The sequence below is a fragment of the Lissotriton helveticus genome, chromosome 5_1 (genome assembly GCF_964261635.1).
Source record: "Lissotriton helveticus chromosome 5_1, aLisHel1.1, whole genome shotgun sequence".
Classification (NCBI taxonomy): domain Eukaryota; kingdom Metazoa; phylum Chordata; class Amphibia; order Caudata; family Salamandridae; genus Lissotriton; species Lissotriton helveticus.
Window position 1 is genome coordinate 251,803,556 of NC_136065.1, and position 72,089 is coordinate 251,875,644.

Below are 72,089 nucleotides of genomic sequence, written 5' to 3' on the forward strand. Positions count from 1 at the left end.
GCCACTTTGAGAAGTTGGCATATTTGTGTAGTGAGTCTGCTGGCATGTGATTGGCTGGTGAGCCTGGCCCAGAGTGCCTGGGCCTGCTTGTGGATTGACTGTCTGGTTTGAGTGTGACAGGGGCTGCAGAGCCCCCAGGAGGTTGTCTGAGTCAGCCCGTGGATGAAAGGCAGCATCTGCTGCCAAGGAAGTGGGTGGAGATAGCACCTGATAGTGAATGAGGCTGTGCCTGCCTGCCACAATGCTGGCTCCACCTCCCCGCTGGGCGACTGTCACCTCTGTCCCTGATACTGACAGGACTTCCCTATAACCAGTTCTAGCTGGTTCTCACACTGCCTACACAAAGACTTCAAAGACTTTTCACTGTATAAGAAGGGGCTGTGTCCCCTTCCAAAATGTTCTTGTTTCTGACTTGAATCTGCCAGGGGCGTGCTGCTGCTTGGGCTCAGGGGAATCCCTGAGCCCTGCCCAGCCCGTGGACACCTGATGGACTTTCCTGGACTCTTGGGGGACCCCTCTGCCTTGCTTGGGCTGATGGGGGGGACTTGGCGTTGCCCCCTGGGAATCTATGGGACCTTTTGCAGCATGGAGAAGCTGCATTTTCCTTGCTGGGAGCTCTGCTGCTCCATCCTTTGATCTCCAGGACTGCTGATACCTTTTTGGATGGCTTTGGTTTTGCCAAGGCTTCAATACAGCCTTCCTGCGCCTTATTTTTGGGCTTGGGCGTTTTTCATCCTGATTTCTGGCAGAGCGCTGTGGTTATCCCGTGGGGGAAGCGCTCCTGCCCTTTGGGTGGCCCGAGTGCTTTGTGTGCACTTTATTTTTATTGTTTCGGTATTCTACCGTTTATTGGCCCCCTTTGCGAGTGCCCACCTCGCTGGTATGTTTTATTTGAATCTCGAGGGTGCCCACCCCTCGGTTTGCCCCCGAGAATCACCGCCGCGGCCGGGCCGAAAACAGGAAGTCAGGCGGCATCGCGCCTGACTCCGGGCGGGACTTCCGGTTTGATAAAGGAAGTCCTGCCGGCCGCCAAGCACTGATTGGGTGCCCCCGTCGGATGAAGAGAGGCGAGGAGTGGTGATGGCCGCTGCGGGGCTCCCATGCCGAGAGGGAGCCACGAGAGAAGAGGCGGAGCTGCTGCGCCGAGGAGAAGCGTGACCTGCTGTTGGGGCTCCCGTGTGCTGTGGGAGCCCCGGGAGAAGACGTGAAGCCTGTCGTCCTGCGAGGGGGCGGGAGGCGCCATGCCGGTGCCTGCCCCTCCGCGCTGCTCGCCGCTAAGAGAGAGAGCCACGGAGCCCCCGCCGAAGGACAGCCCGGTGAGTAGGAAGGGCTGGGGGGGGGCTCCGCGACGCTGATGTTGGTGCTGCTTTGAGGCACTGAGGCTGGGCGGCCCCGATGGCAGTGGGCCGCCCCACCGTGGTTGCAGAGCCCGCGAGGGGCTCTTGAGGGCCCGCCTTGCTGTATGTTGGTGCCGCTTCCAGGCACTAAGTAAGGGCGGCCCCGAATGGCAGTGGGTCGCCCCACCATGGTTACAGAGCCCGCAAGAGGCTCTTGAGGGCAGTTGTACTTACGAGCCCAGCGAGGCTCGAGGGGCCATTGTGTGCAGAGCCTGAGGGCTCCTACGGCCATATCTAGTTCAAGAGCCTGTGTGGCTCCAACGTTTGGGGCATGTGATGCCCAGAGCCTGTGTGGCTCCAGCGTTTGGCCATTTTTAGTTAGAGGGGGCGCCGGGGCACATTGCCGGTGCCCGCCCCCTCCTGCCTGCGAGGAAGTTGTTCGGAGCCTGTGTGGCTACAACAGTGGCGCAGTCTGCGCCTCAGGGTCAGTGAGGGCCCTGGCGCAGTTTTGAAGTTCCCCAGCTGCCCAGCAATTAGTGGGCAGCTGCACCGTTTAGGCGCAAGATGGAGAGTGAGTCTCTGAGAGGGACAGAGATGGCACAGAGGTGCCCGGCCAGTCACAGCTGCGCAGCACTTAGTGCCAGCTGCAGCGTTTAGGCCCTTATGATTGTTCCCAGGTGCCCAGCAAGTAGTGGGCACCTGCACCGTTTAGGCCCCTGACATTGAGACACAGGGCGTCTTACTCTTAGCCCCAACAAGGCCAATTGGCCTAGGGTCTGCCACAGGTAGTGGCTTATGTAAGGTTTTGCGCAATTGTGTGGTTTATTCCTGCACCTCTGAATGTTTTTAGACATCATGTGATTTTTGCGCTATTGTATTGTTATGGTACCTCTGAATGTATTTTTATTGCATCATGTGCTTTGTTCTTAACACCGCCGAATGTGTAGGTTTAGGCATCATGTGTTTCCCTTTACTAGTCCTCTGAATGTATATTTATGCATCATGGGTAATGTGTTCTTTCCTAGACCCCTAAACGCTGTGTGATACTTAGGTGATTTTCCTTTACTACTCCTCTGAATGTATATTTATGCATCATGGGTAATGTGTTCTTTCCTAGACCCCTAAATGCTGTGTGATACTTAGGTGGTTGTTCTTTTTTTAGTACAGGTGGTCCTAGTGAGGTCCTGGTCCCCTGCGTGACATTCTCCTAAGGTGGTTAGGGTTGCGTAGGTGGTACTTACCTGTTACCAGTAGATACTGGTTGTGATTTATAACTGTTACTTTGTGCTACAGTGATTTTATATCTTTTATTCTAATTTCTGACAGTATTTCTATTTCTAAAAGTGCTGATTATGACAGTGGCCCATGTGGCCCTGTCCTGTGTAAATAATCCCATGTGAATATTGCCCGTGCCAGTTGGCACAATGTATATGTGTGATTCTATCTGATATGTTTTGACAATACAAAAGTTATTTTAATATAACCTTGTGTGGAGTTCCTTTTGTGGTGTGCCTAGGATGTTGTTGCTGTTGTGTGCTGGCGCAAATGCTAAACACATTGCCTCCGAGTTCAGCCTTACTGCTCGTGCCAAGCTACCAAGGGGGTGAGCAGGGGTGATCTTGGCGTGTGACTTCCTTGCCCTGACTAGAATGGTGGTTTCTGCCTGGCTTTGGCGTCAGCCTTAGCCTACCAGAAATAGCCAGTTCTAACATTGTTGGTCAGCGGTGTGGATTTGGACTTGTGTTTGCGCAGTGCCACAGCGACAGCTGGCTACATTACAAAACTCTGCATTTTTTTTCAGATAGTCACATGTTTGGGATTATTGTTGTGATTTTGTTTTTCCTCAAGAGTGTCATTTTCAGATGGTGTTCCTGCGCTTTATGTTTAGTGGCAGATGAGAGAAAATGACAGGCGGGATGCCAGTAGAGGGGGAGGTTCCCATAGATTAGGAATCCCTTGCTGGGTCCAGTGTCCAATCCCTGTCCTGTCCCTGTGTGGGTAGATGGAAGAGAGGGAGTGTGGAGGAGAAATGACTTGCTTGGGAGGGTGGTTATCCCCTGAGTGTAGTGTGTGTGTCTGGATTCCCCAGTATGGTAGGATCCAGTGGTGGCAGCTTAAATGTGTCCAGTGCGTGAAGTCCCATTCCCAGTTCCCAGAGTATGGTGCCTGGTGCTCAGTAAGAGGGTGAAAGGTTGAGAGTCAGAGGCAGTGAGGAACTGTCTCACCAGTCTGGAGGGGGAGTGTGTGGATGAGTGGTGTGTTGAACTGGAGGAGTTGGTGTGAGTTTTTTTAAAGAAGCTTGCACAGGAGGTGTACCTCTGGTGGTGTGCAGGAGGTCCTGCAGAGGCACTGGATAAGAAGGTGGATTTCTGGTGGTGTGCTAGATGTCTTGCAGAGGCATTAGGGAGTGATTCTAAAAGTAGTGGCTTGTGTATCTGATGATCCTGTGTAGGTGAAGAGGTTCATGTGTAGCCCAGCTAGGTCCCATTAGGATGGTAGGGGTGTAGGGGCTCACGCCCTGTCTCAGTGGAGGCGGAGTGAGTGTGGGACGGTGTGTCCCACGTTGGGCCGAAACCCTGTCTCTGGGCCTGGAGGGTTCCCCCGGGAGCACCAGGTCAGGGGCCTAGGCTGTATTTACAGGAGGATCTTCCTGTGTCTAGAGGACGGGGAGTGTCTGTAACCAGAACTCCGGCGGTCCTGGTGTTGAGGGGTACCGCTCCTAAGTGGAGGGTGCAGAACTCTGGAAGGGGGTGCAGAGGGACGGTGTACTTCTGACCCCGGTGCAACCTAAGGGTTTAGATCCTAGGTTGGGAGATTAGGAAGCTTCCAGGTCAAGAGGAATCTCTACCAAAGTAGATCAGCTGAAGAGACTGAGGGGGCTGCCCTTGCTGTGTGTTCTAGGGCCCACCTGCAGTTTGTTGTTTCCACTAAGGTAGAGGAAAGGGGACTTTGCTGTGTGCTGTGTCCCCCCACCTGCTTGAAGAGGGACTGTGCTGTGTGCTTTGTACCTCAGAAGTGAAATAGTTTCCAGGTGGTAGACCAGTGATGGAGTGAGATCCTGATCTGGTAGGAGAGTTGTGTTCTGGTGGGTGCTTCCCTGTGAGGGTGCAGAAACCCAGAAGTAGAGGTAGGGTGGGGCATTCTTGCCCATGACCTCTGGTCAGCCTGAGGGTGTGGTCCCTAGGTTGAAGTTTCAGTGGTAGTTGTAGCTACACTGAGAGGGAGAGTGGAGAATGGCTATTGTGTGCCAGGGGTTACTGCCCCCCACTCTGTGGATTGGTTAGGACCTGTGATATTTGGATGGCCTAGGGCCTGGTCTTGACCGTGGATGACTATAGAGTACCAGTGGGGTACCCTAGTTGTGCCAGAGAGCTTTTGTTGAGAGAAATCTATGTGGGTTCAGAGTGGCGAAAAACTGGAAGGTGTCCCTGCCGTGCGGGCCCGTGTCCGTGTTTTGTCGCCCAAAGCAAGGAAGCCCATCAGTGGAGTGATTGGTCTACCCTGCGTTTTGGCTGGAAGGGGGTTGTGTTGGACCTGGCCCTTTTGGCAGGTTCACCCCTAAACTTTTTGCTTTTTCCTAGCCTGTTTCTGGAACCTGGGTTGGTGATTTTAGGCCTCTGCGCACTGTTTCACTGTGGTACAGTGTAAAGTGCGTGTGCTCTCTGTGTATGTGTGGTGAGTTACCTGCCCTCCCATAGGAATGAATGGGGAATATGTATGCCATGATAGTTCCTGATGTGTGGGGAGTGCAGGGTCGAGTTTGATATGTGCGACTCGTGAGATTGAATGCTGCGTAATGGTGTATGCGGCATGGTTGTGTCTAGTCTAGAAGTGCCACTTTGAGAAGTTGGCATATTTGTGTAGTGAGTCTGCTGGCATGTGATTGGCTGGTGAGCCTGGCCCAGAGTGCCTGGGCCTGCTTGTGGATTGACTGTCTGGTTTGAGTGTGACAGGGGCTGCAGAGCCCCCAGGAGGTTGTCTGAGTCAGCCCGTGGATGAAAGGCAGCATCTGCTGCCAAGGAAGTGGGTGGAGATAGCACCTGATAGTGAATGAGGCTGTGCCTGCCTGCCACAATGCTGGCTCCACCTCCCCGCTGGGCGACTGTCACCTCTGTCCCTGATACTGACAGGACTTCCCTATAACCAGTTCTAGCTGGTTCTCACACTGCCTACACAAAGACTTCAAAGACTTTTCACTGTATAAGAAGGGGCTGTGTCCCCTTCCAAAATGTTCTTGTTTCTGACTTGAATCTGCCAGGGGCGTGCTGCTGCTTGGGCTCAGGGGAATCCCTGAGCCCTGCCCAGCCCGTGGACACCTGATGGACTTTCCTGGACTCTTGGGGGACCCCTCTGCCTTGCTTGGGCTGATGGGGGGGACTTGGCGTTGCCCCCTGGGAATCTATGGGACCTTTTGCAGCATGGAGAAGCTGCATTTTCCTTGCTGGGAGCTCTGTTGCTCCATCCTTTGATCTCCAGGACTGCTGATACCTTTTTGGATGGCTTTGGTTTTGCCAAGGCTTCATTACAGCCTTCCTGCGCCTTATTTTTGGGCTTGGGCGTTTTTCATCCTGATTTCTGGCAGAGCGCTGTGGTTATCCCGTGGGGGAAGCGCTCCTGCCCTTTGGGTGGCCCGAGTGCTTTGTGTGCACTTTATTTTTATTGTTTCGGTATTCTACCGTTTATTGGCCCCCTTTGCGAGTGCCCACCTCGCTGGTATGTTTTATTTGAATCTCGAGGGTGCCCACCCCTCGGTTTGCCCCCGAGAATCACCGCCGCGGCCGGGCCGAAAACAGGAAGTCAGGCGGCATCGCGCCTGACTCCGGGCGGGACTTCCGGTTTGATAAAGGAAGTCCCGCCGGCCGCCAAGCACTGATTGGGTGCCCCCGTCGGATGAAGAGAGGCGAGGAGTGGTGATGGCCGCTGCGGGGCTCCCATGCCGAGAGGGAGCCACGAGAGAAGAGGCGGAGCTGCTGCGCCGAGGAGAAGCGTGACCTGCTGTTGGGGCTCCCGTGTGCTGTGGGAGCCCCGGGAGAAGACGTGAAGCCTGTCGTCCTGCGAGGGGGCGGGAGGCGCCATGCCGGTGCCTGCCCCTCCGCGCTGCTCGCCGCTAAGAGAGAGAGCCACGGAGCCCCCGCCGAAGGACAGCCCGGTGAGTAGGAAGGGCTGGGGGGGGGCTCCGCGACGCTGATGTTGGTGCTGCTTTGAGGCACTGAGGCTGGGCGGCCCCGATGGCAGTGGGCCGCCCCACCGTGGTTGCAGAGCCCGCGAGGGGCTCTTGAGGGCCCGCCTTGCTGTATGTTGGTGCCGCTTCCAGGCACTAAGTAAGGGCGGCCCCGAATGGCAGTGGGTCGCCCCACCATGGTTACAGAGCCCGCAAGAGGCTCTTGAGGGCAGTTGTACTTACGAGCCCAGCGAGGCTCGAGGGGCCATTGTGTGCAGAGCCTGAGGGCTCCTACGGCCATATCTAGTTCAAGAGCCTGTGTGGCTCCAACGTTTGGGGCATGTGATGCCCAGAGCCTGTGTGGCTCCAGCGTTTGGCCATTTTTAGTTAGAGGGGGCGCCGGGGCACATTGCCGGTGCCCGCCCCCTCCTGCCTGCGAGGAAGTTGTTCGGAGCCTGTGTGGCTACAACAGTGGCGCAGTCTGCGCCTCAGGGTCAGTGAGGGCCCTGGCGCAGTTTTGAAGTTCCCCAGCTGCCCAGCAATTAGTGGGCAGCTGCACCGTTTAGGCGCAAGATGGAGAGTGAGTCTCTGAGAGGGACAGAGATGGCACAGAGGTGCCCGGCCAGTCACAGCTGCGCAGCACTTAGTGCCAGCTGCAGCGTTTAGGCCCTTATGATTGTTCCCAGGTGCCCAGCAAGTAGTGGGCACCTGCACCGTTTAGGCCCCTGACATTGAGACACAGGGCGTCTTACTCTTAGCCCCAACAAGGCCAATTGGCCTAGGGTCTGCCACAGGTAGTGGCTTATGTAAGGTTTTGCGCAATTGTGTGGTTTATTCCTGCACCTCTGAATGTTTTTGGACATCATGTGATTTTTGCGCTATTGTATTGTTATGGTACCTCTGAATGTATTTTTATTGCATCATGTGCTTTGTTCTTAACACCGCCGAATGTGTAGGTTTAGGCATCATGTGTTTCCCTTTACTAGTCCTCTGAATGTATATTTATGCATCATGGGTAATGTGTTCTTTCCTAGACCCCTAAACGCTGTGTGATACTTAGGTGATTTTCCTTTACTACTCCTCTGAATGTATATTTATGCATCATGGGTAATGTGTTCTTTCCTAGACCCCTAAATGCTGTGTGATACTTAGGTGGTTGTTCTTTTTTTAGTACAGGTGGTCCTAGTGAGGTCCTGGTCCCCTGCGTGACATTCTCCTAAGGTGGTTAGGGTTGCGTAGGTGGTACTTACCTGTTACCAGTAGATACTGGTTGTGATTTATAACTGTTACTTTGTGCTACAGTGATTTTATATCTTTTATTCTAATTTCTGACAGTATTTCTATTTCTAAAAGTGCTGATTATGACAGTGGCCCATGTGGCCCTGTCCTGTGTAAATAATCCCATGTGAATATTGCCCGTGCCAGTTGGCACAATGTATATGTGTGATTCTATCTGATATGTTTTGACAATACAAAAGTTATTTTAATATAACCTTGTGTGGAGTTCCTTTTGTGGTGTGCCTAGGATGTTGTTGCTGTTGTGTGCTGGCGCAAATGCTAAACACATTGCCTCCGAGTTCAGCCTTACTGCTCGTGCCAAGCTACCAAGGGGGTGAGCAGGGGTGATCTTGGCGTGTGACTTCCTTGCCCTGACTAGAATGGTGGTTTCTGCCTGGCTTTGGCGTCAGCCTTAGCCTACCAGAAATAGCCAGTTCTAACATTGTTGGTCAGCGGTGTGGATTTGGACTTGTGTTTGCGCAGTGCCACAGCGACAGCTGGCTACATTACAAAACTCTGCATTTTTTTTCAGATAGTCACATGTTTGGGATTATTGTTGTGATTTTGTTTTTCCTCAAGAGTGTCATTTTCAGATGGTGTTCCTGCGCTTTATGTTTAGTGGCAGATGAGAGAAAATGACAGGCGGGATGCCAGTAGAGGGGGAGGTTCCCATAGATTAGGAATCCCTTGCTGGGTCCAGTGTCCAATCCCTGTCCTGTCCCTGTGTGGGTAGATGGAAGAGAGGGAGTGTGGAGGAGAAATGACTTGCTTGGGAGGGTGGTTATCCCCTGAGTGTAGTGTGTGTGTCTGGATTCCCCAGTATGGTAGGATCCAGTGGTGGCAGCTTAAATGTGTCCAGTGCGTGAAGTCCCATTCCCAGTTCCCAGAGTATGGTGCCTGGTGCTCAGTAAGAGGGTGAAAGGTTGAGAGTCAGAGGCAGTGAGGAACTGTCTCACCAGTCTGGAGGGGGAGTGTGTGGATGAGTGGTGTGTTGAACTGGAGGAGTTGGTGTGAGTTTTTTTAAAGAAGCTTGCACAGGAGGTGTACCTCTGGTGGTGTGCAGGAGGTCCTGCAGAGGCACTGGATAAGAAGGTGGATTTCTGGTGGTGTGCTAGATGTCTTGCAGAGGCATTAGGGAGTGATTCTAAAAGTAGTGGCTTGTGTATCTGATGATCCTGTGTAGGTGAAGAGGTTCATGTGTAGCCCAGCTAGGTCCCATTAGGATGGTAGGGGTGTAGGGGCTCACGCCCTGTCTCAGTGGAGGCGGAGTGAGTGTGGGACGGTGTGTCCCACGTTGGGCCGAAACCCTGTCTCTGGGCCTGGAGGGTTCCCCCTTGAGCACCAGGTCAGGGGCCTAGGCTGTATTTACAGGTCATTTGAGGAGGATCTTCCTGTGTCTAGAGGACGGGGAGTGTCTGTAACCAGAACTCCGGCGGTCCTGGTGTTGAGGGGTACCGCTCCTAAGTGGAGGGTGCAGAACTCTGGAAGGGGGTGCAGAGGGACGGTGTACTTCTGACCCCGGTGCAACCTAAGGGTTTAGATCCTAGGTTGGGAGATTAGGAAGCTTCCAGGTCAAGAGGAATCTCTACCAAAGTAGATCAGCTGAAGAGACTGAGGGGGCTGCCCTTGCTGTGTGTTCTAGGGCCCACCTGCAGTTTGTTGTTTCCACTAAGGTAGAGGAAAGGGGACTTTGCTGTGTGCTGTGTCCCCCCACCTGCTTGAAGAGGGACTGTGCTGTGTGCTTTGTACCTCAGAAGTGAAATAGTTTCCAGGTGGTAGACCAGTGATGGAGTGAGATCCTGATCTGGTAGGAGAGTTGTGTTCTGGTGGGTGCTTCCCTGTGAGGGTGCAGAAACCCAGAAGTAGAGGTAGGGTGGGGCATTCTTGCCCATGACCTCTGGTCAGCCTGAGGGTGTGGTCCCTAGGTTGAAGTTTCAGTGGTAGTTGTAGCTACACTGAGAGGGAGAGTGGAGAATGGCTATTGTGTGCCAGGGGTTACTGCCCCCCACTCTGTGGATTGGTTAGGACCTGTGATATTTGGATGGCCTAGGGCCTGGTCTTGACCGTGGATGACTATAGAGTACCAGTGGGGTACCCTAGTTGTGCCAGAGAGCTTTTGTTGAGAGAAATCTATGTGGGTTCAGAGTGGCGAAAAACTGGAAGGTGTCCCTGCCGTGCGGGCCCGTGTCCGTGTTTTGTCGCCCAAAGCAAGGAAGCCCATCAGTGGAGTGATTGGTCTACCCTGCGTTTTGGCTGGAAGGGGGTTGTGTTCGACCTGGCCCTTTTGGCAGGTTCACCCCTAAACTTTTTGCTTTTTCCTAGCCTGTTTCTGGAACCTGGGTTGGTGATTTTAGGCCTCTGCGCACTGTTTCACTGTGGTACAGTGTAAAGTGCGTGTGCTCTCTGTGTATGTGTGGTGAGTTACCTGCCCTCCCATAGGAATGAATGGGGAATATGTATGCCATGATAGTTCCTGATGTGTGGGGAGTGCAGGGTCGAGTTTGATATGTGCGACTCGTGAGATTGAATGCTGCGTAATGGTGTATGCGGCATGGTTGTGTCTAGTCTAGAAGTGCCACTTTGAGAAGTTGGCATATTTGTGTAGTGAGTCTGCTGGCATGTGATTGGCTGGTGAGCCTGGCCCAGAGTGCCTGGGCCTGCTTGTGGATTGACTGTCTGGTTTGAGTGTGACAGGGGCTGCAGAGCCCCCAGGAGGTTGTCTGAGTCAGCCCGTGGATGAAAGGCAGCATCTGCTGCCAAGGAAGTGGGTGGAGATAGCACCTGATAGTGAATGAGGCTGTGCCTGCCTGCCACAATGCTGGCTCCACCTCCCCGCTGGGCGACTGTCACCTCTGTCCCTGATACTGACAGGACTTCCCTATAACCAGTTCTAGCTGGTTCTCACACTGCCTACACAAAGACTTCAAAGACTTTTCACTGTATAAGAAGGGGCTGTGTCCCCTTCCAAAATGTTCTTGTTTCTGACTTGAATCTGCCAGGGGCGTGCTGCTGCTTGGGCTCAGGGGAATCCCTGAGCCCTGCCCAGCCCGTGGACACCTGATGGACTTTCCTGGACTCTTGGGGGACCCCTCTGCCTTGCTTGGGCTGATGGGGGGGACTTGGCGTTGCCCCCTGGGAATCTATGGGACCTTTTGCAGCATGGAGAAGCTGCATTTTCCTTGCTGGGAGCTCTGTTGCTCCATCCTTTGATCTCCAGGACTGCTGATACCTTTTTGGATGGCTTTGGTTTTGCCAAGGCTTCATTACAGCCTTCCTGCGCCTTATTTTTGGGCTTGGGCGTTTTTCATCCTGATTTCTGGCAGAGCGCTGTGGTTATCCCGTGGGGGAAGCGCTCCTGCCCTTTGGGTGGCCCGAGTGCTTTGTGTGCACTTTATTTTTATTGTTTCGGTATTCTACCGTTTATTGGCCCCCTTTGCGAGTGCCCACCTCGCTGGTATGTTTTATTTGAATCTCGAGGGTGCCCACCCCTCGGTTTGCCCCCGAGAATCACCGCCGCGGCCGGGCCGAAAACAGGAAGTCAGGCAGCATCGCGCCTGACTCCGGGCGGGACTTCCGGTTTGATAAAGGAAGTCCCGCCGGCCGCCAAGCACTGATTGGGTGCCCCCGTCGGATGAAGAGAGGCGAGGAGTGGTGATGGCCGCTGCGGGGCTCCCATGCCGAGAGGGAGCCACGAGAGAAGAGGCGGAGCTGCTGCGCCGAGGAGAAGCGTGACCTGCTGTTGGGGCTCCCGTGTGCTGTGGGAGCCCCGGGAGAAGACGTGAAGCCTGTCGTCCTGCGAGGGGGCGGGAGGCGCCATGCCGGTGCCTGCCCCTCCGCGCTGCTCGCCGCTAAGAGAGAGAGCCACGGAGCCCCCGCCGAAGGACAGCCCGGTGAGTAGGAAGGGCTGGGGGGGGCTCCGCGACGCTGATGTTGGTGCTGCTTTGAGGCACTGAGGCTGGGCGGCCCCAATGGCAGTGGGCCGCCCCACCGTGGTTGCAGAGCCCGCGAGGGGCTCTTGAGGGCCCGCCTTGCTGTATGTTGGTGCCGCTTCCAGGCACTAAGTAAGGGCGGCCCCGAATGGCAGTGGGTCGCCCCACCATGGTTACAGAGCCCGCAAGAGGCTCTTGAGGGCAGTTGTACTTACGAGCCCAGCGAGGCTCGAGGGGCCATTGTGTGCAGAGCCTGAGGGCTCCTACGGCCATATCTAGTTCAAGAGCCTGTGTGGCTCCAACGTTTGGGGCATGTGATGCCCAGAGCCTGTGTGGCTCCAGCGTTTGGCCATTTTTAGTTAGAGGGGGCGCCGGGGCACATTGCCGGTGCCCGCCCCCTCCTGCCTGCGAGGAAGTTGTTCGGAGCCTGTGTGGCTACAACAGTGGCGCAGTCTGCGCCTCAGGGTCAGTGAGGGCCCTGGCGCAGTTTTGAAGTTCCCCAGCTGCCCAGCAATTAGTGGGCAGCTGCACCGTTTAGGCGCAAGATGGAGAGTGAGTCTCTGAGAGGGACAGAGATGGCACAGAGGTGCCCGGCCAGTCACAGCTGCGCAGCACTTAGTGCCAGCTGCAGCGTTTAGGCCCTTATGAGTGTTCCCAGGTGCCCAGCAAGTAGTGGGCACCTGCACCGTTTAGGCCCCTGACATTGAGACACAGGGCGTCTTACTCTTAGCCCCAACAAGGCCAATTGGCCTAGGGTCTGCCACAGGTAGTGGCTTATGTAAGGTTTTGCGCAATTGTGTGGTTTATTCCTGCACCTCTGAATGTTTTTAGACATCATGTGATTTTTGCGCTATTGTATTGTTATGGTACCTCTGAATGTATTTTTATTGCATCATGTGCTTTGTTCTTAACACCGCCGAATGTGTAGGTTTAGGCATCATGTGTTTCCCTTTACTAGTCCTCTGAATGTATATTTATGCATCATGGGTAATGTGTTCTTTCCTAGACCCCTAAACGCTGTGTGATACTTAGGTGATTTTCCTTTACTACTCCTCTGAATGTATATTTATGCATCATGGGTAATGTGTTCTTTCCTAGACCCCTAAATGCTGTGTGATACTTAGGTGGTTGTTCTTTTTTTAGTACAGGTGGTCCTAGTGAGGTCCTGGTCCCCTGCGTGACATTCTCCTAAGGTGGTTAGGGTTGCGTAGGTGGTACTTACCTGTTACCAGTAGATACTGGTTGTGATTTATAACTGTTACTTTGTGCTACAGTGATTTTATATCTTTTATTCTAATTTCTGACAGTATTTCTATTTCTAAAAGTGCTGATTATGACAGTGGCCCATGTGGCCCTGTCCTGTGTAAATAATCCCATGTGAATATTGCCCGTGCCAGTTGGCACAATGTATATGTGTGATTCTATCTGATATGTTTTGACAATACAAAAGTTATTTTAATATAACCTTGTGTGGAGTTCCTTTTGTGGTGTGCCTAGGATGTTGTTGCTGTTGTGTGCTGGCGCAAATGCTAAACACATTGCCTCCGAGTTCAGCCTTACTGCTCGTGCCAAGCTACCAAGGGGGTGAGCAGGGGTGATCTTGGCGTGTGACTTCCTTGCCCTGACTAGAATGGTGGTTTCTGCCTGGCTTTGGCGTCAGCCTTAGCCTACCAGAAATAGCCAGTTCTAACATTGTTGGTCAGCGGTGTGGATTTGGACTTGTGTTTGCGCAGTGCCACAGCGACAGCTGGCTACATTACAAAACTCTGCATTTTTTTTCAGATAGTCACATGTTTGGGATTATTGTTGTGATTTTGTTTTTCCTCAAGAGTGTCATTTTCAGATGGTGTTCCTGCGCTTTATGTTTAGTGGCAGATGAGAGAAAATGACAGGCGGGATGCCAGTAGAGGGGGAGGTTCCCATAGATTAGGAATCCCTTGCTGGGTCCAGTGTCCAATCCCTGTCCTGTCCCTGTGTGGGTAGATGGAAGAGAGGGAGTGTGGAGGAGAAATGACTTGCTTGGGAGGGTGGTTATCCCCTGAGTGTAGTGTGTGTGTCTGGATTCCCCAGTATGGTAGGATCCAGTGGTGGCAGCTTAAATGTGTCCAGTGCGTGAAGTCCCATTCCCAGTTCCCAGAGTATGGTGCCTGGTGCTCAGTAAGAGGGTGAAAGGTTGAGAGTCAGAGGCAGTGAGGAACTGTCTCACCAGTCTGGAGGGGGAGTGTGTGGATGAGTGGTGTGTTGAACTGGAGGAGTTGGTGTGAGTTTTTTTAAAGAAGCTTGCACAGGAGGTGTACCTCTCGTGGTGTGCAGGAGGTCCTGCAGAGGCACTGGATAAGAAGGTGGATTTCTGGTGGTGTGCTAGATGTCTTGCAGAGGCATTAGGGAGTGATTCTAAAAGTAGTGGCTTGTGTATCTGATGATCCTGTGTAGGTGAAGAGGTTCATGTGTAGCCCAGCTAGGTCCCATTAGGATGGTAGGGGTGTAGGGGCTCACGCCCTGTCTCAGTGGAGGCGGAGTGAGTGTGGGACGGTGTGTCCCACGTTGGGCCGAAACCCTGTCTCTGGGCCTGGAGGGTTCCCCCGGGAGCACCAGGTCAGGGGCCTAGGCTGTATTTACAGGTCATTTGAGGAGGATCTTCCTGTGTCTAGAGGACGGGGAGTGTCTGTAACCAGAACTCCGGCGGTCCTGGTGTTGAGGGGTACCGCTCCTAAGTGGAGGGTGCAGAACTCTGGAAGGGGGTGCAGAGGGACGGTGTACTTCTGACCCCGGTGCAACCTAAGGGTTTAGATCCTAGGTTGGGAGATTAGGAAGCTTCCAGGTCAAGAGGAATCTCTACCAAAGTAGATCAGCTGAAGAGACTGAGGGGGCTGCCCTTGCTGTGTGTTCTAGGGCCCACCTGCAGTTTGTTGTTTCCACTAAGGTAGAGGAAAGGGGACTTTGCTGTGTGCTGTGTCCCCCCACCTGCTTGAAGAGGGACTGTGCTGTGTGCTTTGTACCTCAGAAGTGAAATAGTTTCCAGGTGGTAGACCAGTGATGGAGTGAGATCCTGATCTGGTAGGAGAGTTGTGTTCTGGTGGGTGCTTCCCTGTGAGGGTGCAGAAACCCAGAAGTAGAGGTAGGGTGGGGCATTCTTGCCCATGACCTCTGGTCAGCCTGAGGGTGTGGTCCCTAGGTTGAAGTTTCAGTGGTAGTTGTAGCTACACTGAGAGGGAGAGTGGAGAATGGCTATTGTGTGCCAGGGGTTACTGCCCCCCACTCTGTGGATTGGTTAGGACCTGTGATATTTGGATGGCCTAGGGCCTGGTCTTGACCGTGGATGACTATAGAGTACCAGTGGGGTACCCTAGTTGTGCCAGAGAGCTTTTGTTGAGAGAAATCTATGTGGGTTCAGAGTGGCGAAAAACTGGAAGGTGTCCCTGCCGTGCGGGCCCGTGTCCGTGTTTTGTCGCCCAAAGCAAGGAAGCCCATCAGTGGAGTGATTGGTCTACCCTGCGTTTTGGCTGGAAGGGGGTTGTGTTCGACCTGGCCCTTTTGGCAGGTTCACCCCTAAACTTTTTGCTTTTTCCTAGCCTGTTTCTGGAACCTGGGTTGGTGATTTTAGGCCTCTGCGCACTGTTTCACTGTGGTACAGTGTAAAGTGCGTGTGCTCTCTGTGTATGTGTGGTGAGTTACCTGCCCTCCCATAGGAATGAATGGGGAATATGTATGCCATGATAGTTCCTGATGTGTGGGGAGTGCAGGGTCGAGTTTGATGTGTGCGACTCGTGAGATTGAATGCTGCGTAATGGTGTATGCGGCATGGTTGTGTCTAGTCTAGAAGTGCCACTTTGAGAAGTTGGCATATTTGTGTAGTGAGTCTGCTGGCATGTGATTGGCTGGTGAGCCTGGCCCAGAGTGCCTGGGCCTGCTTGTGGATTGACTGTCTGGTTTGAGTGTGACAGGGGCTGCAGAGCCCCCAGGAGGTTGTCTGAGTCAGCCCGTGGATGAAAGGCAGCATCTGCTGCCAAGGAAGTGGGTGGAGATAGCACCTGATAGTGAATGAGGCTGTGCCTGCCTGCCACAATGCTGGCTCCACCTCCCCGCTGGGCGACTGTCACCTCTGTCCCTGATACTGACAGGACTTCCCTATAACCAGTTCTAGCTGGTTCTCACACTGCCTACACAAAGACTTCAAAGACTTTTCACTGTATAAGAAGGGGCTGTGTCCCCTTCCAAAATGTTCTTGTTTCTGACTTGAATCTGCCAGGGGCGTGCTGCTGCTTGGGCTCAGGGGAATCCCTGAGCCCTGCCCAGCCCGTGGACACCTGATGGACTTTCCTGGACTCTTGGGGGACCCCTCTGCCTTGCTTGGGCTGATGGGGGGGACTTGGCGTTGCCCCCTGGGAATCTCTGGGACCTTTTGCAGCATGGAGAAGCTGCATTTTCCTTGCTGGGAGCTCTGTTGCTCCATCCTTTGATCTCCAGGACTGCTGATACCTTTTTGGATGGCTTTGGTTTTGCCAAGGCTTCATTACAGCCTTCCTGCGCCTTATTTTTGGGCTTGGGCGTTTTTCATCCTGATTTCTGGCAGAGCGCTGTGGTTATCCCGTGGGGGAAGCGCTCCTGCCCTTTGGGTGGCCCGAGTGCTTTGTGTGCACTTTATTTTTATTGTTTCGGTATTCTACCGTTTATTGGCCCCCTTTGCGAGTGCCCACCTCGCTGGTATGTTTTATTTGAATCTCGAGGGTGCCCACCCCTCGGTTTGCCCCCGAGAATCACCGCCGCGGCCGGGCCGAAAACAGGAAGTCAGGCGGCATCGCGCCTGACTCCGGGCGGGACTTCCGGTTTGATAAAGGAAGTCCCGCCGGCCGCCAAGCACTGATTGGGTGCCCCCGTCGGATGAAGAGAGGCGAGGAGTGGTGATGGCCGCTGTGGGGCTCCCATGCCGAGAGGGAGCCACGAGAGAAGAGGCGGAGCTGCTGCGCCGAGGAGAAGCGTGACCTGCTGTTGGGGCTCCCGTGTGCTGTGGGAGCCCCGGGAGAAGACGTGAAGCCTGTCGTCCTGCGAGGGGGCGGGAGGCGCCATGCCGGTGCCTGCCCCTCCGCGCTGCTCGCCGCTAAGAGAGAGAGCCACGGAGCCCCCGCCGAAGGACAGCCCGGTGAGTAGGAAGGGCTGGGGGGGGCTCCGCGACGCTGATGTTGGTGCTGCTTTGAGGCACTGAGGCTGGGCGGCCCCGATGGCAGTGGGCCGCCCCACCGTGGTTGCAGAGCCCGCGAGGGGCTCTTGAGGGCCCGCCTTGCTGTATGTTGGTGCCGCTTCCAGGCACTAAGTAAGGGGGGCCCGAATGGCAGTGGGTCGCCCCACCATGGTTACAGAGCCCGCAAGAGGCTCTTGAGGGCAGTTGTACTTACGAGCCCAGCGAGGCTCGAGGGGCCATTGTGTGCAGAGCCTGAGGGCTCCTACGGCCATATCTAGTTCAAGAGCCTGTGTGGCTCCAACGTTTGGGGCATGTGATGCCCAGAGCCTGTGTGGCTCCAGCGTTTGGCCATTTTTAGTTAGAGGGGGCGCCGGGGCACATTGCCGGTGCCCGCCCCCTCCTGCCTGCGAGGAAGTTGTTCGGAGCCTGTGTGGCTACAACAGTGGCGCAGTCTGCGCCTCAGGGTCAGTGAGGGCCCTGGCGCAGTTTTGAAGTTCCCCAGCTGCCCAGCAATTAGTGGGCAGCTGCACCGTTTAGGCGCAAGATGGAGAGTGAGTCTCTGAGAGGGACAGAGATGGCACAGAGGTGCCCGGCCAGTCACAGCTGCGCAGCACTTAGTGCCAGCTGCAGCGTTTAGGCCCTTATGAGTGTTCCCAGGTGCCCAGCAAGTAGTGGGCACCTGCACCGTTTAGGCCCCTGACATTGAGACACAGGGCGTCTTACTCTTAGCCCCAACAAGGCCAATTGGCCTAGGGTCTGCCACAGGTAGTGGCTTATGTAAGGTTTTGCGCAATTGTGTGGTTTATTCCTGCACCTCTGAATGTTTTTAGACATCATGTGATTTTTGCGCTATTGTATTGTTATGGTACCTCTGAATGTATTTTTATTGCATCATGTGCTTTGTTCTTAACACCGCCGAATGTGTAGGTTTAGGCATCATGTGTTTCCCTTTACTAGTCCTCTGAATGTATATTTATGCATCATGGGTAATGTGTTCTTTCCTAGACCCCTAAACGCTGTGTGATACTTAGGTGATTTTCCTTTACTACTCCTCTGAATGTATATTTATGCATCATGGGTAATGTGTTCTTTCCTAGACCCCTAAATGCTGTGTGATACTTAGGTGGTTGTTCTTTTTTTAGTACAGGTGGTCCTAGTGAGGTCCTGGTCCCCTGCGTGACATTCTCCTAAGGTGGTTAGGGTTGCGTAGGTGGTACTTACCTGTTACCAGTAGATACTGGTTGTGAATTATAACTGTTACTTTGTGCTACAGTGATTTTATATCTTTTATTCTAATTTCTGACAGTATTTCTATTTCTAAAAGTGCTGATTATGACAGTGGCCCATGTGGCCCTGTCCTGTGTAAATAATCCCATGTGAATATTGCCCGTGCCAGTTGGCACAATGTATATGTGTGATTCTATCTGATATGTTTTGACAATACAAAAGTTATTTTAATATAACCTCGTGTGGAGTTCCTTTTGTGGTGTGCCTAGGATGTTGTTGCTGTTGTGTGCTGGCGCAAATGCTAAACACATTGCCTCCGAGTTCAGCCTTACTGCTCGTGCCAAGCTACCAAGGGGGTGAGCAGGGGTGATCTTGGCGTGTGACTTCCTTGCCCTGACTAGAATGGTGGTTTCTGCCTGGCTTTGGCGTCAGCCTTAGCCTACCAGAAATAGCCAGTTCTAACATTGTTGGTCAGCGGTGCGGATTTGGACTTGTGTTTGCGCAGTGCCACAGCGACAGCTGGCTACATTACAAAACTCTGCATTTTTTTTCAGATAGTCACATGTTTGGGTTTATTGTTGTGATTTTGTTTTTCCTCAAGAGTGTCATTTTCAGATGGTGTTCCTGCGCTTTATGTTTAGTGGCAGATGAGAGAAAATGACAGGCGGGATGCCAGTAGAGGGGGAGGTTCCCATAGATTAGGAATCCCTTGCTGGGTCCAGTGTCCAATCCCTGTCCTGTCCCTGTGTGGGTAGATGGAAGAGAGGGAGTGTGGAGGAGAAATGACTTGCTTGGGAGGGTGGTTATCCCCTGAGTGTAGTGTGTGTGTCTGGATTCCCCAGTATGGTAGGATCCAGTGGTGGCAGCTTAAATGTGTCCAGTGCGTGAAGTCCCATTCCCAGTTCCCAGAGTATGGTGCCTGGTGCTCAGTAAGAGGGTGAAAGGTTGAGAGTCAGAGGCAGTGAGGAACTGTCTCACCAGTCTGGAGGGGGAGTGTGTGGATGAGTGGTGTGTTGAACTGGAGGAGTTGGTGTGAGTTTTTTTTAAAGGAGCTTGCACAGGAGGTGTACCTCTGGTGGTGTGCAGGAGGTCCTGCAGAGGCACTGGATAAGAAGGTGGATTTCTGGCGGTGTGCTAGATGTCTTGCAGAGGCATTAGGGAGTGATTCTAAAAGTAGTGGCTTGTGTATCTGATGATCCTGTGTAGGTGAAGAGGTTCATGTGTAGCCCAGCTAGGTCCCATTAGGATGGTAGGGGTGTAGGGGCTCACGCCCTGTCTCAGTGGAGGCGGAGTGAGTGTGGGACGGTGTGTCCCACGTTGGGCCGAAACCCTGTCTCTGGGCCTGGAGGGTTCCCCCGGGAGCGCCAGGTCAGGGGCCTAGGCTGTACTTACAGGTCATTTGAGGAGGATCTTCCTGTGTCTAGAGGACGGGGAGTGTCTGTAACCAGAACTCCGGCGGTCCTGGTGTTGAGGGGTACCGCTCCTAAGTGGAGGGTGCAGAACTCTGGAAGGGGGTGCAGAGGGACGGTGTACTTCTGACTCCGGTGCAACCTAAGGGTTTAGATCCTAGGTTGGGAGATTAGGAAGCTTCCAGGTCAAGAGGAATCTCTACCAAAGTAGATCAGCTGAAGAGACTGAGGGGGCTGCCCTTGCTGTGTGTTCTAGGGCCCACCTGCAGTTTGTTGTTTCCACTAAGGTAGAGGAAAGGGGACTTTGCTGTGTGCTGTGTCTCCCCACCTGCTTGAAGAGGGACTGTGCTGTGTGCTTTGTACCTCAGAAGTGAAATAGTTTCCAGGTGGTAGACCAGTGATGGAGTGAGATCCTGATCTGGTAGGAGAGTTGTGTTCTGGTGGGTGCTTCCCTGTGAGGGTGCAGAAACCCAGAAGTAGAGGTAGGGTGGGGCATTCTTGCCCATGACCTCTGGTCAGCCTGAGGGTGTGGTCCCTAGGTTGAAGGTTCAGTGGTAGTTGTAGCTACACTGAGAGGGAGAGTGGAGAATGGCTATTGTGTGCCAGGGGTTACTGCCCCCCACTCTGTGGATTGGTTAGGACCTGTGATATTTGGATGGCCTAGGGCCTGGTCTTGACCGTGGATGACTATAGAGTACCAGTGGGGTACCCTAGTTGTGCCAGAGAGCTTTTGTTGAGAGAAATCTATGTGGGTTCAGAGTGGCGAAAAACTGGAAGGTGTCCCTGCCGTGCGGGCCCGTGTCCGTGTTTTGTCGCCCAAAGCAAGGAAGCCCATCAGTGGAGTGATTGGTCTACCCTGCGTTTTGGCTGGAAGGGGGTTGTGTTGGACCTGGCCCTTTTGGCAGGTTCACCCCTAAACTTTTTGCTTTTTCCTAGCCTGTTTCTGGAACCTGGGTTGGTGATTTTAGGCCTCTGCGCACTGTTTCACTGTGGTACCGTGTAAAGTGCGTGTGCTCTCTGTGTATGTGTGGTGAGTTACCTGCCCTCCCATAGGAATGAATGGGGAATATGTATGCCATGATAGTTCCTGATGTGTGGGGAGTGCAGGGTCGAGTTTGATATGTGCGACTCGTGAGATTGAATGCTGCGTAATGGTGTATGCGGCATGGTTGTGTCTAGTCTAGAAGTGCCACTTTGACAAGTTGGCATATTTGTGTAGTGAGTCTGCTGGCATGTGATTGGCTGGTGAGCCTGGCCCAGAGTGCCTGGGCCTGCTTGTGGATTGACTGTCTGGTTTGAGTGTGACAGGGGCTGCAGAGCCCCCAGGAGGTTGTCTGAGTCAGCCCGTGGATGAAAGGCAGCATCTGCTGCCAAGGAAGTGGGTGGAGATAGCACCTGATAGTGAATGAGGCTGTGCCTGCCTGCCACAATGCTGGCTCCACCTCCCCGCTGGGCGACTGTCACCTCTGTCCCTGATACTGACAGGACTTCCCTATAACCAGTTCTAGCTGGTTCTCACACTGCCTACACAAAGACTTCAAAGACTTTTCACTGTATAAGAAGGGGCTGTGTCCCCTTCCAAAATGTTCTTGTTTCTGACTTGAATCTGCCAGGGGCGTGCTGCTGCTTGGGCTCAGGGGAATCCCTGAGCCCTGCCCAGCCCGTGGACACCTGATGGACTTTCCTGGACTCTTGGGGGACCCCTCTGCCTTGCTTGGGCTGATGGGGGGGACTTGGCGTTGCCCCCTGGGAATCTATGGGACCTTTTGCAGCATGGAGAAGCTGCATTTTCCTTGCTGGGAGCTCTGTTGCTCCATCCTTTGATCTCCAGGACTGCTGATACCTTTTTGGATGGCTTTGGTTTTGCCAAGGCTTCATTACAGCCTTCCTGCGCCTTATTTTTGGGCTTGGGCGTTTTTCATCCTGATTTCTGGCAGAGCGCTGTGGTTATCCCGTGGGGGAAGCGCTCCTGCCCTTTGGGTGGCCCGAGTGCTTTGTGTACACTTTATTTTTATTGTTTCGGTATTCTACCGTTTATTGGCCCCCTTTGCGAGTGCCCACCTCGCTGGTATGTTTTATTTGAATCTCGAGGGTGCCCACCCCTCGGTTTGCCCCCGAGAATCACCGCCGCGGCCGGGCCGAAAACAGGAAGTCAGGCGGCATCGCGCCTGACTCCGGGCGGGACTTCCGGTTTGATAAAGGAAGTCCCGCCGGCCGCCAAGCACTGATTGGGTGCCCCCGTCGGATGAAGAGAGGCGAGGAGTGGTGATGGCCGCTGCGGGGCTCCCGTGCCGAGAGGGAGCCACGAGAGAAGAGGCGGAGCTGCTGCGCCGAGGAGAAGCGTGACCTGCTGTTGGGGCTCCCGTGTGCTGTGGGAGCCCCGGGAGAAGACGTGAAGCCTGTCGTCCTGCGAGGGGGCGGGAGGCGCCATGCCGGTGCCTGCCCCTCCGCGCTGCTCGCCGCTAAGAGAGAGAGCCACGGAGCCCCCGCCGAAGGACAGCCCGGTGAGTAGGAAGGGCTGGGGGGGGGCTCCGCGACGCTGATGTTGGTGCTGCTTTGAGGCACTGAGGCTGGGCGGCCCCGATGGCAGTGGGCCGCCCCACCGTGGTTGCAGAGCCCGTGAGGGGCTCTTGCGGGCCCGCCTTGCTGTATGTTGGTGCCGCTTCGAGGCACTGAGTAAGGGCGGCCCCGAATGGCAGTGGGTCGCCCCACCATGGTTACAGAGCCCGCGAGAGGCTCTTGAGGGCAGTTGTACTTACGAGCCCAGCGAGGCTCGAGGGGCCATTGTGTGCAGAGCCTGAGGGCTCCAACGGCCATATCTAGTTCAAGAGCCTGTGTGGCTCCAATGTTTGGGGCATGTGATGCCCAGAGCCTGTGTGGCTCCAGCGTTTGGCCATTTTTAGTTAGAGGGGGCGCCGGGGCACATTGCCGGTGCCCGTCCCCTCCTGCCTGCGAGGAAGTTGTTCGGAGCCTGTGTGGCTACAACAGTGGCGCAGTCTGCGCCTCAGGGTCAGTGAGGGCCCTGGCGCAGTTTTGAAGTTCCCCAGCTGCCCAGCAATTAGTGGGCAGCTGCACCGTTTAGGCGCAAGATGGAGAGTGAGTCTCTGAGAGGGACAGAGATGGCACAGAGGTGCCCGGCCAGTCACAGCTGCGCAGCACTTAGTGCCAGCTGCAGCGTTTAGGCCCTTATGATTGTTCCCAGGTGCCCAGCAAGTAGTGGGCACCTGCACCGTTTAGGCCCCTGACATTGAGACACAGGGCATCTTAGCCCCAACAAGGCCAATTGGCCTAGGGTCTGCCACAGGTAGTGGCTTATGTAAGGTTTTGCGCAATTGTGTTGTTTATTCCTGCACCTCTGAATGTTTTTAGACATCATGTGATTTTTGCGCTATTGTATTGTTATGGTACCTCTGAATGTATTTTTATTGCATCATGTGCTTTGTTCTTAACACCGCCGAATGTGTACGTTTAGGCATCATGTGTTTCCCTTTACTAGTCCTCTGAATGTATATTTATGCATCATGGGTAATGTGTTCTTTCCCAGACCCCTAAACGCTGTGTGATACTTAGGTGATTTTCCTTTACTAGTCCTCTGAATGTATATTTATGCATCATGGGTAATGTGTTCTTTCCTAGACCCCTAAACGCTGTGTGATACTTAGGTGATTTTCCTTTACTACTCCTCTGAATGTATATTTATGCATCATGGGTAATGTGTTCTTTCCTAGACCCCTAAATGCTGTGTGATACTTAGGTGGTTGTTCTTTTTTTAGTACAGGTGGTCCTAGTGAGGTCCTGGTCCCCTGCGTGACATTCTCCTAAGGTGGTTAGGGTTGCGTAGGTGGTACTTACCTGTTACCAGTAGATACTGGTTGTGATTTATAACTGTTACTTTGTGCTACAGTGATTTTATATCTTTTATTCTAATTTCTGACAGTATTTCTATTTCTAAAAGTGCTGATTATGACAGTGGCCCATGTGGCCCTGTCCTGTGTAAATAATCCCATGTGAATATTGCCCGAGCCAGTTGGCACAATGTATATGTGTGATTCTATCTGATATGTTTTGACAATACAAAAGTTATTTTAATATAACCTTGTGTGGAGTTCCTTTTGTGGTGTGCCTAGGATGTTGTTGCTATTGTGTGCTGGCGCAAATGCTTAACACATTGCCTCCAAGTTCAGCCTTACTGCTCGTGCCAAGCTACCAAGGGGGTGAGCAGGGGTTATCTTGGCGTGTGACTTCCTTGCCCTGACTAGAATGATGGTTTCTGCCTGGCTTTGGCGTCAGCCTTAGCCTACCAGGAATAGCCAGTTCTAACAGAGACATATAGCACACAGAAATGCCCATGCCTAAAAGTGGCATTTCTAAAATAGTAATAATAAATCTGCTTTCACCAATAAGCAGGAGTTATCACTATTATTCCAGACATACCAAACATGGTCACGCTACCCCTCTCAGATCAGAAACTACCACTGAAGCACATATCAGGGAATCCCCAATACAAACTTATGGGAGGGCAGCCTCACAGCAGTGAGAAACCAAATAGGCTGTTTGTCACTAACAGGACATGCCACACAGTTAAGGCACATGTCCTAACATTTACCTACACCACACCCTGCCCATAGGGCTAGCTAGGGTCTACCTTAGGGGTGACTGATATGTAGTAAAAGGGGAGTTGCAGACGTGGCAACCACTTTATATGCCACGTCATGGCAGCAGTAAACTGCGCATGCGGGCCATGCAGTAGCAGAGGCCTGAGACAGGTTTGAAAGGTTACTTAGGTGGGTGGCGCAAGCAGCGCTGCAATCCCACCAGTAGCATTTAATTTACAGGCCCTGGGTATAAGGGATACCACTTTACAAGGGACGTACAGGTAAATTAAATATACCAAATGGGTGTAGACCAATCTTACCAAGTCTACAAGAGAGAGCACATGCACTTTAGCACTGATCAGCAGTGATAATATGCTCAGAGTCATAAAACCACCAACAACAGGTCAGACAAAAAATGCAGGAGGAAGGCAAAAAGTTCTGGGATGACCCTGCAGAAAGGGCCAAGTCCAACACATCAAGAACAAAATACCACCTGTCTCCTCTGACAGTTTTAGCATTTCTTCCACAAATTGGAGGATTGTGAATGGTGCACATCAGCTATTGTTAGGAGTTAAAGTTAACTCTTCTGTGGTTGAAACACCGAGCTCTGGATGGTCAGAGTCAGGGCAAAGGCACAGCCATAAGTACACCCGGCCTCATAATCTACGTATTTTAAATGGTATGAAAAGGAGAATCAGCAAAACAGGCTTCTAAGATTTCTGTGCAAGTATATATCTCTACAAGCCGTGCCACTGGTCGTTGGTAGTAGGGGATTCCAGGTTTCCTTAGGCAGGTGCAAAGGTAACTCATCAGACTTCATCTTAATACTTGTGCGTGCGGGTGACTTGTACGGGCTGTTGGCGGGTGGGGGGGTTTGCATAGGCTTGATGGGGGGGTGTGCGTGTCGTATTTGTGCGTGCGGGTGACTTGTACGGGACGTTTGTGGGTGGGGGGTTCGCGTAGACTTGAGGGGGGTGTGCGTATCATACTTGTGCATGCGGGTGACTTGTATGAGCCGTTGGCGGGTGGGGGTTCGCGTAGGCTTGATTGGGGGGTGTGCGTGTCATACTTGTGCATGCGGGTGACTTGTACGGGCCGTTGGCGGGTGGGGGGTTCGCGTGGGCTTGAGGGGGGTGTGCGTGTCGTACTTGTGCGTGCGGGTGACTCGTACGGGCCATTGGCGGGTGGGGGGGGTTGGAGTAGGCTTGATAGGGGGGGTGTGCGTGTCGTACTTGTGCGTGCGGGTGACTTGTATGAGCAGTTGGCAGGTGGGGGGTTTGCGTAGGCTTGAGGGGGTGTGCGTGTCGTACTTGTGTGTGCGGGTGACTTGTACGGGCCGTTGGCGGGTGGGGGGGTTCGCGTAGGCTTGATCGGGGGGTGTGCGTGTCGTACTTGTGCGTGTGGGTGACTTGTACGGGCCGTTGGTGGGTGGGGGTTCACGTAGGCTTGGTCGGGGGGGTGTGCGTGTCGTACTTGTGCATGCGGGTGACTTGTACATGCTGTTGGCGGGTGGGGGAGTTTGCTTAGGCTTGAGGGGGGTGTGCGTGTCATACTTGTGCGTGCGGGTGACTTGTACGGGCCGTTGGCCGGTGGGGGGGTTCGCGTAGGCTTGATCGGGGTGGTGTGTGTGTCGTACTTAAGCGTGCGGGTGACTTGTACGGGCCGTTGGGGGGAGGGGGAGTTCGCATAGGCTTGAGGGGGTGTGCATGTCGTACTTGTGCGTGCGGGTGACTTGTACGGGCCTTTGGCGGGTGGGGAGGGTTTGCGTAGGCTTGATGGGGGGTGTGCGTGTCGTTCTTCTGCGTGTGGGTGACTTGTACGGGCCGTTGGCGGGTGGGGGAGTTTGCGTAGGCTTCATCGAGGGGTACATGGATGGTATGTGTTGCTGCTGCTTGCTGTGAGGCAAAAAATCCCGTACGAATCATTCTTCATGCGCGAATACTTTGGCCCGTACGAATCGCGGACAGGCTTTCCGTACAGGATCGTACTAGTGTGGTTGTATGGCATGTTTACAAATCGTACGGTAGGATTTCCGCTGCTAATTCGTACGGGTCATCGACTGTGGTTCGTACGGTTCGCTGATATTCGTACGGCAATCGACGGAAATGGATCGTAATATGCAGGTCGGACGGTAGTTTCCCATTCGTACGGATTCGTCTACGAATACGAATCGTACGGCGGTTTATTTTACCGGATCGGAATCGACCCCAAAGTGTACTATATAAGCCCTGTGACATGCACTCCTCTCTAAATGTGGGTCTAATTTGTCTTTACAGCTACATATTAAGCAGCAAATATACTACATTATAGATTTGCTTATGCATGTCATGTGTTTTGCACGATATAGCGACATGACGTGTATGTGTTAATGAAAGTGAGTCCGTTGTGGTAAATGAGCCTGAAAGCCACCTTTGTTCAATTCACAATGAAACACATTCACAATAAGGCTGTGTGCCATACTCATAGATTTGTTTGTAATGTCACAACTTCATTTCAGCAGAGAGAGCTTGCCTTCGTTGTCTGGTGGATGTGTTGTCATGGTAACCATTTTCCCCAGATAGTTCTATAGAGAAATGTGATTCTGGGTGATATAAGAATGTGTTGCAACTTGGGTGTGAGTAGTATTTGTGATCAATCTATAATGGACCAAAGTGTAAAACTGTGGAAATACATTTGCATTCAGTTTTGCACTTAGGACGCTACTCAAATTGGATCGAGCCTTAGGGTGCATTTGTAAACACCCTATGGGGAAAACCCTTGGTCACTGATCTGAGAGTATGTGTGAATCATGCCAATCACTTTTTTATATGTTACTTGAGTATCAGAAATACTATAAGGATGAAATTGTGAAAGGTTTTTGCTGCTCAGGGCAAATGTCTTGATGTATTGAGTTATAGAGCTGGCTTTGCATTTCCCCTGTTTACATTTTGATCTGGTGCTTGGAGGCTCTTGGATACACAGGGGCCTCTTCGCAAACTGCATGTTGTTGTATGAAAAGTAGTACTAAGATAGTACTACTTACATACGCCAATGCATTTCACAAATCTCCAACTCTACAATCTTTTTCATAAGGAGATCCTCAGACATGTAAGTTTAAACTTTAAATTATTTAAATGTATTCTATTAAAATAAATTCTGAAGTTAAAATTCAAAAATAAATTCTCACCAAAGTAGAAAAATGGATGTGTTTTATTAGGCTTTAGTAATGATTAAAAGCGATGTACAAAATTATTTTAAAGCAATTCAATTATATTGTAATAACAAAAAGGACATTACATGAATCTTTAAATTAAAAAAGGTTGTTAAAATATTGCATAATTTAATATGAATATGTACTATTTTTATCTTTCAACATTAAATTATATTTATTTATATTTTTAACTATTTTAAATAATGTAATTTAATATAAAATTATTTCCTAAGGAGCCCTTGCATCCATTATTTTCTGTGGGTGGGTGTTTCACTATTAGTGGTTGGCCAAGTGTGGTGCTGAACTTACTACTGTAATTGTGTTGGACTGCAGTAATTTACACTAGTGCATTTGGCTTCTCACCCTTTATCATGGTATGGAGGCATGTAATTCTACATTTTTTAGTAACTTTACACTAGGAATTTGTGAATAGCCAAAACGTGTAAAGTTACTCAGAGTGTAAGAGTAAATTACACATGTAAACCCTTCCCCTTTCTATCCCTCCACTATCCTTTTTTCAATCCAAATAACAGACTAACATGTCCACAGCATAAATGAATTTCATGTCACCTCAAATTCTCTTTGGGGTCCGGGGTAGCGTGCTACTCACCGAAAAGTGCTTCAAACCCTCAGAAGAAGTAGCAAGCGCTATATAAATCCCTCTTCTATCCCTCCACTATCCTTTTCAATCCACATAAAAGACTAAAATATCCACTGCTCAAATTAATTTCATATTTCATTAAACTAATTCACCACTAATCCTTTTTGGTTTCCTGAGTAGCGTGCTACTCACCAAAAAAGTGATTTGTCGCCTCGTCAGGGGTAGTGAGCGCTAAATAAATGCAATTACAATACAATATAATGTACATTTCTCACAAGTATAAGTTAAAAAGCCCTGTGCATGTCAATATGTGTCTGCAGTGAAAGGAGAAGAAGAGTTGGAACCTACAAATCTGGATTCTTGTCTTGTTTCAGCACATGACCAGGTTTTGTGTGAGTATTGTTAAATTAGTGCATCTTCATATATGGTTAAAATTGTAAATATATGTGATGTAAAAATATATGTAAAGAGAAATCCAACTGTACAGTGTGCCTGTATAATATAGACATATATTTGATGTTAGGGTCACGCGTTTTATTGATATCTCCGCATTACTACATGTCTCACGATTTCCCACACTAATCAGGTGATCCTTTACTTAAACAAAAGCTGTTTGTTGGTTTTAGTCTGTCCCCATCTGGTCTGAGGGTATTTTAAAACATTTATTCCATCCACAACATTATATGGTCAGACACTGTATGGGACATTTTTCGAAAGGCAATTGTACATGTATTTCATTTGGTGTATCAACTGCAGTCCTTCCCAAACTTTGTAGAACCATGAACCAATTTTTTAAACTACAAACGTTTGTGACCCACCTAACTTTAATGGATATGAGGCGGAGGCAAACTTTTAATGTAATAATAGCAATTGTTTGTAAATCTCCAACCCATGATCACGCTTTTCAAATATAGCATTGTGACCAAGATATTCATCTGCCCATAAAAGTGGCAGATGGTGAACTGCACTGGAAACTGGATATTTTTCTGAGTAGGGTGCTGGTCTGTGGAATCCATTATCACAAAGCTGCTAAACAATCGTGGTGTTGATAGCAGTAATTTTATCAAATTTGAGAAGCCCCTTCTGAAACAAAGTATGAGTTAAGCATTCATATACATTTTGGTGTTAAAATAAAGCCCTGTGGTGAATTTTCTCTCTCTCTCACTCAATCTCTTATATATTTTCAAAGCAGTATCCAAATTCGTCAACAGGCAATACCAGGCCACTCTATGGTTGTGAAAATCCCATTTATTAATTTCAAATAATCCATGCTCAGAGTCAAGACGTATTTCGACCTTCATGCATATATTTTTCATAGATTTCATTCATAGATTTTTTTTTTATACATATTGCAGATTTTATATAGCAAAAACACTGCCCAAGGGCATTGGGACACTACAATGGCACCAGATTATGTTACACAAGGTCAAAATTACTTTGGTATAACCATGGAGATTAGGGGGTCGATTCCGGTTCGTGACAAAAAAGCGTCCGTCCGAATCGTACATGTCCGTCTGAATCGCGTAGTACGATTCGTACAGACAGTTTCCGTCCGAATCGTCGCGACCCATACGAATTGCACCGGAGATTCCGTATGACTTGGACCCTCAACGTAGACCGTACGATTCGTACACATGCTGTACGACCCGACGAGTACGATCCGGACCGTGGAATGGAGACGCGATTCGTACGGTACACGTCAGGTAAGTGTGATTCGTATGGAGGGTCACACATTTACATACATACTGTACGGTGCATACACCCCATGAACGCAGGGGTACGGTGTGTACCCCTGCGATAATGGGGAGTACGCACCGTAGCCCATGATCGCAGGGTGTACGCACCGTACACCCTGCATTCATGGGGTACGCACCGTACACCCTGCAATCATAGGGTACGGTGCGTACACCCCATAATCGCAGGGGTACAGTGCGTACCCCTGTGATCATGGGGTGTATGCACCATACCCAGGGGGGTCCGTTCCGTACCTGTTTTGGGGCGTATTCTGCTTTTCCGAAAGTTTTCAGCTCCCGTAGGAAAAGAGTCATACGGAGGGTTGGCGGTACGAATCATACTTGCTGGGTTGGGAAAACCTGCTTCGAACCGTACAAATGTCGCTTGCTGCGTGTTCCTGCGGTGAATCGTACGGGAATTCGAGTCGTACGGTTCCTGGTATGATTCGTACGGGGAGCAGCATTGGGTGAGAATCGTACTACGTCGTACGTATGGGGACGTTGCAGGGTACGATTCGTACGGGAAAAAGACTCCGTACGGCTATTCGGAGTGCTTTTTCCTGAATCGGAATCGACCCCTAAGTCATTGGCCCTGAATCAAAGGATGTTGAACCATTGCCAGGACTTGATCCTGGTTCCCCAGATGCAAAGTCAGCACCTCATACATACTACCTTAGTTCCCTTGCTGTCCATCAGTAAAGAGGTTTGATTAGAGGTGGTAGTAGAAAATCCTTCAATTCCTGTAAGAAGCACTAAATTCCGAGCCAAATCCACCTGTGTAATTTCATTCACATTCTGGAATGCATCATGTTAGAATTGGTTTTTGTGGTTGGTTGGGTATGCACCTAAGCCAGGCAGAACCCACCACTCTAGTCAGGGCAAGGGAGGTACACACCGAAGATAACCCCTGCTCACCCCCTTGGTAGCTTGGCAGAGCAGTCAGACTTATCCCAGAGGCAATGTTTAAAGCGTTTGCGCAACACATTCACACAAAAGTGACACACTAGGCACACCACCAAATAGACTCCACACAAGGTTATATAAAAATATCCTTTGTATTATCCATAAAAACACATTAGATCACAATCACATATATTATTGTGCCACTGGGCATTTGTCATGACTTCACAGGCATTACATATTTCACTTGGCCAATCGGGTCGCTGTCATAGACATTACAAGGATTACATAAACCACTTAGCCAATGGGGCCACTGTCACAATCATCACAGTTAGGGCAACCAGTAACTACTGGCATAGTCACCCTTGGCATAAAACATTATGCCTAAACATCATCAGCAAAGCACTATAGTAAGTACTGGTAGTGTGCACACTTTAAAAATTCACCATTATGGTACATATCTCTGCAATAGGCAATATTACATCAGGGCACAACACCTATGAATTGTCAGATGTCTACAAACCATCAGCTGCACACATGCAGCAGGTGGTGTGTACAATTCCCATCACAAAGGGCCTAGTGTGCAGCTTCTCCACATTCCTATTGCCCATTATTTGGTAAGTTTTCTCCACAGCATGGAGCACAGAAGCCTTCGGGCCTCTCTTAAAGGAACTGCGGTAATTACCGCTCCCGACCGCCACCTCCAATATTACTCCTTTTTCCAGATGAAGAGTGGGGGCCTCCATCAAGGCTTACATGGAGCCCTCACAAACACCATAATGCCCCCAGGTTGGGAAGGCACCCCCACTGCCCAAGATGGCGGGCGACCTCCTCTCGCCAAATGCCATTACTAATCACAGGGGGCTGAGTGTGTTAGACGGAAGCCATAAGCCGCAAAAAGACTCCAAATGGTGGGAGGTAGATTCCGGCAGGGCCAGAGGCTCGTTCGGACACTCTGCCTCATGTGGATCTGGCCCGGGATACACTGCTTCCCAAAGCCCCACACGAAACCTTCTGGCCACTGGAGAATGCTGTAAGAGTCCTCTGTGACCCGCGCCCATCAGACACTCTCTTCTCCCAGGCCAGTAGAGAGGTACTCCCATCGCATAGAGCCTGCTCGGCTTCTTGCTCCCTGGCAGCCTCTGAGAAACCCTTTTCACAAAGGGGCTCCTGTACAAACAGTGGTCCACGAAGTGGATGCCTGCCTGTGCCCCAGGGGGGACCTCAGAGAGCGTGCTCAATCTGAGGCCGGTAACAGAGAAAGGCCCCCTACGCCCCTGGTCTCCAAAGAGCTGAAGGCATCAAGAAGAAAAGCACTCTCCAGGCAATGCCCAGTTCCACATGTGCTGCCGAAAGGAATCGGGCGAAGAGCACAACGCGCACATCACACTGTTTTAGATCAGACAGGGAAATAAAAATAAAGCGCTCCGCCTGTCCTCACCATGAAGACTCGAAACAGTGAGGCAGGCAGAAAGCCAGCACACAGGGTCCCGGGGCAGGGATGCAGTCCCTCCAAAGTTACAGTGGTTGTTTCTTGCCAGCACAGCAGTCCTCTGGTCCTACGCAGTGCCTTCTCTCCTTTATGGGGTCCCAGCCCCTGTACTTATAGTACTAATGTCTTTGTTCTGGGGGGCACTTCAACCACTATTGAAGTGCACAACACCCCCATTCACATTTTCAGTTCAGGCCCCAGGCACACAACAGTGGAGTGGAGCCAGCATTGTGGAAGTCAGGCACAGCTCTATTCAGGTGCAGGTGCAACTCCTCCCACCACTCCAAATGCAGACCAGGCCTATTCAGGTGCAAGTGAAAATTCCTTCTCCTAGTCTAAATTCAGCCAAGATCTATTCAGCCGAACGCTGAGTCACCCAGAAAAGGCAGGACACACCTCAACCCTCCAAGGTACTGGCTGCAGTGAATGCACATCCCCTCTCCCTTGTCAATCAGAAGCAGACAGTCAGTACACATCCAGGTAGGGCACAGAGACATATAGCACACAGAAATGCCCATGCCTAAAAGTGGCATTTCTAAAATAGTCATAATAAATCTGCTTTTACCAATAAGCAGGAGTTATCACTATTATTCCAGACATACCAAACATGGTCACGCTACCCCTCTCAGATCAGAAACTACCACTGAAGCACATATCAGGGAATCCCCAATACAAACTTAGGGGAGGGCAGCCTCACAGCAGTGAGAAACCAAATAGGCTGTTTGTCACTAACAGGACATGCCACACAGTTAAGGCACATGTCCTTACTTTTACCTACACCACACCCTGCCCATAGGGCTAGCTAGGGTCTACCTTAGGGGTGACTGATATGTAGTAAAAGGGGAGTTGCAGACGTGGCAACCACTTTATATGCCACGTCATGGCAGCAGTAAACTGCGCATGCGGGCCATGCAGTAGCAGAGGCCTGAGACAGGTTTGAAAGGTTACTTAGGTGGGTGGCGCAAGCAGCGCTGCAATCCCACCAGTAGCATTTGATTTACAGGCCCTGGGTATAAGGGATACCACTTTACAAGGAACTTACAGGTAAATTAAATATACCAAATGGGTGTAGACCAATCTTACCAAGTCTACAAGAGAGAGCACATGCACTTTAGCACTGATCAGCAGTGATGATATGCTCAGAGTCATAAAACCACTAACAACAGGTCAGACAAAAAATACAGGAGGAAGGCAAAAAGTTCTGGGATGACCCTGCAGAAAGGGCCAAGTCCAACACATCAAGAACAAAATACCACCTGTCTCCTCTGACAGTTTTAGCATTTCTTCCACAAATTGGAGGATTGTGAATGGTGCACATCAGCTATTGTTAGGAGTTAAAGTTAACTCTTCTGTGGTTGAAACACCGAGCTCTGGATGGTCAGAGTCAGGGCAAAGGCACACCCATAAGTACACCCGGCCTCATAATCTACATATTTTAAATGGTATGAAAAGGAGAATCAGCAAAAAAGGCTTCTAAGATTCCTTTGCAAGTATATATCTCTACAAGCCGTGCCACTGGTCGTTGGTAGTAGGGGATTCCAGGTTTCCTTAGGCAGGTGCAAAGGTAACTCATCAGACTTCATCTTAATACTTGTGCGTGCGGGTGACTTGTACGGGCCGTTGGCGGGTGGGGGGTTTGCGTAGGCTTGATGGGGGGGTGTGCGTGTAGTACTTGTGCGTGCGGGTGACTTGTATGGGCCGTTTGCGGGTGGGGGTGTTGGCGTAGGCTTGATCGGGGGTGTGCGTGTAGTACTTGTGCGTGCGGGTGACTTGTACTGGCCGTTGGGGGGTGGGGGGTTCGCGTAGGCTTGAGGGGGGTGTGCGCATCATACTTGTGCGTGCGGGTGACTTGTACGGGCCGTTGGCGGGTGGGGCGGTTCGCGTAGGCTTGATTGGGGGGGTGTGCGTGTCATACTTGTGCGTGCGGGTGACTTGTACGGGCCGTTGGCGGGTGGGGGGGTTCGTGTAGGCTTGAGTGGGGTGTGCGTGTCGTACTTGTGCATGCGGGTGACTTGTACGGGCCATTGGCGGGTGGGGGGGTTGGCGTAGGCTTGATCGGGGGGGTGCGTGTCGTACTTGTGCGTGCTGGTGACTTGTACGGGCCGTTGGCGGGTGGGGGGTTCACGTAGGCTTAGTCGGGGGGTGTGCGTTTCATACTTGTGCGTGCGGGTGACTTGTACGGGCCGTTGGGGGTGTTCGCGTAGGCTTGAGGGGGGTGTGCGTGTCGTACTTGTGCGTGCGGGTGACTTGTACGGGCCGTTTACGAGTGGGGGGGTTCGCGTAGGCTTGATCGGGGGGGTGTGCGTGTCGTACTTGTGCGTGTGGGTGACTTGTACGGGCCGTTGGGGGTGTTCGCGTAGGCTTGAGGGGGGTGTGCGTGTCGTACTTGTGGGTGACTTGTACGGGCCGTTGGGGGTGTTCGCGTAGGCTTGAGGGGGGTGTGCGTGTCGTACTTGTGCGTGCGGGTGACTTGTACGGGCCGTTGGCGGTTGGGGGGTTTCGCGTAAGCTTGGTTGGGGGGGTGTGCGTGTTGTACTTGTGCGTGTGGGTGACTTGTACGGGCCTTTGGCGGGTGGGGGGGCTGGCGTAGGCTTGATCGGGGGTGTGCGTGTCATACTTGTGCATGCGGGTGACTTGTACGTGCCGTTGGCGGGTGGGGGGGGTTCGCTTATGCTTGAGGGGGGTGTGCGTGTCGTACTTGTGCGTGCGGGTGACTTGTACGGGCCGTTGGTGGGTGGGGGGGTTCGCGTAGGCTTGATCGGGGGGGGTGTGCGTGTCGTACTTGTGCGTGCGGGTGACTTGTACGGGCCGTTGGGGGGTGGGGGGGTTCGCGTAGGCTTGAGGGGGGTGTGCATGTTGTACTTGTGCGTGCGGGTGTCTTGTATGGGCTGTTGGTGTGTGGGGGGGTTTGCGTAGGCTTTATGGGGGTGTGCGTGTCATTCTTCTGCGTGTGGGTGACTTGTACGGGCCGTTGGCGGGTGGGGGGGTTCGCGTAGGCTTCATCGAGGGGTACACGGGTGGTATGTGTAGCTGCCGCTTGCTGTGAGGCAAAAAATCCCGTACGAATCATTCTTCATGCGCCAATACTTTGGCCCGTACGAATCGCGGACAGGCTTTCCGTACAGGATTGTACTAGTGTGGTTGTACGGCATGTTTACAAATCGTACGGTAGGATTTCCGATGCTAATTCGTACGGGTCATCGATTGTGGTTCGTACGGTTCGCTGATATTCGTACGGCAATCGACGGAAATGGATCGTAATATGCAGGTCGGACGGTAGTTTCCCATTCGTACGGATTCGGCTACGAATACGAATCGTACGGCGGATTATTTTACCGGATCGGAATCGACCCCAAAGTGTACTATATAAGCCCTGTGACATGCACTCCTCTCTAAATGTGGGTCTAATTTGTCTTTACAGCTACATATTAAGCAGCAAATATACTACATTATAGATTTGCTTATGCATGTCATGTGTTTTGCATGATATAGCGACATGACGTGTATGTGTTAGTGAAAGTGTGTCCGTTGTGGTAAATGAGCCTGAAAGCCACCTTTGTTCAATTCACAATGAAACACATTCACAATAAGGCTGTGTGCCATACTCATAGATTTGTTTGTAATGTCACAACTTCATTTCAGCAGAGAGAGCTTGCCTTCGTTGTCTGGTGGATGTGTTGTCATGGTAACCATTTCCCCCCGATAGTTCTATAGAGAAATGTGAATCTGGGTGATATAAGAATGTGTTGCAACTTGGGTGTGAGTAGTATTTGTGATCAATCTATAATGGACCAAAGTGTAAAACTGTGGAAATACATTTGCATTCAGTTTTGCACTTAGGACGCTACTCAAATTGGATCGAGCCTTAGGGTGCATTTGTAAACACCCTATGGGGAAAACCCTTGGTCACTGATCTGAGAGTATGTGTGAATCATGCCAATCACTTTTTTATATGTTACTTGAGTATCAGAAATACTATAAGGATGAAATTGTGAAAGGTTTTTGCTGCTCAGGGCAAATGTCTTGATGTATTGAGTTATAGAGCTGGCTTTGCATTTCCCCTGTTTACATTTTGATCTGGTGCTTGGAGGCCCTTGGATACACAGGGGCCTCTTCGCAAACTGCATGTTGTTGTATGAAAAGTAGTACTAAGGTAGCACTACTTACATACGCCAATGCATTTCACAAATCTCCAACTCTACTATCTTTTTCATCAGGAGATCCTCAGACATGTAAGTTTAAACTTTAATTTATTTAAATGTATTCTATTAAAATAAATTCTGAAGTTAAAATTCAAAAATAAATTCTCACCAAAGTAGAAAAATGGATGTGTTTTGTTTTATTAGGCTTTAGTAATGATTAAAAGCGATGTACAAAATTATTTTAAAGCAATTTAATTATATTGTAATAACAAAAAGGACATTACATGAATCTTTAAATTAAAAAAGGTTGTTAAAATATTGCATGATTTAATATGAATATGTACTATTTTTATCTTTCAACATTAAATTATATTTATTTATATTTTTAACTATTTTAAATAATGTAATTTAATATAAAGTTATTTCCTAAGGAGCCCTTGCATCCATTATTTTCTGTGGGTGGGTTTTTCACTATTAGTGGTTGGCCAAGTGTGGTGCTGAACTTACTACTGTAATTGTGTTGGGCCGCAGTAACTTACACTAGTGCATTTGGCTTCTCACCCTTTATCATGGTATGGAGGCATGTAATTCTACATTTTTTAGTAACTTTACACTAGGAATTTGTGAATAGCCAAAACTTGTAAAGTTACTCAGAGTGTAAGAGTAAATTACACATGTAAACCCTTCCCCTTTCTATCCCTCCACTATCATTTTTTCAATCCAAATAACAGACTAACATGTCCACAGCATAAATGAATTTCATGTCACCTCAAATTCTCTTTGGGGTCCGGGGTAGCGTGCTACTCACCGAAAAGTGCTTCAAACCCTCAGAAGAAGTAGCAGGCGCTATATAAATCCCTCTTCTATCCCTCCACTATCCTTTTCAATCCACATAAAAGACTAAAATGTCCACTGCTCAAATTAATTTCATATTTCATTATACTAATTCACCACTAATCCTTTTTGGTTTCCTGAGTAGCATGCTACTCACCAAAAAAGTGATTTGTCGCCTCGTCAGGGGTAGTGAGCGCTAAATAAATGCAATTACAATACAATATAATGTACATTTCTCACAAGTATAAGTTAAAAAGCCCTGTGCATGTCAATATGTGTCTGCAGTGAAAGGAGAAGAAGAGTTGGAACCTACAAATCTGGATTCTTGTCTTGTTTCAGCACATGACCTGGTTTTGTGTGAGTATTGTTAAATTAGTGCATCTTCATATATGGTTAAAATTGTAAATATATGTGATGTAAAAATATATGTAAAGAGAAATCCAACTGTACAGTGTGCCTGTATAATATAGACATATATTTGATGTTAGGGTCACGCGTTTTATTGATATCTCCGCATTACTACATGTCTCACGATTTCTCACACTAATCAGGTGATCCTTTACTTAAACAAAAGCTGTTTGTTGGTTTTAGTCTGTCCCCATCTGGTCTGAGGGTATTTTAAAACATTTATTCCATCCACAACATTATATGGTCAGACACTGTATGGGACATTTTTCGAAAGGCAATTGTACATGTATTTCATTTGGTGTATCAACTGCAGTCCTTCCCAAACTTTGTAGAACCATGAACCAATTTTTTAAACCACAAACGTTTGTGACCCACCTAACTTTAATGGATATGAGGCGGAGGCAAACTTTTAATGTAATAATAGCAATTGTTTGTAAATGTCCAACCCATGATCACGCTTTTCAAATATAGCATTGTGACCAAGATATTCATCTGCCCATAAAAGTGGCAGATGGTGAACTGCACTGGAAACTGGATATTTTTCTGAGTAGGGTGCTGGTCTGTGGAATCCATTATCACAAAGCTGCTGAACAATCGTGGTGTTGATAGCAGTAATTTTATCAAATTTGAGAAGCCCCTTCTGAAACAGAGTATGAGTTAAGCACTCGTATACATTTTTGTGTTAAAATAAGGCCCTGTGGTGCATTTTCTCTCTCTCTCACTCACTCCCTTATATATTTTCAAAGCAGTATCCAAATTCGTCAACAGGCAATACCAGGCCACTCTATGGTTGTGAAAATCCCATTTATTAATTTCAAATAATCCATGCTCAGAGTCAAGACGTATTTCGACCTTCATGCATATATTTTTCATAGATTTCGTTCATAGATTTTTTTTTATACATATTGCAGATTTTATATAGCAAAAACACTGCCCAAGGGCATTGGGACACTACAATGGCACCATATTATGTTACACAAGGTCAAAATTACTTTGGTATAACCATGGAGATTAGGGGGTCGAATCCGGTTCGGGAAAAAAAGCGTCCGTCCGAATCGTATCCGGAGCCCTCTCCGTACGAATCGTACATGTCCGTCTGAATCGCGTAGTACGATTCGTACAGACAGTTTCCGTCCGAATCGTCGCGACCCATACGAATTTCACCGGAGATTCCGTACGACTCGGACCCTCAACGTGGACCGTACGATTCGTACACATGCTGTACGACCCGACGAGTACGATCCGGACCGTGGAATGGAGACACGATTTGTACGGTACACGTCAGGTAAGTTTGATTCGTATGGAGGGTCACACATTTACATACATACTGTACGGTGCGTACACCCCATGAACGCAGGGGTACGGTGTGTACGCCTGTGATAATGGGGAGTACGCACCGTAGCCCATGATCGCAGGGTGTACGCACCGTACACCCTGCATTCATGGGGTACGCACCGTACACCCTGCAATCATGGGGTACGGTGCGTACACCCCATAATCGCAGGGGTACGGTGCATACCCCTGTGATCATGGGGTGTATGCACCGTACCCAGGGGGGTCCGTTCCGTACCTGTTTTGGGGCGTACTCTGCTTTTCCGACAGTTTTCAGCTCCCGTAGGAAAAGAGTCATACGGAGGGTTGGCGGGACGAATCATACTTGCTGGGTTGGGAAAACCTGCTTCGAACCGTACAAATGTTGCTAGCTGCGTGTTCCTGCGGTGAATCGTACGGTAATTCGAGTCGTACGGTTCCTGGTACGATTCGTACGGGGAGCAGCATTGGGTGAGAATCGTACTATGTCGTACGTACGGGGACGTTGCAGGGTACGATTCGTAGTGGGAAAAACACTCCGTACGGCTATTCGGAGTGCTTTTTCCCAAATCGGAATCGACCCCTAAGTCATTGGCCCTGAATCAAAGGATGTTGAACCATTGCCAGGACTTGTTCCTGGTTACCCAGATGCAAAGTCAACACCTCATACATACTACCTTAGTTCCCTTGCTGCCCATCAGTAAAGAGGTTTGATTAGAGGTGGTAGTAGAAAATCCTTCGATTCCTGTAAGAAGCACTAAATTCCGAGCCAAATCCACCTGTGTAATTTCATTCACATTCTGGATTGCATCATGTTAGAATTGGTGTTTGTGGTTGGTTGGGTATGCACCTAAGCCAGGCAGAACCCACCACTCTAGTCAGGGCAAGGGAGGTACACACCGAAGATAACCCCTGCACACCCCCTTGGTAGCTTGGCAGAGCAGTCAGACTTATCCCAGAGGCAATGTTTAAAGCGTTTGCGCAACACATTCACACAATAGTGACACACTAGGCACACCACCAAATAGACTCCACACAAGGTTATATAAAAATATCCTTTGTATTATCCATAAAAACACATTAGATCACAATCACATATATTATTGTGCCACTGGGCATTTGTCATGACTTCACAGGCATTACATATTTCACTTGGCCAATCGGGTCGCTGTCATAGACATTACAAGGATTACATAAACCACTTGGCCAATGGGGCCACTGTCACAATCATCACAGTTAGGGCAACCAGTAACTACTGGCAGGGTCACCCTTGGCATAAAACATTATGCCTAAACATCATCAGCAAAGCACTATAGTAAGTACTGGTAGTGTGCACACTTTAAAAATTCACCATTATGGTACATATCTCTGCAATAGGCAATATTACATCACCTATGAATTGTCAGATGTCCACAAATCATCAGCTGCACACATGCAGCAGGTGGTGTTTACAATTCCCATCACAAAGGGCCTAGTGTGCAGCTTCTCCACATTCCTATTGCCCATTATTTGGTAAGCTTTCTCCACAGCATGGAGCACAGAAGCCTTTGGGCCTCTCTTACAGGAACTGCGGTAATTACCGCTCCCGACCGCCACCTCCAATATTACTCCTCTTTCCAGATGAAGAGTGGGGGCCTCCATCAAGGTTTACATGGAGCCCTCAAAAACACCATAATGCCCCCAGGTTGGGAAGGCACCCCCACTGCCCAAGATGGCGGGAGACCTCCTCTCGCCAAAGGCCATTACTAATCACAGGGGGCTGAGTGTGTTAGGCGGAAGCCATAAGCTGCAAAAAGACTCCAAATGGTGGGAGGTAGATTCCGGCAGGGCCTGAGGCTCGTTCGGACACTCTGCCTCATGTGGATCTGGCCCGGGATACACTGCTTCCCAAAGTCCCACACGATACCTTCTGGCCACTGGAGAATGCTGTACGGGTCCTCTGTGACCCACGCCCATCAGACACTCTCTTCTCCCAGGCCGGTAGAGAGGTACTCACATCGCATAGAGCCTGCTCTGCTTCTTGCTCCCTGGCAGCCTTAGGGAAACCCCTTTCACAAAGGGGCTCCTGTACAAACAGTGGTCCACGAAGTGGATGCCTGCCTGTGCCCCAGGGGGGACCTCAGAGAGCGCGCTCAATCTGAGGCCGGTAACAGAGAAAGGCCCCCTACGCCTCTGGTCTCCAAAGAGCTGAAGGCATCAAGAAGAAAAGCACTCTCCAGGCAATGCCCAGTTCCACATGTGCTGCCGAAATTAATCGGGCGAAGAGCACAACGCGCACATCACACTGTTTTAGATCAGACAGGGAAATAAAAATAAAGCGCTCAGCCTGTCCTCACCATGAAGACTCGAAACAGTGAGGCAGGCAGAAAGCCAGCACACAGAGTCCCGGGGCAGGGTTGCAGTCCCTCCAAAGTTACAGTGGTTGTTCCTTGCCAGCACAGCAGTCCTCCGGTCCCACACAGTGCCTTCTCTCCTTTATCGGGTCCCAGCCCCTGTACTTATAGTACTAATGTCTTTGTTCTGGGGGGCACTTCAACCACTATTGAAGTGCACAACACCCCCATTCACATTTTCAGTTCAGGCCCCAGACACACAACAGTGGAGTGGAGCCAGCATTGTGGAAGTCAGGCACAGCTCTATTCAGGTGCAGGTGCAACTCCTCCCACCACTCCAAATGCAGACCAGGCCTATTCAGGTGCAAGCGAAAATTCCTTCCGCTAGTCTAAATTCAGCCAAGATCTATTCAGCCTAACGCTGAGTCACCCAGAAAAGGCAGGACACACCTCAACCCTCCAAGGTACTGGCTGCAGTGAATGCACATCCCCTCTCCCTTGTCAATCAGAAGCAGACAGTCAGTACACATCCAGGTAGGGCACAGAGACATATAGCACACAGAAATGCCCATGCCTAAAAGTGGCATTTCTAAAATAGTAATAATAAATCTGCTTTCACCAATAAGCAGGAGTTATCACTATTATTCCAGACATACCAAACATGGTCACGCTACCCCTCTCAGATCAGAAACTACCACTGAAGCACATATCAGGGAATCCCCAATGCAAACGTATGGGAGGGCAGCCTCACAGCAGTGAGAAACCAAATAGGCTGTTTGTCACTAACAGGACATGCCACACAGTTAAGGCACATGTCCTAACTTTTACCTACACCACACCCTGCCCATAGGGCTAGCTAGGGTCTACCTTAGGGGTGACTGATATGTAGTAAAAGGGGAGTTGCAGACATGGCATCCACTTTATATGCCACGTCATGGCAGCAGTAAACTGCGCATGCGGGCCATGCAGTAGCAGAGGCCTGAGACAGGTTTCAAAGGTTACTTCTGTGGGTGGCGCAAGCAGCGCTGCAAGCCCACCAGTAGCATTTAATTTACAGGCCCTGGGTATAAGGGATACCACTTTACAAGGGACTTACAGGTAAATTAAATATACCAAATGGGTGTAGACCAATCTTACCAAGTCTACAAGAGAGAGCACATGCACTTTAGCACTGATCAGCAGTGATAATGTGCTCAGAGTCATAAAACCACTAACAACAGGTCAGACAAAAAATACAGGAGAAAGGCAAAAAGTTCTGGGATGACCCTGCAAAAAGGGCCAAGTCCAACACATCAAGAACAAAATACCACCTGTCTCCTCTGACAGTTTTAGCATTTCTTTCACAAATTGGAGGATTGTGAATGGTGCACATCAGCTATTGTTAGGAGTAAAAGTTAACTCTTCTGTGGTTGAAACACCGAGCTCTGGATGGTCAGAGTCAGGGCAAAGGCACAGCCATAAGTACACCCGGCCTCATAATCTACATATTTTAAATGGTATGAAAAGGAGAATCAGCAAAACAGGCTTCTAAGATTTCTATGCAATTATATATCTCTACAAGCCGTGCCTCTGGTCGTTGGTAGTAGGGGATTCCAGGTTTCCTTAGGCAGGTGCAAAGGTAACTCATCAGACTTCATCTTAATAAAAGACACTGTACAGCTTGAGGCAGAACTTCACTGAAGTACCGCAGAAGCAGATCTTGAGGAATAGAAGCACCGCCATCTAAGCTTTTCAAATCTTACCAAAGCCTGCATATTTAATATGAGAACCTTCTCCAGCAAATTATTTTTAATTTTGAATTCTCATACGTATAGTTGTTTTTACTAATAAAAAGCTGGCACTGGAACTACCAGAATGCACAGTAAAGAAAACCACAGGTTTGGATGCATGGGGCACCCTGGCAGTGGAGGAAAGGATGCATGTATTTCAAAGGTATTTGCAGGGCCAACTAGGGTGCAAGGTGCAGAAGGTGACACTGCTGTATCACAGGGAGTCTTTTTAGTACTCCAGCTGCTCCTTTGCTCATCCAACATTTTGCTCTGTCTCTCACACATACATAAGGACAAGGGTAGCAGCACTGTCAATAGAATCTGTGTGAGGCTGTCAGGTTAGTCTGTCCATGGCAGAGCCGGACTGACGGTAGCGGGCACTGGGATTTTCCCTGGTGGACCTTACGGTTGTGGGCCGGTTTTCTCACTGGGGGCCAGTTTTGCTATAACCCCTTCACTGCGGGCGTTTTCACCTGCTGTGCGGGCAGAGGGGGGCTGCGCGCGGCGCTACTGTGCTTGTGATGAGCTCGGCTCGTCATGAGGCACTGTGGAGCTGCACTCATAATGAGCGGAGCTCGTCACGACCACACCCGTTTTGGAACGTTCAGCACAGCGGGGAAATTATCCCCAGGTATGAACGTTCCAACGGTCATGACGAGCTCAGCTCGTCATGAGCACAGCTCAACTGTGCCTCATGACGAGCTGACCTCGTCATGAGCATGGAAAGTGTTAATGGCCGCCTGAAGCAGGAGCAGTGCTTCTTGCTAGCACCCAATTCCCAGGGCCAGTCGGAGCAGCAATCTGCCAGAGCTGGTTGCTGTTCCCAGTCCAGGCCTGGTCCATGATGGCTGGAGCCAGTCTGTGGAGCCCTTCTGCTTTGACCTGCCCTTGTGCCCTTCACCTGTATCTGACTCTTGACAGACTTCAATGAAGCAGGACAGAATACAAAGTACCTGTAGTACTGGTACCAGGTATCCAGTTTCGCTATATGCATACTTTACCTGTCTCTGACTCACAGAATTCAATTTATTGAACCCTGCAGGTTTGACATGCCAGTAGACCCATCACATGTGTCTAATACTCCCAGATCTTGTATACTGACTTTGCACTACACTGAATAGAGCTTTGTTCCTTCTGAGCATTGTCAGTTTTAATCCTGGCCGGAGCACGTCAGGCATCTTACAAAGGTTAAAAGGCGCGTCCTATACCATTGCACGCATTATATTCAAGAAAAGTGAACAATCTCTTTACAAAAACATAACTGCAGTGGTCCATCATGATAAAGTGTCACTCATAGTGTCACAGATAAGTCTTTGAAATGTCACACGTAAGCAAACCGCAAACATGGAAATGTCACACACAGGCAAACAGAAACTTGGTAGTTCTTCCCTTGTCATGGTGAAACCGATGAACCTGGGAGATACTAGTTTATTTGTATTTAGGAGACAAATTTAGAGGTGACCTTTCATGTTGTTTAATACCTCCACCCACTCATGCCCCACCAAGCGCTAGACAAAGTCAGTCTTCACCGGAAACTAAAATAATAACTCAACCCTCTCTGAACATTTGTACCCAGAATTCTATCATTCGTTAGACCAAAAAAGGAAAACAGTCAAAAACACCAGGGGCCTCATATACAATAAATTGGCATAGGGCAGCACAGCAAGACTTTTTGCTGTGCTGCCCTATGCCAATTTGAAAGGGCAGGAATGCACTGCATTTACAAAGTGTGGTGCATTCCTGTCCTTTCAGCCAATGCCTGTGCACAATGTGTTCCTAGCACCAACGCAGGCACACTTGCACAATGGTGTAGTGGTGTCTGTGATGTTGGTAGGATTGTTTTTGTGCAGGAATGGACACTCTTCTGCACAAAAACAATCAATGGAGGCGTTTTCCTCTTTCTATGTGTGCTAGAATGCAGCACACCTAGAAAGAGGAAAGACCAAGGAGGAATAAATATATTTCACCTTGTTACGCCTCCCCTTGCAAGCAGCGGTGGCCGGCACAGGTAAATGTGGTGGGTGGTGGGGCAGGGAGGGGGGGAAGTTGGCAGACGATGGACTAGGTATAATTAAATACATAAATAATAACTATTCCGTCGTCTGTCTGCTTGCCCCTGACACGCCCTGCCCCACCCTACCGTGTTTAACTGTGCCGCTGCTGGCGAGTCGTAAAGTTCTGATGCATTCCAAGAATTAAAGATCGATGTAAATATGGGAATGTGTCAGAACCCATGGGGGTTGTCTGGGAAAACCCACTGCAACACCCATGAAATGCCCAACGACCCTGCGTAAGGCAACGCAGCGACATGCACTCCGTTACCTTATGCCATATCCACAATGCCATGAAAAGCCCAGAATAGTGCCTTTGCATGGCCTCGTAGCTATGGGTCTGCATCTGAGCCACCAGAGTGTCATAAAAAGTGATGCACTTGCGGAACAAGGGGCTTGTAAATAAGCCCCCAAGTTCATTTTAAGTTTAATGTGATTAGCCTTTATCGCCCATTCCATTTTCTTAAGAAGCTTATGGTCCACAAGAGCTACATGTGATTCACAGGTTTCTGGCTTTTCTTTTGGTTCATTATCAGGACTGTTTTAAGCAGTTTGGACTTTGAAGCTATAAAAAGAAATATTTTGCATTATGGTGTCTTAATGTTACCAGAGCTAGACATGAGACAAAGGATCCTGACAATATTGTTTCCTTTGCTCAAAGATTAGCTTCATGCTTCAAAAAGATGACTTTTCCTCTTACTTTCAGTTCCACATTAGTTCAGGGTATTCCTGTTCCTTACAAGTGACTGAAGCACAACCTTCAGGATCTCATATGGTTGTGACAGAGGGAACTGAGGTAGTGTTTTCATAAAATGAAGTCAGTATGTGTGTAGCTCGTGGAACCATCCTCATTTGGAGGGATGTAAGACTTGTATTCAGCAAACTCTAGAGACCCTCATTACGAGTGACCCATGTGGGAAGGCGACTATCATTGCACCTTTTAAAATCCAATACCTCGGAGATCAAAATTTAAAAGGTGCGATAATTAACACCTATTACAAGTTGTGTCCTTTAAAATGGGGGATAACATGTTTTTACTTGCTGCACCAAAATCCGCCTTTTCCAGTATTTACCCTGCATTCTCATCGCTATAAGTTGGGTGGAATTTGACCTGGGGGAAATCATGTGGCACGTGGTAGCTACTTCAACACTTGTAACAGTAGTTTGAACAGGGATCAGGAAAGAACGGTCCACTCGCAACGAGAGGCGTGGAGTCCGGCTATTCTAACTCAGTGGACTAGAATGGCTACTCAGCCAACCTACGACCCCACACACCCCGACATCCTGCTGCACATTCCCATCTTCTACCTGTCTGCTGAGGGTCAAAACAAGTGACAACAATCCTGCATCAGACCCATCTATGACAGATTATCTAAAACCATGTAATATCATATCATGGAATACCGGAGTCCATCCGTTGCGCGGTTCTTGTACAGTAGTGAGTGAGATCTGAGCACTTCCTTTGATTAATAAGGGAGTCTGGTTTACTCCTCTTGAGTAGCCCCCGGAGTGAGGTTTTAAACAAACATTTAATAAGAATTTACTTCAGGTTTGGGCCCTTTAAAGAAGCCTGGCAGGTCATCATCCTGGTCCCAGAGTCAGGGCCAGATATACAGTTCGGCAGATGGGTTACTTCATCACATGCGTAACAGATATCTTGTCCATCTTATTACGAGAATTGAGGGATGTTATGTTATGCTACGTTACCATATGTTATGTTATGTTACCATATGTTACGTTATGTTACCATACATTACGTTATGTTACGTTACCATGCGTTATGTATGTAACATTACCATATGTTATGTTATAATACCATATGTTACACTATGTCACGTTACGTTACTACATTACCATAAGTTATGTATGTATGTTACATTACGATATGTTATGTTACCATACGTTACATTATGTTACGTTAGGTTGTGCTACATTACAATAAGTTATGTAGGTTACGTTACGATATGTTATATTATTTTACCATACGTTACATTACGTCACGTTACCATACGTTACGTTATGCCATGCTACGTTACCATAAGTTATGTATGTTACGTTACAATATGTTATGTTATGTTAACATACATTACGTTATGTTACGTTAACATAAATTACGTTATGTTATGCTATGTTACTGCTACAGCTCGGCTCCAAAAATCATTTCTAATTAGTATTCACCATTTCCCTGAAAACCTTTAAACACACAACCATACGTCAGTGGGGCCCATAACACTGCACTTTTATTCTGTTCACTTACTCTTGGCTTCAGGGCTTTTGGCGAATCACACTGGAGAAATGCTGTAACATTTGGTGGAGTGTCTAAACCTATCTAATCAGTTATTATTTAAACCTACAGATTATTACACTTTACCATGGTTTTATTCAAACATTAAATTATTCAGACGCACCACCATAGTGGCAATGGATCTGCTAGAAAGAAAATTAGGCGTAGGAAAATCACAAGACCAGCTTTTAAAATTCCATTTTCCCAATTTTATTAAAAGCAAAACTTTATGTCTGACATTTATGCATTGATTAATTCTTTATTCAGTAAATCTCAAACTTTATTTCAAAATGATCATTTTATTTAGAGCTCAGGAAAAATCTCTGATTTTAGAAATCAGTTAAAAGTTTAGCAAAAGACAGATAGTTCCAAATTCACTCTCTCCTAACATCCCTAACTAACACCCTCATCTTATCGTTCAGTTCTTGTAAAGCAAACAAAATAAATTCAAAGAGTTCTTACATCCAGGAGTCAGTCCTCAGTCGGGCAGCACTTCGAGTGGAAATCGGAAAAGCATCCCCTTCTAGACAAAACCAGGGGGTTTTTATACACTCATTTCCTAACTTAATCTATCTAAAAAGTATCTACTATTACTTATTCGGATTGTGATTGGACAAATTCGGGGTGGGTGAGCATCTCCTCACCATTACAGCATCATTTTCACCACGATTCAGCAGAAACATAAAGGAGCTTTGTTTTAGGACAGTCCATAGCCTAATCATTTCCTTCAGTCGCAACATCAGGACCTTTTCCCAGGATCCGAACATTCAAACGTCCCTTCACTCTGACTTGCAGCCTTTAGGCGCGCCTGGCTGTCCAGCTTTTGCCCACAGTTTACCCGGGCAGCCATCTTTCATACAGGCCTCAGAGGCCACTTTTTGGAACTATCATAGAAACTATCATAGAAATAAACACAAATTCATGTTAAATATGGAACTAAAGCCCTTATGTTTACCTCCCACCATACTAATGTTTTCCCATTAGTTGTTACCTAGCAAATAAGCCACATAAATGCACTTTATACTTACATATCTGAGGACTTTTCTAGCACAAAATGTGTATAATAAGCACATGTAAACTGCGTTTGTTTATATTTAAGCTGTGCATTAATTCACAACACGATAACAATACATATTAGTTCATTTTATCGCAACATGCAAGCAAAATTAGTACTCCCGTGTATAAAAAGTGTATGCATCTTATACTATGGTTGATTAATTCACAATAACATACCATTAGTAAATGTTAACATTATGGAACATTGATTTCGAGAGGGGTACACAAAATTTTGTTTTCACTACCTCGCTCCATCATTACCATACGTTATGAATTTAACGATATGTTATGTTAAGTTATGGTAAGCTACATCACCATACGTTTTGCTATGTTATGTCAATCAGCGCTCCTTCTTGAGCCTGGGCGGGTTCTCCTGGCTTCCTGCATGCTGAAGTGATTCTCTGGAGTCTTCACGCTTCCATGTGCTCCAGATGTTTCAGTGGGAACGGAGAAAGTGCGGATCTCGGCTGTTAACTTTTATTTGTAATGGTTCGTGGATGGCTACAATCTTGTAAAAAGTGGATTAACAAATTGAGCTCTAGCACATGCCAAGGCAGTAAAGAACACAGTTATCTGGAGCAGACGCACGAGACAAAACATCGGGGGCCTCATTTATGAGAAATGATGCATCGCTGCGTGAAAGCAGCGATGCGTCACTTCTCAGTGCGCACTCCTTGCGACATTCCTGATGCGTCATATTTAATGTATGACGCATCATGTCGCAAGGAGTTACAGATACGTCAGTATTTCTGACGTATCTGTAAGCGCAAAAGTGACGCATTGCAGGAGTGTGTCACAAAAGTGACGCAACTCCAGCAATGCATCCTTTCACATGGGGCAAGCCCCATGTGAAAGGGCTTGCGTCAGTCTTACGCCTGCTGTGAGGCAGGCGCTAGATTTTGACGCAACGGCATCCTAAAAGTGACACAGTGAGATCTCATAGATTTCACTGCTTCACTTCTACGACCCTCCTTACGTCAAAACGCCCCCCCTTGCATACATTATACCTGGCGCAGGTATAATGTGGCGCAGGGGTTTACAAAGTGACGCATCTACCTAGATGCGTCACTTTGTAAATATGGCGCAACAAGGCGCATTTTTACGCCACTGGTGCGTCACAAAAATTGACGCACCGGCAGTGTAAAAGTGACGCAAGGCCTCATAAATGAGGCCCCAGGCACCTCGTTTAGGGGTCTGTGATACCTGTGCCAATGTGCAGTAAACCGGCCAGTATACATGCCATAGATTGAAATGAAAATAGAGTGTTACCGCAGCACTTCACAGTGATTCTGTCACTGATCAGCACCTGCAGAAAGCTGGTGATAAACAGGACAAAGATGCAGAATAAATGAAAAGTGAACATGCTACTGTAGAATTATTCATCGTTTCCTCCAGGCATTGAATGCAATGGCAATACAATGCAGTAACTTAATTACCACTGATGGCAATTACTACTGGAATTAGTACAGTGTAATAAACGATGACCGTACGGATTAGAATACTGCTGTGAAGTCATATGAGTAGCAGTATCTGTGCTATGTAAATATAATGTATAGTAAAATAAAATAACATGGGATGCTGGCAGGACACCTCGTAATTTAATAAATACAGTAGGTGTGTGTGCGAAGTTGCCAATTTTAGTTAGGCAAAAGAGAAAGTCTACACAAATCTTTGAAAATCTCCAATTATGCACATTTATTTCCTTTACTACATCTGTATGAAAATCCTGGCATTAGGGAGAATTCGGTAATATCAAATGCCCCTCATTCTGAGCTGTGAAGCATATTCAATGCACAAATTCCGCCTGAGTTGTATCCATGATTTGAGTGCAAACTCCGGTTTGTACCCAAATTGTGATTAACATAGGACTCACTGTGGCCCTTAGTGTGTTATCGATTAGAATGGTAACCCAGTTTTTGACTGGAATGGATCACAAAGTGATGTGGTTTTTCCAGCACCCAGACCTACTAAGTGCTGTATATCCTGGGCATAGTGCACTACATCTGCCTGGTAATGGGAGAAAACGTATGGAAACAGGTGCATTAATTCCGCAACCCACATTTTATTCTTATTTCGGGCCAAACACATAAATATGCATTGTTATGGCAATATGATCCTGCATGGAAATGATAATTTCCCTACAGATCTATCACTCCACCTTTGCCATGCAACATTTAATAGAACCCTAAGGTGAAATTTATCTTGATAGCCAAAACACAAATATGCATAGGTGATGGCAAAGATAACGTTTCAAATGAGAATCCCCTCAGAAGGGAAAGGGGTTCAAGGGGGATAGGGAGCTGTTTCAAGAGGTCCAGAAGCCCATGCTCCTAGAGGCAATTACAAACTTCAATCATCGGGCTAGTGTTCCTTGGTAAGGGAGGCACACATTCCCAAAGTAAAGAGGGTGCCTCTGCTGGGGTATTAGTAGTGGACAGTCAATGAGACTGTTTATGTTGCCCTCACCATCCCCTAGAGGCTGTCATGCTTCATCATTGGGCGATGCTCCTTGTTGGGTCGGCGCTGCAATGCCCAACGGGTCTCCCGATGGGTCGCTATGGCGGAGATCTTTTTCGAGGCTGCCGTTCAGATGAGTGCAAGTGAGGGGAAATGTGACGTGGGGTGTAGTGTGTAAGGTTAAAACTGGTAAGGAAGTTTCCTAATGCAAAGCTTTATTGACATGAATACCCTTCCAGGAATAAAATACCTATGGTAGGTTGGGTATACCTTTGGGTTTCAAAGGAAACCGCGTAGTCAACAAGTGTGCAAACAGGTAAGAGAACTACACTTACTGTCTCAAGAGTGGGACCCAGTGGTGGTCACCCCTTAATAAATGTGTCCTAATGTTTCGTGCCTGTGTTGGTCATAAGGATCCAGGGCGCTTCATCAGGACAAAAAACATATAATGGTTAAACTACCCCACACTGAGAGGTGCCTGTTCATGCTACCTACTGTTTGCGTGTTGTGTTGTTCCAGGTCTGATCTGTGGGGAGAAAGAAAGCATAGTAGTCAAAATATTAAAGGCACTTCTAGAGCATTTGTTGTTCCAACAGTGAAATCCCATGGTCTAAAGATTCTCCCATAGTACCCCAATCATGTGTAGTATTAACTATGGAGGAAGTATGAAAACAAAATTATGCACAAGTGAATTAAAACATGATTAGCAGTAAGACTCAGAATGATGGTCATTGTATGGAATCCACAGTAGTGATAGGCATAGTGCAGTCCATAGAAGACACTGATGCTGTGGTCTGGAGCTTGCAATCTGTATGTATCTTGTTGGAAAGGCATCAGGGAAATCTAAAACATATGTCAATGCTGATTCACCATCTGTACAGTTTTTGTAGAGTCTAGCTGAGTGTGATATACCATATATAAACTTCAGACACAAGCTCCAAAAAATGTTTCAAGATGGTATATGTTACTCATATTTAGCATAAAATCCTGGTTGTTTTAGATATTCATGACAAATTCCATATCGTATCTTACCCCATGTGGGGATTCTCGATGGAATGATATCACGGTATTGTTGTTGCATGAGGCATACACCTTAATCGTACAGTGCAACGTTGCAGTGTGGGCAAACATGGACATATATATATGGACATACAAACACCAACTAGTGCCCCCCCAATATATGCCTGATAATAGCTGCGGGGGCTGTTGGTGAATGATATAGCTATGTCAAGTTATCCCCATAGTTGTGCGCCCAAAAACACTGTTCGCAAAACAATATCAGATGTTATTAATCATAGTGTAAAAAGGATGGTCCCAAAAAGGCATATGGAGTATCGAGCTTACCTAAAGTTCGGCAGACTCCAGCATCATCGGGTGACGCAGAGGTGCTGTGTGATACGCGTGCTACCTGAAAGTATTTATATAGTTTACAACATGTCAGTAATTATATCCGACAGAGGAGCATGTTGGTCGGTGTAGAGGCCAACTTGCTCTATACGGTTTCGGTGTGTGGCCAGATCGACAGCACCTACCCTCCTCCGAGGCCCCGGAAGAATCAATACAGCAGGAGATGTGTTTAGCTTTAGACTCATTCCGACCATGGAGAGACTAGAGAACTGACCTGTCAAATTGACGGTACAGCACATGTCTAGCTGCCATGTTGGAGTAGTGGGGGTTGTTTGCAGTTATGTGTACCATGAGGAAGACAAAGAGAAAAAGGGAAACGGAACATACTAATCATAAAGACTGGTGTGAAATTCTCACGGGCCCCATAGCAAATGGGCTAAGACCATACTGACATAACGTATGCAAATGTTAAAATCCTAGAGTCAATTCATCCTTATCCCTGCTGAAATAAACAGAGAAAGGATCTACGCATAGTTTGATGTATTGTAGTAGAGGTTTAATTAGTTGGTACACCTACTACAATAGTTGGCAAAAAAAAGTCTTTCAGCCAGGTTTCCCCTATATATAGGTCATAGCTATGATGAACTATAGGTCCTGTAAAGGCAATTTATTGGGCATGGTCGATTCCAGGTGGATTAAGGGTGGGACTGTCACAGATCTATAAGTGTTATTTAATGTATGTAGTGAGGTGGCTAATCCTGGCTCCCAGAGTGTCATAAGGGAGCAGATGACATTGAGTGAGGGTGTCTATATCTCAGTGAAGTGGATCTCTTCATTGAGCCCATTTTTATTGGTCAGGAGGAGGAACACCTACCAATGTTCACGTCTGAAGATAGTGCTTGTGCTCCAGGACGGTCCGACTCCAACACAGTCCACCTGAGGTCAGCGGTGGAGTGATTAGCCTCTTTAAAGTGGTTGCTCATTTTTGTAGATTTCCTGCCACATCTGATGGTACTCCTATGTTCCCCCATTCTTATCTTTACTGGTCTTGTAGTCATGCCAACATAGTACAAAGTGCATGGACAAGTGATCAGATAGATACAGTTTTTTTGTTACAATTTGTATGTTGCTGGTGAAGTTACATGCGGTACAACTCCCACATGGATGATGTCCTGTGACAGGTGGGAGGTTCTAGAGGGTGCCTTGATAAAGCAGGAATCTGCAAGATTGCAAAGGGCAGCAATTAGGAACTTTAAAAAACTTTTCCTGCGAAAAATAAGGGTTCAATACCCCAGAATAAATTGCCCACACCCCTTTATACGTTACATTTGAGAGTTCTGTGCCTTTTCACACACGCTCTGCCTGTGCCAGTGTGCCTTCATAATGCAGGTGTATGGCATGGTTGATCTAGCCATAGGGCTCCATTATAACTAGAAACCAACATTCCCAGAGCTGAAGTCCCTTTTGAGCCACCATACACAAGTCTCAGATTGTTTTTATCTATAAATTCCAAGGACTGACTTCATAATGTCATTGGTTGAAATGTGGTAGGCTCGGAGAAACTAGATGGATGGAAGCACAGAAAAAAACTACAGCTTTGAAACTCATTGACCCTGCAAATATGGGATTAGTGTCTTAAGGCATTTTAAAGGTCACGGTGTGCAAGAGGCCTGAGAAACAGGAAGGGCTACAGATTGAACAAAGAAGTGAGGTTGCTAAGATAGCAGTGGAGAGAGTGATATTGCATTTGTTGGCAACGCATGTGTACCTGTAGGTGCAGGGGACATTATAGTCCATCAGATTTAGGACACACCCCTTTTCAACATGGCTGGCTTAAAACATCTGTCCAATCTGAGGACCAGTAGAAAGCATGTTTCAGTAGCTTGGTTTTCAGGAGTTTCCAGACGTGTGTAGTCTGATTCTAAGCTCGAATTTGAGTCGACAGCATTCCACATCCAGTCAAAATACTGCAATCATATTAGATGTATAAATGAGCGTGCGCCGAACATTGGGGCATATTATCAAGGGGGTTTATCTCCGCTTTTTGGCTTTAAAAGCCAAGAAAGTGGAGATAAAATGATCTCCCTATTACCTAGCTGTCGCTAACACCAGTTAGCGACAGCTAGTAGGAGAGAGCGGCCATCTTGGGCCCCACTTTGCATGTCAGTGATATTTATCACTAATGATATGCAAAGTGGGCGTGCCAAGATGTTAGCGACTGGTAACAGTCGCTAACATCGCTATCTCCTATTACCAACTTTTGGAGATATTCGCGCTAAGCGCGAATATCTTCAAAAGCTAACACCTGCCCTGAGCAGTTCTTAGCCATGTTATCCAATGGGAGGTGGATAACATGGCTAAGAGCATTAGCTTGGTAATGCATGAATATCGCTGACTTTTCAGCGATATTCATGCTATGCGGCCGTTTTTTATCGCATTTGCGATAAACCTTGGTAATACCAAGGTTTATCTGCGATAAAAATCGCCGCAGCTCAGCGGTAAAATTTTGTCTCTAACCAAGCAATAGCGATAATTATCGCTATTGCTTGGCAATATGCCCCACTGTTCCTAGTAACCAACTAAAAGAGTGTCAGTTTCTCGGTGCACAGTGAACAGGACCTTGATCTTAGCAAGGGTCAACTGGTAGCCCGTGCAGGGATTACATTGGTGTTCCTACGTGATCTGGCTTTTGATATTTGGAAAACATTCTGACAGGTTGTTTTGTAAACTCTGCAACATATCATTGAGTTTCTTTAGGACACTGGTACAGATAACATTGCATTAGTCTAGGTGTCATATTGCTTGGGCGCTGGTAATTTCTACCAATGCTCTTTCAAGCATTCGCTGGATTTTCTGGAGCATGGAGATGCGTACATTTTTGCAATTTTTTTATTTTAATAACTTTTATTCATTATACAGTATCATCAAAGAACATTTCCTACATATCATGCATTGCAGGATCACTGAATAATCGCCAACCCTGAAAACAAATTTGTATCCTTTGTTCCCACCCCCCCTTACAGCTCAAGCATGGCAACGTACATACTAGCATCTTACTTACAGATATAGGTGTGATCTTTCAGCAGTATTCAATTTATCATCTTCAAGGCCCAACCGTTCCCTCCCCGGGCAGAATTTGGCTCATATTTTATAATGGATCAGCTATACTTCCCTTGCGTACCTTCCTCCTTTATTCATGCATTTTCCGGTTCCACGTCTAACCCTGCTCAGCTCAAACTTAACTCCAAGAGCATCTGCCTCCACGCCAGAAGGTCATCCTTCAGCTGATCATCTCCTCAGACGTTTTTCATCCGAACCTCTTCAGCCCTGCCCACTCAGACTTGTCTCGTTACCATTAATTATATCTAGGTGGGTGTTCATTAATCCACTTGATGACTATCCGACGTTTAGATTGCACCATCCCCAGCATTAGGAGTTTATGGCTAAGTCTTGTTTTTTCGGGGTCAGGAAGGAGTCCCAACGGTACCGCTCTAGGCGTACCCTCTAACTCCCAATCAGTGGCCTGTGGTAAGCTCTGGAGAACCTCTATCCAATAGGGGATGACCTCTGAACAGCGCCATACCATATGTAAGAAGTCAGCATCTAGCACTCTATAGCACGGACAGCGATTGGATCTCGTAGGTTAAATAGTGTGATCAGTTTTAGGAGTGAGGTAAGGTTGGTGTACATAATTATACCGTATTAGTTTAAAGTGGGCATTAGAGTTCACCACATGAGTTTCCTCATGAATCTTGCCCCAATCCTGTGGTGTGAATTCCTCTTCTAGCCCCTCAGCCCAGCGTTATGTGATTTTGGGGTGAGCGCCGGGGTGTCCTCCTGCAATGCTCTACAAATGTGCATTATAAGTTGCCTTTCCACAGTCATATCCAACAGTCTTCTCAGTGTTTGAGAGGGTATGGGCTCATGAGGGAAACCAGGCCTCAGTTCACGTGCCATGGCCAACATTTTATTATAAAGTAAATATTGTCCTGCACCAAGCGCAAAGGAATCTATTGCATCATCCTGGGTGATAAAGTGGCCACCCAGGTATACATCGCCCAACACTTCACAAGCCTATTCCCTCCATTTGCGCATCAACATTGTGGCTTCAATGTCCAGGAATGGTTTAACGGCTTACCAGCAGTTTAGATGAGCAGCCATGGAAGCCATACAGCGCCACCGTCAGCTGTGCAAGGCAAGTTTGCTGCGACACACAACCATGTCGAAGGAGTGTGAGGAGCAGCGTCAACATCAGAGGAGGAAGGCAGAGTTGCTGCGACACAAACCCGTCTCGAAGGCATCCAGAGGAGCTGTGGTGAGACACGCCGTGTAGGAGGAGCTTTGTGTCTTAATGGAGTCATGAAGAGATGCCAGTGTCAGAGGACATTTGTGATTTAAAAGAGCCTGGTGATTTTTCTGGCAGGCTGTGAGGAGTGAAGCTTTCTGAGTTAAAGAGGAAGTATGTTACGAAGAGTGCTGATCATCTCCTGCTTTTCTTATGCTCTTATCCTTGTCAATATAACTTTGAGAAGAAAAAGAAAAAACATTTTGTTTAAAGGAAAGTGCAATGCCATCCTTAGTTAAGAAATGAGGGTAACCCATGTTGCTCTACACTCTTGTTGATATGGTTCATCCTTGATTGTTTTTTTGGGGGGGTTTCCTTGTTTTTTTCTGCAACTTACATTGTATTAACTTGGATGTATGACGTTACAACGCATACTTTTACCACGCATACCTTTACAACGCGGTATTTACAACGAATACCGATACAACGCATAGCGCTTAGAGGTGCTGGATAGTGGTAAGTATAATTTTCTATTCCAACTCCAGTCCCCGTGGACACTAGGGAAGGTGTTGGATAGAAAATTAAACTTATTATTTACCCTAGAGCGCCCCCCAGCGCAATGCGTTGTAATGGTATGCGTGGTAATACCTGCGTTGTAATGGTAGTGGGTTGTAAAAATTTCGTTGTAAACGTTGCATACCTATTAACTTGGATGTAACAGTGTTAGATGTGACAGCTGTATCTACTCCACCCCATTTTCTAACACAACCTGTTAACCCTTGTATTCAGTGGGATATGTGGATTGATGTAGAAGCGTTGGATGCTCAAGATTTTAGCTCTAACGAAAAAAAGGCGATTTTACTTACATGTTTAGGAAAGGAGGGTCAGTACCTTCCTGTGGCTGTGGATGATCATGGCCAACCTGTTGGGGATGTTTATCAGGAGGCACGCAAGAGGTTGGAGAAGAGGTTTGTGAAGGAGACAAATGTGGTCATGAGAAGGTTTAAATTCTATAACCAACCACAAAGAGTTGGTGAATCCATTGATGAATTTGTTACCAGACTACAAGAACTTTAGCTCAAATCCAAATTTGGCGCGATGACCGAGGAAATGATATGTGATCAGTTGATCATGCAATGTTGAAGCAGGAAAACACAAGAACGGTTGTGGGCGGCCAAATATGCAACCTTGAAGGTTGCAATTGAAATTGCAAAGACAGTAGAAGAATCTGAGTTCTGCATGAAGGAGATGGACTGCAAAGACTTAAAGTCGAGCATCACTAGTGAAGGGGAAATCTCAGTGGTGGAGAGAGGTGATAAGGATGTGGCTGAGTCCACTAAATCCAATGTTAAAGGGGGGAGAAACTTTTATGGCAACAGGAATTTTCCAAACAAATTTGGTGGTAGGGTGTGTGGCAAGTGTGGTAGTATCTACCACACATCTGATTTAAAAAATTGCTGTGCTATTGCTAAGGAGTGCCGAAAGTGTGGCCGTTAAGGTAATTTTGCTAGGATGTGTCGGGAAGCCAACAAAGGTAAAGTGGCTATGTTGTCTGTTGAGACACCTTGTGATGAGTACACACCCAGGCCTGACAGAATCCATTGGAATGGGTCTACTCAAGGGGATAAGGTGAACAAAGAAGAAGTGTTAGTGGCTGGTGGGTTGAAATCAGTGGACCGATGGAGAAACATGCCCAAAGCAGAATTTGTCATAAAAGACAAGAAGGTTGACCTGATGGTTGATTCTGGGCCATTTTACACTATAGTGCCCAAGATAGTTTATCAACAGGAATGGCCAAATGAGAAGTTGCTGCCCAAGTACATAAATCCGGGTGGGTATCAAGGAGAGCAGATAGACATAGTGGGCTACATGCTAACTGATATTTCCTTCCAGAACAGGTCAGTTGAGGGCAAAGTTTACGTAGCCAAATCATGGCCCCAATCTTAGGTTGGTAACACCAGTATAATCTCCATATCAAAATTGACCCCAATTACGGAGGTTTACAGGTAAGTAAACATATAAATAAATAAAACTAATGTCGTTGCGCCCACTGCATCCCATTTGGGGATGCAGTGCATTTAACAAAATGTTTGAGTAAGTTCTGAGGTCCTTTTCAACTTAAAGAGGTTCACCAGTGGCATGTTGTGCTAGTCAATGGGGAAAAGTGGAATTTACGCATGGTGGCGAAGCTCTGCTTGAAAGACAAGCCATCCAGGAGGAATGTTGTAAGAGATGCATGTTCAGGTTACATGTTTCCGCATGATCACCAACTATTGAACGGTCCTCTTTCATGTGGAGGTATAAAGGCAGTAGGTTCAAGTGGAGATAATTTTGGTAATTCTCAGAGTTTCAGTGATGGTGATCAAGAAGTACGGCATCCTCAGGTCACACAATGGTCACACACCGATAGCACAGACCCATCGGGTAGGGGACATCCACTTTCTGTTGTTCCCAACTATCATGTCATTACTTGATGCAAAAATTTTTTTCTGTGTCCCACTTTTCTGGTGGTTGTATTGTATCTTCACAACTCTCATGTTTTACCTTGTTTATTGTTATTGGCTTTAACCTCATCTTTTGTATTCATAAGTATCTTGTTATTTATCTTTCTACGCATATTATGCACATTCTGTTTTACTCTTTGTATTTGAATACAGTATGAGATTGTTATGCTCTATTTAATTGTTGAAGGAAGGGGGCTAATGTTATGACTTCACTTGTTGTGGTGTGTCGTGCTCCTCTGTAGAACATCTGTGAATGAAGGTTCTGTTGCGAAGCAGCGTACCTTGGTTCTCAGCCAGGGTGGCAGTTGCTGCTGGCTGAGGAGAGAGGGACACTGCGATGTCTATGTGCTGATAGAAAATAAACCTCCTCTGTTGAATTCTAATCTACGCATGTTTGGTCACAACAAAAGTGTTTGTCAATAATTGTTTTTCAGATAAAACATTGTTACACGATTCAGAAATGAAGAATATAGTAAAAGAGCTTATCCTTAAATTTTTTACAGACAACTATAGGAATGTAGGATGTTGAGGTTGTTTTGAAGGCTCTTAAAGCCACCCAAAATAAAGAATTGTACCTTATACATCCACAGTTAACAAACACAAGTGAGTTTTCTTTTAATCAAGCAGAGAACACAAGGGGTAGTTAACAACCTGCTATACCAGCTTAAGCAGGTATGATAGAGGAGCAGATTAAATTGTTTTATGGACCTTCTTTACTTTTTGCGGTAGGAATGTTTATTTAGCAGTATAAGAAAAATTTACTTTTCATTAAAAGATAGAGGTAAATTAAAGCTATGCTTGAATTATGTGGTTCTATTTTTTTAAAGCAAATTTATTTATTTATTTATTATTTACATTTATAGGGCGCAACAGCTACCCAAAAAGGGTTTCCCGGCACCATAGCAGACTAGATGCAGATCAAAGCGTAGGTGGAATAACAATTACTGGTCAAATAGCCAGGTCTTAAGAGCTCTGCGAAAGTGGGTGTAAACAGCAAACGATATCATTATTGCGGATGCACTTGAGTTATTAGCCGAGTTCTCTGATTTGGAAGGCCATTGTATTAACACTAAAAGACAGAAATGTTATCGAGCCATACTTTCATAAAGGCTATCCCAGAAGAGAAAAAATTGGGGTATTAGTGAAATCGAATGAGAGATATCTAGGAGTCTGGATCACACAAACGCTAGAAGATAATTTAAAATCAGTAAGGAGAGATGCCAGTGCTTTTCAATTTCAATTTTAGGCTAAATTACTTTGTTGAAATTGCCTATTCTCCAGAGATTTGTATTTGCCTTTTCCACAAACCCTGTATGTTACAATCCAAATACTTTTTCAGGATTGTTGAGGCTATTAGTAAATTTATGTGCCTTAGTAAAAAACAAGGATCAGTATTGCCATACTTTAGAAAAGATCAAAAGAATAAGCATGGGCGTAAAATCCGTTCCGCTCGCGGATTTTTCGGATTTCCGGTAAATCCGCAATCCGCGAACTCTCGCGGATGTGGCGAAAATACGCAAATCCGCGCGCGGCGGATTTTTTGCTTGTGTTCGCACTGCTCGCGGGCCGCGGCGCGGGCAGCAACAATCTCGCACTCGCGAAATTACAAAAATTACAATTGGGGAGGGGTGAAGGAAGTGACCCAGTCTCCAACTTCCTCTTCCTGTCCAGCAAGCTCCTCCCATTGCTTAGTCCATTTCCTGGCCACTTTGAATTCGATCTTGACTGGGAAGGATTACTTTTTGTGGATGCTGCTGGAGATTTGGCTTTGAGGCTTTTTGGATTACTTTTTGATTAGAAATTTGATTTACAAGTAAGTTGATAAGTTGATGTTGTTTGTTTGTGGTGATTTTTGTGTGTGTTTTTCGACTTTTTGGGGTGGGTTTGGGGGCTGGCTATGTGTGGGCTGCCATTTTGAGGCATGGTCCTGCAGGTCCTGGCCATGTGGATGGGGTCAATCGGCCATTTTGAAGTCAGGCAGTGTGCTTTGTGCCCTATGCCCACCCAGTCTGCTCTGATTGCTTTCATTATGCCCAGGGGGCCTCGAACTCCCGCGGATTACCCGAAAATCGGATTTTATAAAAAAAAAATTGCCTGTGTTCGCACTGCTCGCGTCCCGCGCAGCAACAATCTCGCACTCGCGAAATTGTAAAAATTACAATTCTGCACATGAATTGAAAACTACCAGGCTTAGTTATGGGTGCATGCATGATACAACTGTTTTTTTTAATTTTAACATTATTCTGGCCAGGGCATGGATGGCATTGGATTGTTGTGATTTTTGTGTGTTTTACGACTTTTTGGGGTGGTGTTGGGGGCTTGCTATGTGGGTGGGGGCCAGTTTATTGCCTGGTCCCGTGTGGGTGGGGGTCTAGGGGCCATTTTTAATGCAGATTGTGTGCTTTGTGCCATAGGCCTACACCCAGTGTGCTGTGATTTTATCATGCCCAGGGGGCCCAGAATCCGTCTGTTCGCGGATTTTGCTGGTTTTTCACCACGTTCGCGTCGTGAAGCAACAATCTCGCACTCGCGAAATTGCAAAAATTGCAATTCTGCACCAGAAAACCACCAGCAGGCAGCCTAAACCTTCTGAAACTTGATGGATGGCATTGGATTGTGGTGATTTGATTGGTGTTGTGTTTTTTGACTTTTTGGAGTAGGGGTTGGGGGCTGGCTATGTTGGTGGGGGCCATTTTGAGGCATGGTCCTGGCCATGTGGATGGGGGTCAAGCGGCCATTTTGAAGGCAGGCAGTGAGCTTTGTGCCATAGGCCTGCACCCATTTTGCCTTGCTTTCACCCATTGTGCCCAGGGGGAGTCAGTGGTACATGAAACTATAACCCTCTCTGTGTGTGCTCTCTTGGATCAATGTTAAATTCCTGTTTCCCAAAAATTTAGCAATTCCTAATTTTGAAATTTCCATATTGTGTGGTGTGCACGTGTGTATTCATAATCATAAATGCCTACTTGCAAACTATTTATTGAAGCGCTACATATGCAACATATATTTACTGATGTTCCTCTGTCTTCGTTTGCTTTTAGGTGCACAAAGTCAATAACTCCGCATCATCGTTGAGCATCAGTGCCAGGAAGAAGTCCTGCTGCGGCCTGTTGTTCCGACATCTGAAGAAGATGGCTCCAAATGCTACATATGCAACATATATTTACTGATGTTCCTCTGTCTTCGTTTGCTTTTGGGTGCACAAAGTCAATAACTCCGCATCATCTTTGAGCATCAGTGTCAGGAAGAAGTCCTGCTGCGGCCTGTTGTTCCGACATCTGAAGAAGATGGTTCCAAAAAGAGGTGCCCGTAGCTCCTCTTGCAAGAAAGATGTCTCTACTAAGGAGAAGAAGAAGCAAGTGGCACCACTTACCAAGGAGACTGGTGGCTCGACCACTAAATTTTTGTGGAAAAAACAAAGGCCCACCATGAGTGCTGCACAGGTAGCCTGTTTAGTGGTTCAATCACCAACGACCAGTGATGTTGGCTCATCGCAAGAAAGTAGCAGCACACCATCAACACAGGTTGTAACTCATCTCACAAGTACTATTCAACAACCAAAACCGCAACAACAACTGCATGGGCTACTAGTACAAGCACAAGTACATGCGCAAGGAGCTGGCCGAGAAGGAGCTGGCCGAGAAGGAGCTGGTCGAGAAGGAGCTGGCCGAGAAGGAGAAGGCCGAGAAGGAGAAGGCCGAGAAGGAGAAGGCCGAGAAGGAGCTGGCCGAGAAGGAGCTGGCCGAGAAGGAGCTGGCCGAGAAGGAGCTGGCCGAGAAGGAGAAGGCCGAGAAGGAGAAGGCCGAGAAGGAGAAGGCCGAGATGGAGAGGTCCATGGAGAGTTGCAAGTAGAGGTCAGTGAAGAGGCCCATGTAGCGGCGCATGGAGCGGTGCAAGTGCCCACAATGGTTGTTCTTCCAGAAGTAGGGGCACAGGAGGAAATTGACTTTGGAGCCGGGGTATCATGTCAGGAAGACGAAGGCATTCCTCCTGATGATTCATTTTCTCCCATCTCCCCACCAAGGAAAAGATCAAGGAGTGTATGTAGAAGTTCCTCTTCAAGCCCCGCTCCATCAGATGATGATCTGGATCTAGATTGGCAACCATCTCCGACGTCTGAGAGGGAGGCACACCATGAGCTGCGAAAGGTATCAAATGTTAAAAGGAAGGGCCCCGGAAAGCTCATACTTATGGATCCGAACGTCGGACTTGATGAAGTGATGCATTCTGATGTTGTTGAACAGGATGACAGCAATGACCTAGTCATCACACACGTCATTCCAGCCACGCCGGCCATGCAGCAGACAGACATTTATACCCTATCCCGACGTCATGCTGAGCGTGACCCTGGCGACGTGGCACTGGTAGCACCACCAACGCAGTCAAGTAGTACAACAAGTTCAACAAAACCTACAGCTCCCATATTTTCTCCCCAGAGGGGGACTCCATCCAGCTCGACTCCCTCAAGTAGGGTTGCTGCAATAATTGCACAACCCAGTAGATGTCTGCAAGGCTCATCCACCACTGCTTCATCTGGCATTGGCAGTATCATCTCGTGCGGCAAAACCAGAAGTTTCCAGTCCCCAGTTTGGAACTTTTTTAGTGTCCATGCAAAGTATGATAACATAGCCGTTTGTTGCATTTGTAAGACTAGAGTTAGCCGTGGTAAGACTGGTACCAACTATGGAACCGGAGGCCAGATAGGTCATCTTCAAAGAAGGCACGCTGTCGAATGGTTTGCGCACCTAGCAAACATCAAGGGAAAGCAATCCCAAAGGGCAAGTGGTCAAAATATACCCATACTAGGTGTTTCATCTGAAGATGACGGGGAGGTAGAAAAAGCGTCAGACATTTGTCCGGTTGCACCCAGTACCCCTGGCAGCACCACACCCTCCGGAACACATAGGAGGCACACTGAGAGTCTGGGAAACACACCAATGCGGAAAATGTCAACACTGAGCAGAAGTGGGTCGAAGAAGGCATCAGCATCATCCAGTAAATTTGTCCAGCGCACCATTTCAGCCATGTTCTCCTCAGATGCGCAATTTCAACGCAACCACCCAATTGTACGCCTGTATAACACTAAGTTGGCTAAAATGCTAGCGGTGGACCTTCTCCCTTTTTCGTTTGTCGAAGGTGTGGGTTTTCTTGAACTCGTGGCAACACTGGCCCCTAAATGGAAGGTTCCTAGCCGGTTCTATTTTGCCAGGGTTGCTGTTCCAGCACTACATAAAGAGGTGCTGAGTTGGTTGGGGCAGCTTTGCAGAAGAGTGCTGTTCACACTATACACCTGACAACATACATGTGGACCAGTTGCCAAGCCCTTGATTACATGTGCATCACTGCACACTGGGTCTCTTTTTCAGGGGTTGCAAAACAGATAAATGCAGGTGGTGACTTGGTCGAGATTTTTAAGGGTGCTCGTAAACATGCAACATTAGCCATGTTTGGCATGGAGAAAAGTCATACTGCAGCCAACATTTTGGATGACTTTAACAAAAAGGTCTCGCAATGGCTGCCCTCAAGAAATTGCAAGGTTGGTTATGTTTCTACTGATAATGGCAGCAATGTAGTTAAGGCCATGGAGAACGGTTACTATTTCAGAGTGCCGTGTTTGGCGCACTGTATGAACCTTGTCGTGCAAAAGTTCTTGAAAAAAGAACTTGCAGTCGACAAAATACTGATCATCTGCAGAAGAATATGCACACATTTCAACCATTCTTTTAAGGCCCGGAAGGAGCTAAGGCGCCAGCAAAATGTACGTAGAATGCCAGTGAAAGCACTTATCCAGGAGGTGGCAACACGTTGGAACTCAACCTTCTACATGCTTGAGCGTCTGCATGAGCTGTTTCCAGTAGTCAATGAGTATTTCTACAACCTGGGTGGTGATACGACAGAAATGATGCTAGCGGTGGAGCAATGGCAGCTAGTTAAAAGCCTGACAGACATGCTTCGTCCTTTTGAGGTCTTCACGCGTGACGTCAGCAGGGAGGACTGTTCTTTGAGCAAAGCTATCCCATTGTTGCTGAAGCTCGAGCACCAAGTCAAGGTGGTGTCTTCAGAATTAAAAGATGCTGGAAAGAATGAAGCATATGAGTTGGCGCAGAGATTATTACAACGCCTAGTTAGCAATAAACGGCTTGTAAATATCAAGAAACAACAGCACTACATTTGTGCTACTATTCTGGATCCACGTTACAAAAAGCCATTGTTTGGCAAAGTAATAATTCCTTTTGAGACATCAGATGTTACAGAGTACAAAGGTTGGCTAGCTCAGTCAGCCATTCGTTTTGAAAGAGAGCGGAAGGAAACTGTAGGAGAAGACAGTACTACTAGTGAATCAGCAGGCCATCAGGCGTCCCAAAAAAACACTTCTGCATCTGTGCCTGTGGCAGAAGTGAGTGACTTTTCCTCTGAACCGTTAACCACACCAGCAACCGTATCATCTGCACCAGGCCCAGGCGATATGTCTGAAGCGGATTGGCTAAGTGAGCTAGGGTTTCCTTGTCCCAGAAAGGACACAGAAGTGCAAAGTACAGGAATCCGGGAGGACATTCTTTCAATGGTGCAGGCCTAACTGGATGACTCAACAGCGGTCAATATTACTGAGGACCCATTGGCGTATTGGCATGGGAAAAGAAACATATGGCGAGAGCTCACTAATCTGGCTATCAATTACTTGTCTTGCCCACTCGCAAGCGTGTCTTCAGAACGTGTTTTTAGTTCTGCTGGTGGCATTGTGACTTGCAAAAGGTCCCACCTCTTGCCCGCAAATGTGGAGCGGCTCACCATGATAAAGATGAACCAGCACTTCATACCACCAGATTACAAAGTACGAGAATGCACGCAGGAAGAAGAGGACACCGACCTACCTGAGGAAAGTTCTCCTCAGTTACCAGAAGTACTACCGACTCAATTTGCAGAGTTTGAGGACGAGCTCTGCTTCCCTGACAGCGAGTTCTGAAAATGAGTCAATGATTCATTAACTTTAATATTAGTCCTTATTCACTTTTATTCCTGTGTGTCTGTCTTTCTTTTTTTAGCAAGTGCTTCATCACATTCACAACAAAACTGTAATCACCCAATCAAACAACAAACCCATCAACAGAACTGTCTTGATTTTGATGCCGCAGCATTCCTCAGGTTCACAACATTTAGTTGACAAGAACTCAGTCCTGGTCGTCTATCCTCCTCCTCCAGACTCACCCTATCCATTTCCCGTAATGCTGATGCCTGGATTCTGCACAATGAAGAAACTTACGTTGACGAGTCCCCTAAACAGGGACTGTCTGGAAGTAGTGAGTCCTCATTTAAATACATTTTGCTAAGTGTGACTTTTTTGCGTTTGGGTTTACGGGTCTTGGCTGGGCCATTGCTGGCAAGGTCTATTAAGGGATGAAATTGGTTAGGCATTTACTTTGGAAAACATTTGGCCTATTACACGTGAACGTTTAGGCGTTATTATTGCTCGCTTGCCTGTCTTAGGGGTGCTGTCTGTGGGGCTTCTAGGATTTTGGGGTCTGTGAGCACCGCTGCCATATTTCTAATGTTGATTGCTTTTGTTTTGCAGAAAATCCACGCCGGGAAACTCCAGTTGGGGCCCTGCTGCAGAACGCTTTAGGACACTGTGAATTCCAGGTGGAGCCAGCCCTCAAACACAAATTACAGGTAAGATAAGCGTTTGGATGGGAGGTAGTATAATGGAGTATTAGGAGAGGCGAGAGAGTGACAGTGGTACTAGTAGTAAAGTCCTAGGACTCTTCAATTAACAAACTCTGTGACAGGCATTTACTTTGGAAAACATTTGGCCAATTACACGTGAACCAACACGATGACAGTGTTCAGTAAAACGAACTTACTGCAAAACCACCACCCACCAGGCTCAAAAGTAGTAAAAAAAAAGATATGCTCAGATAAAGTTTGAAAAAGTATATTTTTATATCCCTAACAAAATAATCTGCCGCAAGACCCTCCCTAACCCCAACAAATAAATAGTCCCTCAAAAGTCCCCACAAAACCCAACTCCCAATTCCCACCCCCCAAAAGTCTCTAAAAAAGGGGCAAGGGACACTCTAGGGATGCATGGCCATGGTGTTGACTTTGGCCTCCAGGGCATCATGCCTTAGGGCCAGGGCATCATACTGCTCCCGGAGGGTAGCGTGATCTAAACGGAGGCCCTCCAACAAATTTTGGTACTCTTTCCATTTCCGGACCTCCGCCTCCAGGTCCGACACTCTGCGGATTGCACGGCGCAAGCGAGCCTTTACAGTACTGTGAGGTGCAGCCTTTGCTGCTCGGCGGTTGCGTCTGCCAGCACGGCTCCGTTTGGCTGGAGCACTGCGCTGACCGGCAGAACGTGGGGTCACGGAGGAGGATGCAGATGTTACATTCGAAGTACTGGACTGCGTGTCGTCCCCCTCCAGTTCCACCAGCCGCCGATATTGGGCAACAGTTGCATCCAGCCTCCGTTGCCGGGCCAGTACAGCCTGCATACTCCTTGTGGGTTTTGTTTTTTTAGTATGACCAACTATATGAAGAAAGAAAGACATGAATCTGTAACCAATGCTCTTTAAGAATATGATTAACACAAAATGATTCAGCAGGAAGTTGTGTCACAGTACAACTAGCAACTAGCCAGCGCAGTACAAAAGAAACTATTCAGGCCAATATCATGGGCGTCCGCAGGGATGGGCAAGAGAGGGCGCGATTGCCCCCCCCTGGATCGCAGGTCCATCCAGTGCTGGCCCAGTGACAAATTACAATATGGTAATTACAGCAGGCTGGGACCGACAGACAGATAGAGGCAGAAACAGAGAGAGAGGAACACAGAAGGAGAGAGAGAGAGAGGGAGGGAGCCAGAGGGTGACAGAGGGAGGATGAGGGAGGGAGACAGAGAGAGTGGGGGGGGGAGAGAAAGAAAGATGTGTGTAATGTGTATGCCAGGTCTGGTGGCTCAGTGGACGAAGGCATCCGCTGCAGGGGCATGAGTTCAATTTCATGGTCATATTTTTTTTTGTTGCTCTAGATCCACCCCCCTCCCCCACTGACCCTGCCCCCTTCGGTGTGGCCCTTGGCCACAAACCACACTATCAATTTGGCCCCGAGAGAAAGTTTGTGAGGACCCATGCTCTATAACCACATCCTCCTGATTTAGATTGAATTTTTTTTCTGGCATTTTTTGTTTTTCCCTCTGTTTTAATTTAGTTGCCAGGTCGTCTGCTGTGGTGCTGCACAAGATTTTTCTCTTCTCCCTATGGGGTTCTTTGTTTATTTAAGCTCTATGTCGTGTTAGATTTAAAAAAAATGTTTTTAATACTTGTGCTCAATCATGTCAGGAGTAGGACTCAGGAGATGGTGATGATGTTGCACCCCCCCCCTGGAAACATTTCATAGTATGTTCGTAGTTCATCCAGTGACCGTCTACTCTCTGTAGATACACATCATATGCTATCTAAGAGTCAGATAGTACCATGATCCAGCTTACCTGTACCCGCCACCGCCACTGTCTGCTTCCTCACAGTCTGTTCTTGCGCCGCCTCCTCCCCAGAGCTGTCATCGGAGTCTATCACCACCACCTCATCCGAGCTGGCCCCGCCACCAGATGTTCCACCTACAAAGTAGATTTAAGAATGTTAGATTACACCACTCACTAGTATTTGGTCTAGGAATGAAGAAATGTGAAAACAACACCGTTTTTTAGCTCACTGCACCATCCCAGCTCAGAACTTGGCTATATGCAAATTAGTCTGTTCCTGTCCCAGTGCATGATGGGAACAGGGCAAACCAAACTACCACAGACTAATTTGCATATAGCCAGGTTCTGAGCTGGGATGGGGCAGTGAGATAAATAACGGTGATGGATCAAGCCCTGATCTTTGGACTGGGTAAGAGTGGTCTGCTTAATTCAGACACTCTGTTCATCACCACCCCCTTTTCTGTATCGTTTTTGGCCACTATAGGTGTGGCAGGGTATACTCAGACATGAGTCCCTTTCTCACTGCTCCATCAGGATTCAAGCAAGCCGGGCCGAAGAGGCTGAAATGCCAGAAACCGGTCCCCGGTAGCTTGTCTCCTTTCTGGTGAAGAATTGGCTTGGTAGTTTGGTCTGCCCTGTTCCCATGATGCACTGGGCCAGGGACAGACTAATTTGCATATAGCCAGGTTCTGAGCTGGGATGGGGCAGTGAGATAAATAACGGTGATGGATCAAGCCCTGATCTTTGGACTGGGTAAGAGTGGTCTGCTTAATTCAGACACTCTGTTCATCACCACCCCCTTTTCTGTATCGTTTTTGGCCACTATAGGTGTGGCAGGGTATACTCAGACATGAGTCCCTTTCTCACTGCTCCATCAGGATTCAAGCAAGCCGGGCCGAAGAGGCTGAAATGCCAGAAACCGGTCCCCGGTAGCTTGTCTCCTTTCTGGTGAAGAATTGGCTTGGTAGTTTGGTCTGCCCTGTTCCCATGATGCACTGGGCCAGGGACAGACTAATTTGCATATAGCCAGGTTCTGAGCTGGGATGGGGCAGTGAGATAAATAACGGTGATGGATCAAGCCCTGATCTTTGGACTGGGTAAGAGTGGTCTGCTTAATTCAGACACTCTGTTCATCACCACCCCCTTTTCTGTATCGTTTTTGGCCACTATAGGTGTGGCAGGGTATACTCAGACATGAGTCCCTTTCTCACTGCTCCATCAGGATTCAAGCAAGCCGGGCCGAAGAGGCTGAAATGCCAGAAACCGGTCCCCGGTAGCTTGTCTCCTTTCTGGTGAAGAATTGGCTTGGTAGTTTGGTCTGCCCTGTTCCCATGATGCACTGGGCCAGGGACAGACTAATTTGCATATAGCCAGGTTCTGAGCTGGGATGGGGCAGTGAGATAAATAACGGTGATGGATCAAGCCCTGATCTTTGGACTGGGTAAGAGTGGTCTGCTTAATTCAGACACTCTGTTCATCACCACCCCCTTTTCTGTATCGTTTTTGGCCACTATAGGTGTGGCAGGGTATACTCAGACATGAGTCCCTTTCTCACTGCTCCATCAGGATTCAAGCAAGCCGGGCCGAAGAGGCTGAAATGCCAGAAACCGGTCCCCGGTAGCTTGTCTCCTTTCTGGTGAAGAATTGGCTTGGTAGTTTGGTCTGCCCTGTTCCCATGATGCACTGGGCCAGGGACAGACTAATTTGCATATAGCCAGGTTCTGAGCTGGGATGGGGCAGTGAGATAAATAACGGTGATGGATCAAGCCCTGATCTTTGGACTGGGTAAGAGTGGTCTGCTTAATTCAGACACTCTGTTCATCACCACCCCCTTTTCTGTATCGTTTTTGGCCACTATAGGTGTGGCAGGGTATACTCAGACATGAGTCCCTTTCTCACTGCTCCATCAGGATTCAAGCAAGCCGGGCCGAAGAGGCTGAAATGCCAGAAACCGGTCCCCGGTAGCTTGTCTCCTTTCTGGTGAAGAATTGGCTTGGTAGTTTGGTCTGCCCTGTTCCCATGATGCACTGGGCCAGGGACAGACTAATTTGCATATAGCCAGGTTCTGAGCTGGGATGGGGCAGTGAGATAAATAACGGTGATGGATCAAGCCCTGATCTTTGGACTGGGTAAGAGTGGTCTGCTTAATTCAGACACTCTGTTCATCACCACCCCCTTTTCTGTATCGTTTTTGGCCACTATAGGTGTGGCAGGGTATACTCAGACATGAGTCCCTTTCTCACTGCTCCATCAGGATTCAAGCAAGCCGGGCCGAAGAGGCTGAAATGCCAGAAACCGGTCCCCGGTAGCTTGTCTCCTTTCTGGTGAAGAATTGGCTTGGTAGTTTGGTCTGCCCTGTTCCCATGATGCACTGGGCCAGGGACAGACTAATTTGCATATAGCCAGGTTCTGAGCTGGGATGGGGCAGTGAGATAAATAACGGTGATGGATCAAGCCCTGATCTTTGGACTGGGTAAGAGTGGTCTGCTTAATTCAGACACTCTGTTCATCACCACCCCCTTTTCTGTATGGACAACAATAGGTCCTCTATATTTAAATGAAAACTTACTGGGGCCAGCAAAGGAGCACTCGCCGCCCTGGCCTGCATCCTCCTCCTTTGGAGCCACAGCATCCTCCTTTTCCGTCCGCTTGCCCCTGGGCGGACCTGACGTACAACATGAAAAAAAGAACAGAAAACATTGATGATTGCTGCTTGTCGATGTCCTTGTCAACCAAATCAAACATTTAGAAAGAACAAGAACCAACTATTTCAGCCAAAAAGAGGGCTACAAAGGAAGAACTGCACCTGAGCCTCTACTCAGAGGTGCACCAGAACAAATGCGTAACGCAAAACTAACCTTGCGTCACGGCAGATGCGCCGCAATTACAATGCGGCAAACCCTGGCGCAAGGGTAGGCAGATGCGTGACGCATCTCGTGACGAAAGAGGGGCGCATCTCTAGAGTCGCTTCGCAGCGCGATGCAACTCTAGCAATGCTCAGGGCTGCCCAATACTCAACATACCGCATCAGTCCTTACGCCTGCTTCAAGCAAGCAGGCATAAAGAATTGACTTAGCAGCGTCGCGGAAGTGCCTGCGTTAAATCTTGTAGATTTCACGCAGGCACTTTTGCGAGGCGCACAGCTGCCTGACCGCCACCCACCCCCCCACCCCCCTGCGTGGGAACGCACCCATTGTGGCGCAGGCACAGGCCTTAACGTGGCGCATCTCCTTAGATGCATCACGTTGTAAATGACTCGCAGGGATGCGCCACGTAAGGCAGCGTAAACGTGGCGCAAGGGGCTTGTAAATCTGCCCCTTTGTGTCTAGCATTACGCAGTTCTGTAAAGTACACTCATACATTACTCAGCCCAATTAAATGAACACAAAATAGAAAACAAATAAGCAGTGGCACCGCCACAGAGAAGGAGAGCAGTTCACCTGAAATGCACAGAAGATTTTGAAATATTAATTTACCTCTCCTATCAATGTAATCGGCAGCATTATTGCTCTTTGTAAAAAAGTTAAAGCAAACATTTGCAATATAACACACAGAGCAGGAGAAAAAACAGAGTAGTGAGTGATGAAAAAAATTGCTAATACTACTCACCAAGTCCGGGGACCTGCACTCCCAGCAGGTCGAGCAGGTCGCGCTCCCGGTCCAGGATATCGGTCCAGCGGTGGGTCACCTGATTGTAGGTGCGCTGGACCCCCGAGATGTGACAGCTGTCTTCACCATGGTCTGGGCAGGTGTTAGCAGCAAGGAGACAAAATGAAAAAGAATAAGATTAGGGAAGAAGAAA